The sequence below is a fragment of the Ahaetulla prasina genome, chromosome 2 (genome assembly GCF_028640845.1).
Source record: "Ahaetulla prasina isolate Xishuangbanna chromosome 2, ASM2864084v1, whole genome shotgun sequence".
Classification (NCBI taxonomy): Eukaryota; Metazoa; Chordata; class Lepidosauria; order Squamata; family Colubridae; genus Ahaetulla; species Ahaetulla prasina.
Genome location: NC_080540.1, coordinates 213,887,257 through 213,959,345, shown reverse-complemented (window position 1 = coordinate 213,959,345; position 72,089 = coordinate 213,887,257).

The window sequence follows — 72,089 nt, the reverse complement described above, 5'->3', positions numbered from 1 at the left end:
ATAATATTCTCCATAACTTTTCTTGCCTTAGGAAGGAGGTTGTTCTTTTTCAGTCTCGTCTTGAGTGCTTTAAATATTTTTCAATTTTGCCTGTGTGTGATGCCTTTGAATATTAACAGTTTTGCATAATGGTAGCAGATGCTGATCATTTTTTTTTTAAAATCACATACTGTAATGGTGTATGGGATTGACTTGGAGGAAGGGATACTGCCTACTGAATGGTCAGGTAAGAAAAAGCATAGTCCACAGCTACATAGGGGGTAGAGAAAGAGACTCAGGGGAGACCCTCCCTAAATTATCAGGTTATAAACACAAGAGTTATAATTTCAAGACTTATAATAGAATAGAATAGAATAGAATAGAATTTTATTGGCCAAGTGTGATTGGACACACAAGGAATTTGTCTTGGTGCATATGCTCTCAGTGTACATAAAAGAAAAGATACGTTCATCAAGGTACAACATTTACAACACAATTGATGATCAATATATCAATATAAATCATAAGGATTGCCAGCAACAAGTTATAGTCATACAGTCATAAGTGGAAAGAGATTGGTGATGGGAACTATGAAACGATTAATAGTAGTGCAGTTCAGTAAATAGTCTGACAGTGTTGAGGGAATTATTTGTTTAGCAGAGTGATGGCCTTCGGGAAAAAACTGTTCTTGTGTCTAGTTGTTCTGGTGTGCAGTGCTCTATAGCGTCGTTTTGAGGGTAGGAGTTGAAACAGTTTATGTCCAGGATGCGAGGATCTGCAAATATTTTCACGGCCCTCTTCTTGATTCGTGCAGTATACAGGTCCTCAATGGATGGCAAGTTGGTAGCAATTATTTTTCTGCAGTTCTAATTATCCTCTGAAGTCTGTGTTTTTCTTGTTGGGTTGCAGAACCGAACCAGACAGTTATAGAGGTGCAAATGACAGACTCAATAATTCCTCTGTAGAATTGGATCAGCAGCTCCTTGGGCAGTTTGAGCTTACTGAGTTGGCGCAGAAAGAACATTCTTTGTTGTCCTTTTTTAATGATGTTTTTGATGTTAGCTGTCCATTTGAGATCTTGCGATATGATAGAACCCAGAAATTTGAAGGTTTCTACTGTTGATACTGTGTTGTCAAGTATTGTGAGAGGTGGAAGTATGGAAGGGTTTTTCCTAAAGTCTACCACCATTTCTACGGTTTTGAGTGTGTTCAGTTCCAGATTGTTTTGGTTGCACCACAAGGCTAGTCGTTCGACCTCTCGTCTATATGCGGATTCGTCATTGTCTCGAATGAGACCAATCACTGTTGTGTCATCTGCGAACTTCAGTAGTTTAACAAATGGATCATTGGAGATGCAGTCATAAGATAATGTTAATGTGGCTTTACAATAAAGTAGTATTATTTATTTATTTATTTATTTATTTAGTTTGTCAAACATGTATGAGAAAACAGGTATAAGTATAAACATGGACATGAACACTGGAAACGAGTACAAAATAAATGGGGACAATAGGACAGGGATGGTAGGTCCGCTGTGCACTTATGCATGCCCCCTTACAGACCACTTAGGAATGTGGTGAGGTCCACCTTAGACAGTTTAAGGTTAAAGTTTTGGGGGTTTGAGGATGTAACAACAGAGTCAGGTAGTGGATTCCAGGCATTGACCACTCTATTGCTGAAGTCGTATTTTCTGCAATCGAGTTTGGAGTGGTTTACCTTGAGTTTGTCTCTATTGTTTGCCTGTGTATTATTGCGGTTGAAGCTGAAGTAGTCATTGACAGGTAGGATGTTGTAGCAGACAATTTTGTGTACTATGCTTAGGTCAGATCGTAGGCGGCATAGTTCTAGGTACATAGTTCAAGGTATGTAGGCGGCATAGTTCTATCCAGCCATGTTTCTCATCTGGTCTATTTGGTAAGTTTGACATACATCACTTTGCAGCCGTTCTGACTACGCATATTTCCAGATTTAGAAAACTCATGAGAAGGAATTCCCCAGCTCGTCTTCTGGGACTGAACTGAAGTGTGGGTGCTGACTGTGATTAACGTTCAGCAAAGATAAAATATATTGTTTTTCATCAACCCAAAAGAGAACGTTTGGAACAGCCATATATTGCTGATAATGCACTGCTTAAAATATGTGGGGTGGATAGCTTGGGTTTGAAATTCTAACATCAAATGATGATTCTCATTTCTTAAATTTATATGCTGTCTGTGAGTGTCATAAATGCACACCGGTTGCGGGCTTCCGGTTTGGCTCCGCTGTGTTAATGGCGGCGATTTCAGTCCGCCCGTTCTTTGTGATTCTGTGAGAGCTGTTTAGACAGTGCTAATCTTCTGTCAACAGCTCGTAAATCTCTGCCCTCGGGCAAAGAGGGGGAGATGAGCATTTGAACTGAAGTTTGAGCCCCCAAGAAAAGCCCCAGAATGATTTCTGGTGGTTTGATGGGAAACGCTCCTTCGATAGTTCAAAAAAAGCTCCAGAGTCCAGAACGCCTCTGCAAAAGCAGAGCAAAACGCAGCGTCCATCTCCGTGACTGAAGAGGATTACTGATAAATTGTCAACACGGAAAGAATCGAAAGCAGGAAGGCTGGCATTTGTTTGTAAGATGATTTTAACTCCCTGACAGAGAAGTTATTTGAAGAGTGGAGATGAAGAAAGATGGCGTTTTGTTTTTTGAAAGTGAAAGCTAAGGAAATGCTGATTACAATTGCTGGTGTGGAACCTCTAAGAAGAAAATAACAAGATTTTTTTTTTCTAAATGGAATTCTTTTTTTTAAAAAAAAAATCTATTTCTTTTTTTATTATCTTTTTTTTACAGTGTTTAAGAAGAAAAATTTATTGGGTTTTTTTTTCTTTTTATTCCCTCCCCCCCCCTTTTTTTTTCTTCTTCTTCTTCTTGATATTACTTAGTTTAAAAATGGCTTTTAAGCAAAGAGATTTAACCACTTCTAAACTATTGGAAATATCTTCACTTCAGGTACGGAAATTGAAAGAAGATATTAAAGACAGTCTAAGGAATTTTTTACAGGAGCTTATGGAGGCTCATCTTTCAGAAATAGATCAAAAATTTAATGAAATGGAGAAAGAAATACTGGATTTTAAAGATTTGGTGGAAGAGCAGAGTAAGGAGATGAAAAAATTAAAGGAATCAATTACTCCATTATTGTTATCTAGTACACAGACAGAAGAAAGACTGAATGAATTTAACCAAATTAATTTAGATTTGCAAAGGAAAATAGATGAAGTTCAAATTAATTTGAATTTAGAAAATAAAATAGATGATATTCAGGTTAAGGCTGATAAGGCAGAGGAAGAAAGGGTTATATTACAATATAAATTAATGGAATATGCTATAAGGGTAAGGGGTTTAAGAGAATTTAAAGAGGAAAATTTGAAAGAGATTTTTATTCAGGCCTTTGCCCAGATAGAGGGAATGGAACCAGAAGATTTTGAAGTTAATATTGAAAAAATTTATCGTGTTAATTCCTGGTGGGCAAGGCAGAAGTGTTTACCGAGAGATGTGGTTATTTATTTTACAAATAAGAGGATTAGGTATGGAATTTTGCAAGCATTTTATAAAAATAAATTTCAAATATTAGGACAAGATATAATAATGATGAAGGAAATTCCTCCTAAAATGTTAAGAAAGAGAAAAGAATTTGCCTTTCTGGTGGATGAGCTTAAGAAACATCAGATATATTTTAGATGGGAGGTTCCAGCAGGTTTAACACTGAATTATAAAGGAAAAAAGTATTTTCTCAATACAATTTGTAAAGCACGAGATTTTTATACTAATGTATTAAAGATTGGGAATTCTTTGTTAACAGATGTTAAGTTGAATGGTGAATAGATGGTTGAAAATGTAAGATAGAAGAAGGAGGAGAATGTTTAATTTTATTAAATATGATTATGGTTAATTTTTGTAAATGACTTATTGTGGATATAAATGTGTAATTTTAGGGGTACTATATGATATATTAAAGGTATAAAGGAATAGGAAGATGGAATATTGTTTAATTTTGGAGGATAGATAGTAAAATTTAGGAACTTGGATTAAATATTATATTTAAGAGATGGATGTAATGTTAATTAGAATGTAATTGTTATAATAGATATATTGTGGATGATATAGGTGTAATTTTAACAATGTTATTTGACATAAGTAAGGTAAAGTGAAGATTTTAATTATTACAATTGACACTTTGGATATTTGTAATATTATTTGTTGTATATATAAATGTTAAAGATGTGAAAAGATGGACTATTGCTTACCCTGAAGGTTGGACAGAAAAATTAAAGAAACTAAGTCGGAAATATGAACTATTTTTGAGAGATTGCTAAGGAAGAAAGACATTTTAGAAGAAACCTTGGTGAATATTGGAAGATGGAACGTTGTTTTGATATTGATTGATGAAGGTTGGATATTAAAACTACGTACTTTATTCAAGAATAAACACTAACTCAATTGGAAATTTTGGAGAATTCTAGGAGTGGAATGGTCTGATATATAATGGAGTGGAAGAAAAGTATCTTCTTTGTCTTTGGAAGGAGTGGAGGTTTTAAGGAATGACTATGGATTATGATTTGTGCTAGATTTTAATTTTGTTGTTAGTTTTATACCCTGTACTCGGTTCTCGGAAGTCCTGGGGTGGGGAGGAAGGGAAGGGAGGGGAGGGGTAGAAAATGGATTGATAGTTAATGTACAAAGATGATTGAAGATGTATAATTAATGTAAGATCGGACCTGCCTGGTTACTACTTTAGAATGAAGGGAAAGAAGGAGTAGAAGAGAGAAGGAGGAAAGAGAAGAGGAGGAGGAGGAAAGGAAGGAAGGAAGAGGGGAAGAGGGAGAAGAAAGGAATAGGGAGGAAAGAGGAGAGGATGTAGATAAGAGAGGGGGAGGATGGTTATGGAAAGTAGAAGAAGGTAAAGAAGGAGAGTAAAAGGAAAAGGAAGGGGGTGGTGACCAGGCAGATCCGATTAATTGTATATGAGGGTACATTAAATATGTTATTGGATATGTTATTGGATAAGAATGTCAAAATAAAACTTTTTAAGACAAAAAAAAAAAAATGCACACCGGTTGCCACACGCCCAGATAACGTTCAGGTAATTGTTAGAGTCTATGATGGTCCCAAGTTCAAAGACTGGTTGTAAATCTTCTTTTTCGGTATCCTTGTCAATGTGAAAAAGCCGTTGAACAAGCAGTCAGTAAGTGAAGACTACCTGTATTGATTTTAGAAGAAGAAGATTTTAGAAGAAGGCGGCATCCAGTTTTGGTCGCCACGGTGTAAAAAAGATGTTGAGACTCTAGAAAGAGTGCAGAGAAGAGCAACAAAGATGATTAGGGGACTGGAGGCTAAAACATATGAAGAACGGTTGCAGGAACTGGGTATGTCTAGTTTAACAAAAAGAAGGACTAGGGGAGACATGATAGCTGTGTTCCAATATCTCAGGGGCTGCCACAAAGAAGAGGGAGTCGGGCTGTTCTCCAAAGCACCTGAGGGTAGAACAAGAAGCAATGGGTGGAAACTGATCAAAGAAAGAAGCAACTTAGGACTAAGGAGAAATTTCCTGACAGTTAGAACAATTAATAAGTGGAACGACTTGCCTTCAGAAGTTGTGAATGCTCCAACACTGGAAATTTTTAAGAAAATGTTGGATAACCATCTGACTGAGATGGTGTAGGGTTTCCTGCCTGGGCAGGGGGTTGGACTAGAAGGCCTCCAAGGTCCCTTCCAACTCTGATGTTATGTTATGTTATGTTTAAGATTCTTTGCTGTTTCTGCTTCTCTGATTCATGGCTAGGATAAAGCTTCAAGATAGGGCAAACGGAAGCACCTCTGTCTGGGAAAATATAGAGAGAATTTATCCAACATTCATCAATTCAATTGCCTTTTCTTCTCTGATATCAGTTTGCCAGCTTCATTTAGAAAACATCCCTGGGTAGAGGGTACAGCTGCCTATAGAAGGAAGAAGGAAATGAAAGATTTAGCAGAGCTATAATTTGATAGCTGTGTATCTCTTGGCTTGTTTCCCTCCTCTTGTGCTTTATAACTCTGTTTCCTTTATCTTTTATCAACCAAGGGGTGGGGTGGTACTGAATAGTCATTCTGCAAGCATCATTGGCTCTTTACAGCCATATAATCCCTATTTTATATCCAACGAAGTGTGCTGCACTCCATAAAAAACGTAACCTAAATACATCTGTTAATCTTTATGGTCCAGCAAGAATTGAAATATGGTCAAATTAAGCCATTGATCCAGTTAGTTTAGTATTATCTTTACTGACCACTAGTAGCAGGTTAGTCTTTGCCAACTCTAGGTAAAGCTGCCAAAGTTTCTCGCTAAGCTTTGTATGCAAAGCAATTGCTTTAGTGCAGAGTGTTGGCCTTGACCCAAATTTAAAAAGTAAATAAAGCCATACATCTAGATAAGCTATGTGTAGTTAAAAGGGGTTCTCTTTCACAATCCAAGTGTAGTAACTGTGATACTGCTTCCTAGGAAGACAGGGAAAGAGAGGACAATGGCTCAATAAGTATTAGAGCATCTTAAGGTTATGCATTTCATGAGCCATATATAAAAGAATGCATTTGTGTGTCTTAGTAATGGTGTAATGATCGACCAAACCATACATTAAATGCTATTTTCTTCCAGAGAAAATGCAGAAAGAAAGAAATAGCACACAACTAAATGTTTAATTTTCAAAGGAATCATGAGCCCTGTGCAGCTCCTGGAATTACACGAGGTAGAAACCAGAACTGAATCTCTTAAACCAAGGCAACTTATAATTTAAATAGATCCTTTTATTGTGGTATTCAGGGGGAAAAAAGTTCTTCTGTGACTCCTCCAAGAAATTTGTCTTGATTCTTCCGCTTATGACCAGTACTTTGTGCACTTCAGTAATGTTCAGAAATTCTTCCAAATAAAGATATAGCCATCCTTTATGCCAAACAGCTAATTCATCATCGTCAGATTCAGTCAGGCAATGATGGAGTAGCCCAGGGAGAAGGGGAAGATAAAAAACCAGAAGTTTACTAATCATCTTAAACCCAATGAAGCATAAAAGGTCAGCACAACTGGAAAAGAAACCCCAAGGTAGAGAGCGTGTTATTTATAAGTTCATTTGTCCTCCTTGTATGCTGGTTTTCTCCTGGTCAGAGTAAACCATGTAGAAGCAGTGCACAACATTAAAGAAAAACCAAAATCATTTGGATGTAGTTCAAATAATAGTCAGTGAGCCAACCAATCAGCAAAGCAGTCATAACACTGAGAAAACAGATCAACCAAATACTGTTGAAAGCAAGAGAAATCATCTGTTCCTGAGCTCTCCGGGACCATATATTACAGTTTGCTGTCTATCCATCCCTACACTCTTCTGTTTATTTGTAGCTTATATTTTTGAGATTGTCAATGATTGGCATTATAAGGACACGTTGGAGCAAGACATCACAGGTTGTTTACTGATGATTTATTTATTTTTATTCCACGGTTAGATTAATTTTCATTATGCTCTCATAGAAAGCCCCTTTAGAACTTTAAATCTGACCTGCCAGTAACACTGGAAAACAAGGTTGCAAAAACTAGGCAAAACAAATACTGTGTTGCAAGACTAATCACCGTAGCTAAAAGGACCGGCAGCGCTAGAAGCAATCCAATCAAGTCAGAAACAGACTAACAAAAGAAATCCCAAAGGAACTCCATTCCATAGATATACAAAGTTTAATATTCAACAATCCATAGCCAGAAATGTATAGGAAAAGAATTTCTGACAATCTTCAGAGCTCTTCTATGCTGAGCTAAATTTGTTTCCAGAAAAGGAATCTGCACATTTCTTTGAAAGAAAATCTAAATGGTTCCTTAGTGGGCTACTCAATGGTGGGTTTCAAATTTTTTTATTGAATTCTGTGGGTGTGGCTTGAAGGGCGTGGCATGGCATGGCTTGGTGGGTGTGGCTTGGTGGGCAAGGCAGGGGATTTTTTACTGTAAAATACCATCCAACTCCGGGGGAAGGATACTGCAAAAGCATACATCCATTCACCAAGTTTGGTACAAATATCATGCCATCTGCAGTATCATTCACATAAAATCACTGGATTAAAGATAAATATTGTTAAGGAGTTCAATGCTTAAATGAAAATATGGAAAAGGGCAAGAAGTAACAGGACAACTCAGGGTAGTTCCTTCTGAATGCAGACATATACAGCTAAAAATAAAAGTTTAATAACATACACACATACTTGTATATTCACTGAAGACGAAAAGCAAAGCCTCCACTAAAATCACTTGTTCCTATCTTCTCCAGTATGAATTTCTTGAGAAAATTGACAGAATGGTGCCAGAAACTTTTCTAGCTGTTGAAAGAAGAGGCCTGAAATATCTTCAAAACTTTGCTGTTTTTCTCTTAGGACTGCAGACTTACTAGCAGAAGAAAGAAACTGGTATAGGAAGGCAGCATAAATAAATCTAATATTCAAATATTTATCTTTCTCCACTTCATACTGTCACTTGTCACCTCTCTTTTATGATATTTATTTTATGATATTTATTGCTTTCGTAATTGTGTTTCACATTCACCTGAAAAAAATAACAAAAGAGCAAGCCTTGTTTCCTTTTTTGCCTTAGAAATTCTAGTGACAAGAACTTGGTTTAGAATAGCTACTTGCTTAACAAAAGCACCTATTTGCTGCCCAATTTATTCTTTCCTATCAAATGCCAACACATTAATTGCTCTCTGTTTTAATTATAATTAATAGGAAATCAATATTGGTGTGGGTGAGGGCGACTTTGAAAAATCTGCAGTCATTGTCCCGATTTTAAACATACCTTTCAACAAAGTAGCATTTAAAATAACTTGTGCAATTAGTCCCAGGAAACAGTTTTGGTAGATAAGCAGTTCTTACTTCACTCTTTTTAAGACAAATTTATATAATAAATATACTTTTTTAGCTTACCTTATAGCTTACCTTTGTGTTAAAGACACTTTAACAGCAATGTGCCCCTTTTACATATATTTCTTATAGTATGTCAAATTTTTGTTCTCTTGGATACAATCTAGTGATGCCAAATTTTATAGTAGGGAATGATGAAGTAAGACAGTTTGATTCAGGTGGTGCTACACTGAATTGTCACCCTTTAGTCTTACAGCTTACAAAATCCCAGTTTATAAACTCAGTTATACACTTAAAATGGATTTCCTCTTCTCATTTTTTTTCAATCCTCTGCAAGGTTTCTGTGAAGGAAAACTTTTCAGACATGACTGACAAATTAAGATGTTAGCCAAGCAACATGCAAAATATAGTGCAGATCTTAATGCTGGGGACTATGTGGTATTTCCAAAGTAGAGAAATGGTCTTTTCATTAATGTTAATATGGGAATTGTTAATCGCACTTAAATTGGTCTCAATCCTCACCCCTTGAAATGTCTAACCACGTCATTTTCATACAGTTGTCTTGAAAGCCTGCTCATGTTGTCTGATTATTGCTATGCTCGCATCAATGACACTTCCACCGGTATTTTCAATGATTTTACATCATTCCACTACAAATAAGGTATGTTGTACATACATACAAAATAAGGAAATGTTATGATTAATTGCTAACTGTCTAGAATTATGGTTCCCAAACATTTTCACCTCAGGACTTCCTTTTTATTCTTAAAAATGATTAAGGATCCCAAAGAGCTTTGGTTTATGTAGGTTATATTTATCAGTGCCTACGATGTTAAAATTAAATCTGAGAAATGTTAAAAAATATATTTTTATTTTTATTTGACTTCAGGAACTCCAGACCACACTTTGAGAACTAACAGCTCTCAAAAGAAACCAGCATGACTGCATAAAGAATTCTCTGACAAATTGAATGACAAAAAAAGACAAGTATAAAAAGTGGAAAGAGGGGCACGTAACTAAGGCAGAATATCAGCAAAAAGCAGTTGAAGTGAGGAAAGCTAAGGCTAACAATGAACAAAGGCTTGGGACAAAAGTAAAAAAATAACAAAAAAAGCTTCTTCCAATATGTTAAAAACAAGAAAAAAGTCAAGGAAACAATTGGTCCATTGCTGGGAGAAAGTGGCAAGAATAGAATAGAATAGAATAGAATAGAATAGAATAGAATAGAATAGAATAGAATTTTTATTGGCCAAATGTGATTGGACACACAAAGAATTTGTCTTTGGTGCATATGCTCTCAGTGTACATAAAAGAAAAGATACATTCATCAAGAATCATAAGGTACAACACTTAATGATAGTCATAGGGAAACAGTTAATATAAATCTTAAGGATATCAGCAACAAGGTTACAGTCATACAGTCATAAGTGGGAGGAGATGGGTGATAGGAACAATGACAAGATTAATAGTAGTGCAGACTTAGTAAATAGTTTGACAATATTGAGAGAATTATTTGTTTAGCAGAGTGATGGCGTTCGGGAAAAACTTGTGTCTAGTTGTTCTGATGTGCAGTGCTCTGTAGTGTCATTTTGAGGGTAGGAGTTGCAACAGTTTATGTACAGGATGTGAGAGTTCTGTAAATATTTTCACAGTCTTTTGACTTGTGCGACATACAGGTCCTCAATGGAAGGCAGGTTGATAGTAATTGTTTTTTCTGCACTGAAGTTTGTGTCTATCTTGTTGGGTTGCAGAACCAAACCAGACAGGTATAGAAATGCAGATGACAGACTCACTAATTCCTCTGTAGAATTGTGTCAGCAGCTCCTTGGGCAGTTTGTGCTTTCTGAGTTGGTGCAGAAAGAACATTCTTATGCTTTTTGATGACGTTTTTGATGTTAGGTGTCCATTTTAGATCTTGAGATATGGTAGAATCTAGAAATTTGAAGGTCTCTACTGTTGATACTATGTTGTCTAGTATTGTAAAAGGTGGTAATATGGGAGGGGTTCTCCTAAAATCCACCATCGTTTCTACGGTTTTGAGTGTGTTCAGTTCCAGATTGTTCTGGTTGCACTACGAGGCTAGTTGTTCAACCTCCCGTCTTTATGCAGATTCATCATTGTCTTGAATGAAACTGATTTATTTATTTATTTATTTATTTATTTATTTATTATTCGAATTTATATACCGCCCTATCTCCCAAAGGACTCAGGGCGGTTCACAGGCATATAAAACATCAATATACAAATTAAAATAATCCTTAAAAAATCATGATCCTTAAAAAGATGATCACTGTTGTGTCATCTGCAAACTTCAGTAGTTTAAGATAGATTGTTTTAAATGCAGTCATTGGTATATAGAGAGAAGAGAAATGGAGAGAGCACACAGCTTTGGGGGCCCCCTGTGTTACTTGTACAGTCCCCACCCAAAGAATCTGATGTGATTCTGCTTAGCTTCACCTGCTGCTTCCTGTCTGTTAGGACACTTATGATCCACTTACAAGTGTGTTCAGGTACCGCTAGCTGGTTTAGATTAGTTAGAAGAACATCTGGAATGATGGTATTGAATGCTGAACTAAAGTCTATAAAGAACACCCTTTGGAGATTCAAGATGTTGTAGAATGTAGTGCAGAGCCATATTAACAGCTTCTTCTGTTGATCTATTTGCTCGATATGCAAATTGCAGGGGGGTGGGATCTAACAGCGGATCCATGATGGTTTTCAAGTGGGACAGCAATAGCCTTTCAAAGGTTTTCATAACTACAGATGTTAGAGCAATTGGTCTGTAGTCATTCAGTTCCTTGATGGTGGGCTGGTGATAAGAAGGTGATAAGCAACAGGCAAGAAGGTTACAAACAACAGGAACTTAACTTTTTTTTTGCATCTGTCTTTACACAAAGGGAACAGTCCAACCTATCAAAAACAGCACCACAAAAAAACCAAAACCAGATTAGGAACACAAGTTAAAATAGGGAAGAAAATGGTAAGTGAGCACCTCTCTACCCTAGACGAGTTCAAATCACCATGATCATATGGATTACACTCCAAGGTTCTGGAGGAACTGGCAGATGTGATCTCAGAACCACTGAACTGTATATCTTTCAAAGATCCTGGAGCACCAGGGAACTGCCAGAAGACTGGAAAAGAGCTGATGTAGTTCCCATCTTCAAAAAAGGGGGAAAAAATAGATCCAGGAAACTACAGACACATCAGCCTGACCTCAATACCATGGAAAATTCTGGAAAAGATAATCAAGTAATGAATCAGTGAACACCTAGAAGGAAGCAAAGTAATAACCCAAAGCCAGCATGGATTTGTCAAAAACATATCATGCCAGACTAATCTTATTGCATCCTTTGATAAAGTGACAAAACTAGTGGACCAGAGAAATGCTGTCAATATAATTTATTTGGACTTCAGTAAGGCATTTGACAAAGTAGACCATAACTTACTACTTGATAAAATAGAAAAATGTGGGTTAGACAGCATTACCACCAGATGGATTCGTAACTTCCTGACCAACCGCACTCAACGTGTAATCCTCAATGGAACTGCATCTACATGGAGGGAGGTATGCAGTGGGGTATCCCAGGGGTCTGTTTTAGGCCCAGTACTCTTCAACATATTCATCAATGATTTCGACGAGGGATACATGGGGAACTCATCAAATTTGCTGACAGCACCAAGCTAGCAGGAATAGCCAACACTCCAGAAGATAGGCTTAAAAGAAGGATATTGGCAGACTTGAACATCAGACGCTGTCTAACAAAATGAAATTCAATGGTGAAAAAAGTAAGGTTCTACATTTAGGCAAGAAAAACAAAATGCACAGGTACAGTATATGTGCTACCTTGTTCATTAATGGTGACTGTGAGAGGGATCTTGGAGCAGAACAATTAATCAGTGGAACAACTTGCCTCCAGAAGTTGTGAATGTTCCAACACTGGAAGTTTTTAAAAAGAGATTAGATAACCATTTGTCTGAAGTGGTGTACGGATTCCTGCCTAAGCAGGGGGTTGGACTAGAAGACCTCCAAGGTCCCTTCCAACTCTGTTATTCTATTCTATTCTAACTGTTGGTATAGTAGGTGGCAGAAACTGGATGACTTTTTTGGACTTATAAGTTAAACAGGCTATGGATGAGATAAAGCTTGGACTGAATAATGCGAGAAATCAAGATTCTAGGCTTCATCAAAGGTCAAAAATATTTTGGAAGAAAGGAATAGCAAATTACTTTTGAACTGTTACCTAAGAAAACTGTTTGGATATATCAATGAGGTCACAAGGAGTCAAATCTTTACAGAAAGCCTTCGCTTAAGGACTAGGATCATCTGAAGTTTCAACAGCACTGAAAAAGTAACTTTACAACTGATCCTTGCATTTATGACTCTCACAGAATCTACATGGTCTCTAATCGAATTAAGGCACTTCATAACCAAGGGGGATTTACAATCAATGCAATATCTAGTGATCACATGATCACCGTTTGTGTGATTCTCAGCCAGCTACTGACAAGCAGAATCAGTAGAGAAGCCAGTAGTAAAATCACAAGTAGTGATAATGTGAAATCTTACTTAATGACCGTGTAGTTTAGCAACAGAATTGCCGGTCCCACTTATAGTCATTAAACAAAAACTAGTTGTATTCAAAGTAAATTTTACTGTGGAAGTTCTCATGAACTGAGTCATCACACTAGTGATAAATGCCTGTGGGAGTTTTAATCCAAAACGTATTGCCTATCTCAACAACAACATATGGGACTGCATCTTTTTAATCTATCTTTTTGTCTCTGAAAGCCAGCATTTGAAAGGTGCAAAAGCTTAACACTTTCCTGGTTAGGATTTATTGGATAATAAAAATAAAGGTTATTACTCAGGATAAATTTCCTATTTCAAATGGTACCAACTCAAAGACAAAATATTGCAGGACTGGCAAAGCACAATTAACCTATTTATATGGAGTGGGGGGGAAAAAACAAGAATCAAACTCAAAATTTTTAAAGCCTTAGACCGGAGGTGGGTTTCAGCAGGTTCTGACCAGTTCTGGAGAACCAGTAGCGGAAATTTTGAGTAGTTCGAAGAACCTGTAAATACCACCTCTGACTGGCCCCGCCCACATCTATTCTCTGCCTCCCCTGCCCCCATCTATTCTCTGCCTCCCGAGTCCCAGCTGATCGGGAGGAAATGGGGATTTTGCAGTATCCTCCTCCTGGAGTGGGGTGGGAATGGAGATTTTACAGTATCCTTCCCCTGCCACGCCCACCAAGCCATGCCATACCCACCAAGCCACACCCACAGAACCAGTAGTAAAAAAATTGAAACCCACCACTCCCTTAAACTATATTATACAGAAAGCTATTATGGATAACAGAATGGGTAAAAATTCCTTGATACTAGAATGTCAACTATACAAGGATCAGGCTTAGCCAAGAGATTATCTGTAATATAAGGAAACAAAAGAAGACCCAGATTGAGGACCCAGATTGTTGGGGGGGCAATAAGTTGACTTTGTAAAAATATACAAATAGAATGAGACTATTGCCTTATACACTGTAAGCCGCCCTGAGTCTTCGGAGAAGGGCGGGGTATAAATGTAAACAAAAAAAAAAGACAAGAATCTGAAGGGACACACTGTAAGAGAATGTTAAAAATTTTGAATCTCTTGAAAGCAAGTATAAATCCAATTATTTCATCATTAGCATCACCTTCAAATGTTTTTTTTTTTAGTTCAAAGACAATTATAATATGAAGGATCTGATCACATACTGCCAGTCCTTTGAGACAAATCAGACTAGGAAACAAAAGTTATGAATGATAACACTACTTTAATCATAAAATTACAGTAACATAATCTTGCAAATTTGAATATATCTCCTCTTCTTTTCCATTATCTTAAAAAACAACAACAACTAGGGATCATCCTGTCTGAGATGCTTTCTCAAATTACATCTTGGTCTCAAACTCTTTTTATTTGCTTGGTCTTGGTTGCAGTTCTTTCTGTTGTTTCTCAAGGTTACTCTTACACATAAGGCAATATTATATATTAGGACTCAATAAAAGACTATAGACACAAGTCAGTGACTGGACAAAAAGAAATAAAGGGGGAAAATAATAAAAAAGAGAGGAATTATTTAAATTACTTTTTTCTAAAATCTTTTATTATTTTTTATGTATTTATTCATCTTTATTCATTTTTAAAATTTTAATGATGATATCAAATTTGTTCTTATGTGTTTTACTTCAGCCTTTACCTCAGTGCAAAGCTCACACAACCTAATTATATCAGTGGTGAAATTTTTTTTTTTTAACTACCGGTTCTGTGGGCGTGGCTTGGTGGGCGTGGTGTGGCTTGGTGGGCATGGCAGGGGAAGAATACTGCAAAATCACCATTCCCTCCCCACTCCTGGGGGAAGGATATTGCAAAATCTCCATTCCCACCCCACTCTGGGACCAGCCAGAGGTGGTATTTGTCGCTTCTCCGAACTACGCAAAATTTATGCTACCAGTTCTCCAGAACCTGTCAGAACCTGCTGGATTTCATCCCTGAATTATATTTTAAAAATCCATAAAGAAATAAAGATAAATGACAATATATGTGAGGTAGGGATTAAATTACAATGTTATGTATGTATTTTATGTATGGATATGTATTCATTTCTTTTTGGCTTTTTCATTTCTTGTTGTTTTGCTCCTTACTGATTTCTTTTTTTAAAAAATATGTGAGAATAGAAAAAAACTCCCGGATGTAATACCTAATATCCGAAGAATGGCAAAGCCACTGCAGGAGTGGCTTAACTGCACCACTGTTATTAAAACTCCAACAAATATCAGGACTATAATCACCTTGTAAAATGAACCATTTTTTAAAAAAAAACAGCTAGTCCCTGGTATTTCTCTGTGTCTCTTGAAACGGCTGCTTTTGCCTCTCATTCGACTCTACTATTTATTAAGTTTATTTTCCTTAAGTACTAGCAGTGGCACAGGTAGTCCTCGAGTTATGACCACAATTGAGCCCAACATTTATGCTGCTAAGTGAAACATTTGTTAAGTGAGTTTTATCCCATTTTACGACCTTTCTTGCCACAGTTGTTTAGCGACTGTTGAGTTGGTAATATGGTTGTTAAGTGAATCTGGGTTCCCCACTGACTTTGCTTGACAGGAGGTTGCAAAAATGGCTGTGGGGCACTGCAAATGTCATAAACATGAACCTCTTGCCAAACATCTGAATTCTGAAAGGCAGCCATAAGTCACTTTTTTCCAGTGCTGTTGTAACTTTGAACAGTCGCTAAATGAACTGTTGTAAGTGGAGGATTATCTATATAGCAATTGTAGAGTGGAGGTTAAACTAAAAGAAGCAATCTGTGAAGCCAGCCTTTTGCCGTCGAGTTTTCCTCTTTTGAACAAAATTATCTTCTTGTTGATCCTTTGATCAAGGTTTACTCACATGCTTCACATCATTCATATAACATATATTGTGGAGCATATTTTTTTTTTTTACATTTATATCCCGCCCTTCTCTGAAGATTCAGGGAGGCTTACATTGTGTAAGGCAATAGTCTCATTCTATTTGTATATTTATATACAAAGTCAACTTATTGCCCCCCCAACAATCTGGGTCCTCATTTTACCTACCTTATAAAGGATGGAAGGCTGAGTCAACCTTGGGCCTGGTGGGACTAGAACCTGCAGTAATTGCAGGCAGCTGTGTTTAATAACAGGCTTCTTACAGCCTGAGCAACACCGCTCAGGCTTATTTGTATTATTTGTATTATAATACAAATTATAATAATTTGTATTATATGGTATCTGCTTCCTTGATGCCAAATGCTGAATTCAAATTTATTATTTGATGATGGAGCAATATAGCTTCATACATCTCCAGGAATGGAACAGAACAGAACAGAACAGAACAGAACAGAACAGAGTAGAGTAGAGTAGAGTAGAGTGTAGAATAGAATAGAAAAGCATAGCATAGCATAGCATAGCATGGAATACCTACAATGTTGATGTTTTTTTTTTCTGTTTTCAATGTCATTTTTTTTTGTTTTCCCACTTCTATTGAACACTTAGAAATGAAGAGTTCCCACATGCCTATTTTTGGGACAGATGCTGATTGACTTCACAAATTACATGCTCATTTTGTCACAACAAAATGTTTTGGCAGTTACACCATTCTGCTTTGAGAAACACCTGGTTACAGATTTTCTCCTTTTTATATAAAAGGTACTTCAGTAAAAAGTGAGAGACGGAAGATGTATTTGAGCATGGTTTCCATGAAATGTATGCGAGTTAATTGCTCATATGGCATTGGCTCATATGGCAATTAAAATATATATTTGGCAGTTTTGTACTGCTGGTGGGGGAAGAGAAACTAAGACAATTTCAGTGGAGCTTCTCAGTTTTGTTTTTGAAGGGTGATTTTTAATTCCTTTGAATAGTATGTTTATATCGTGCTTTTTCTCAAGGATCTCTGACTATAGGGGCTGTCCTCTCATGGAATTCTCACACTAACAATCAGTGAAGTCATTTAGCTGAAAGACAATGACTGGTTCAAAACTACTCAGTAATCTTCTTGGTTAATAGATGAATAGAATGGAATGGAATGGAATAGAATAGAATAGAATAGAATAGAATAGAATAGAATAGAATAGAATAGATTTTTTTATTGGCCAAGTGTGATTGGACACACAAGGAATTTGTCTTGGTGCATATGCTCTCAATGTACATAAAAGAAAAGATACATTTGTCAAGAATCATAAAGTACAACACTTAATGACAGTCATAGGGAAACAGTCAATATAAATCTTAAGGATATCAGCAACAAGGTTACAGTCATACAGTCTGTATGTGGGGCTGGGAGCTGTGCTAATTGTACAGATCTCTGATGTGATTCTGCTTAGCTTCACCTGCTGCTTACTGTCTGTTAGGAAGCATATGATCCATTTACAAGTGTGTTCAGGTACCATTAGCTGGTTTGGCTTAGTTAGAAGAATGTCTGGAATGATGGTGTTGAATGCTGAATTAAAGTCTTCAAAGAGGACCTTTGTGTAGGTCTTTGGAGAGTCAAGATGTTGTAGGATGTAGTGCAGAGCCATATTAACAGCATCATCTATTGATCTATTTGCTCAGTATGCAAATTGCAGGGAGTCTAATAGCGGATCCATGATAGTTTTCAAGTGGGACAGCACCAGCCTTTCAAAGGTTTTCTTAAATACAGATGTTAGAGCAACTGGTTAAATGAACTGTGCACTCTTGGTCCAATACCTTAACCTCCACAACGAAGTGGAAAAGACAGATTTTTTTTAAAAAAAGTGCCTATGATGGGTTCTCCTGCCTGAGAAGACAGATATGGATGGGGGAAAGTATGAGCCCTGGTGGCACAGTGGCTAAAGTGTAATATTGCAGGCAAAAACTCTGCCCAAAGCCTGGAGTTCGATTCTGATGAGGTTCAAGGTTGACTCAACTTTCCATCCTTCCAAGGTCAGTAAAATGAGGACCCAGATTGTTGGGGGCAATATGAAAATAATGCTAATATATTAAATTGCCCAGAGATTGCTGTAAAACGCTATGGGGCAGTAAATAAGCCTAAATACTATTGCTATTGCTATGCCAGGTAAGGGTTGAAGCTAATCAAAAGTAAAGATTCTTAAATCAGACAGGGCTACTATCAAAACACAGTGCACCCTCCACGTCTAAGGCCAAGAAATAGCGGCAAGAAGTCCATTACTGTTTAATGGTCCATTACTGTTTAACAGCAGAAGAAATATGTATGGTTTCAACCCTGGTGGCTGATATATCAGAGGGGGCTTAATTGCTTGATTCTACTACAGCTCATCTTATTTAAGGCTTATTGTATCTTCAATAAAAGCAATTAATCTATCCAAATCTCATCCATGACTCTTCCCTTATTGGTTCCCAGTGCTGTTGAAGCTTCTCCAGAAAGGTTTCTCGTCACCACTGACCCTCTTGCAAATCCCTTGACCGTAGGTAAGGTCATCTTGCACCAAGTATCAGAGTTCTACTAGGCAGATGACTTACTCCAGGAAATACATTATCAATCCTAGTAAGTGTGACAAAATAGCTCCCCAGCTTCCCCTACTTAAGATGCTGCAGCAGTAGCATCACCAACAACAGGAGCTTTCTATTACAGTGCCTTACATCTGCCTCCCTGCCTGACAAATACAGTAAGAATCATAGCAGCTGTACAGTCTTCCTCATCAACCTGATATATACATCTATGTATGTACAGAATATATCTAGAGATGTACTAGAACATTGATTCTAGATAGATTGTCCTAACTAGAAAATTATCAATTAAGTTTACAATTTTTGATGGAGATGGGATTGAAGAAATTTCCATAGATACTGCTCAATAATAATTTTTTGCCATAATATACAACTAGCCTTCAACTTACTACCACAATTAGGACTAGAATTTCCATTAACATGATTGTTAAGGAAAACCAACTCCCTCCCCCTTGACTTTGTTTATTGGAAGTTGTCTGGGAAGGTCTTGAATGGTGATCATATGACCTCAGGAAGTTGCAACAAGATATGACAATCGCCAAGCACCTGAATTTTGACCATGTGACCATGGGGACGTTGTAATGTTTGTTAACTGTGAGTTATAACTCACTTTTTAAAGTGCCCATTGTATATTTGAAAAGTCACTAAACTAATGGTTGTAAGTCAAGAATTACCAATAATAGAAGTAACAATAGAGAAGATAAGAAACAACGAAAAAGGAACACTTACTTGTTCAGTAAGAAATTGGACACTTGCACAACAATAGAATAGAATAGAATTCTTTATTGGCCAAGTGTGATTGGACACACAAGGAATTTATCTTGGTGCATACGCTCTCGGTGTACGTAAAAGAAAAGATACATTCATCAAGAATCATAAGGTACAGCACTTAATAATAGTCATAGGGAACAAATAAGAAATCAATGGCATGGAGGTAGCTTATGGTCCCTGCTAATCTGAAATCACTTCCTTCTTCCTTTAGAAAATAACCAGTTTTTCCTAAGTGCCTTTTGTGTTCAATAATTTTTGGATGAAACGGTTTAAATTTTAAAGATTAGCTAAATTTGATGAGGTCAATATAAATATTCATTTGATTCCAAGAGTGATTTGTTATTGGACTTAATGTTTTTTTTTGTTAGTATTATGTTGTACACTTAATAAAGTGCAAATAAAAATAAGTATTTAAACAGTATTGGAGACAATGGAAGAAATAGCAATTGGGTTTGGAATTTAATAAATTTGAACTGCTATTGTGACTGAGCTCAGTAGCTATTTAAACATACCAAGCAGTATGCACTGAAAAATCCAGGGTAGGATGCAATTAGAAAAACATAAAACTGGCAAAGAGATCAAAAACTCACTAAAGCTAATAAGTGGTGATGTTGTTTTACCTTGTGTATCATATAGTTCAATCAAATTAATCCGACTTGCACTTATAGAACCCCCCCATATGTCAGAAACAATGACAACAACACTTAATGGGATAAGCACTAATACAGACATGACAGATAAAATTAGAAGCAAGTTTTAACTAATGCTTTAATCGGTCTGTTATTTTACCTACTCAAAGGCATAATTCCAAATAATTAGTGGCTTATTTCAAGACATACAGTATGTTACGAACAAGTTCACAATATGTAATGGCTACTTTGTAATATTTCTCCTATAGAGGAATATAATAGATTTATTTGTAAATAAACATAGGTTACAAAACATATATGCTATGCAGTGGTTTCCAGCACTGGCAGAGTGATGTGGCTTTAAAGGCTGAATTATGTATCAAATGCAAGTGAACAAAAAACCCCTAGAGACATCGATACAGATACAATCAGGAGAAAATCTGGAATATTTTGTTAACTTCATATTTATATATAATTATTAAATATAGTGCTGTCACAGTGGTAAATAGAGAAAAATAATTGTACAAAGCATAAAGACAAATCAAAGCAACCGATAAATATGATTTTTTTTTAAAAAAAAAATCTTTAAAAATATTTATTTTGAAATATTCAGGCATATTAAAAAATCTTTGCCCTGTGATTAAGAGCAAGATCTTAGACCAGGGGTGTTAAACTTGATTTCACTGAGGGCAGCATCCAGGTTGTGTTTGGCCTTGGGGAACCGGGGTGGGTGTGGCAGGGTGGATGTGGTCAGCTCGACGTCACTCGTGTCGGGAGTGCCTGTGGCGGCCCGAGTGCTGTGCCAGCAAAAACAGGCTCCTGAGTTCTGTTTTTGGCTGTGACGGTCTCCTGCAACCTTCTGGCAGCAAAAACAGAGCTCGGGAGGGCCACCTTCAGCCAGCCCTCCACTGTTTCCAGAGCACCCTGTGGGCCAGATCTAAGCACCCTGTGGGCCAGATCTAGGCCTTGAGTTTGACACCCCTGTCCTAGACCATTCTAACTGGAATACATTAGCATCTACCTTGAAGGCCTATTCTTCTAGCTTGATGACAAAGTGTTTTAGATATTGTAGGATGGCTTTCAGGTAACTGTATCCTGGCTCTTTTACTTCCCTACAAAGAACTTTGATGGGACTCCATATTTATATCAATCTTGAAATCACTAGCGAGGTGAAAAAGTAGAATCACTCCCCAATACACTTTGATATCTAGATGTTACACTGCCTACAGAGAATCTCCATTGGACCAACCCAGGATTCCTTTGTTAATGACAACTGAGGTATATTATTTTCGGGAGAGTATTCCATAGCTGGGTAGGAATATTAACACTGAATAACAATTTAGGAAAGCTCTTTTGAAAATGTGGTAGGTTCTCTTTAAGTTGCACAGGTAGCCCACCAAGAGAAGCAATGCAAAATATTCTGCTACAATTTTAGCATTCCAGTTTTATTACAGTACATCAGTGTTCTTAGACATGATTGCTAAAGGGTTACCAATTAAGATACCAATGAAGGACACTAATTGAATTCTGCAATACCATTATTCCCATGACCTCTCTTCCTATGAGCGAGCAAGCAAGCCGTGTCTCCACAAGTATATTCTCCAGCACTTTATTAAACATAAAACACACTTATGCTCAGACTGCATCTATAACCTTCAGGATACACTGGAAGTATTACATAATAAATTGTTTCCATAAATGACAACCATAAATAATCTTAAGGCCATATTTTCTTTACATTTTATTGGCTCCGATCAGCAACCTTGTTTTTCCCCCCTTTAGTTCTGCATCTGATGCACAATGTTGCCACAATTACTTTAAAATATTTGAACTTTGAATAGACCATATGCACAATTAATGTATAGTCAGAAAGGTCTTGATGCAGTCCTGGAAGACTCTAAGAAGACAGCTTTCATTTGGATTCATTGTGCCCTATTTATGATTTTGCCTTGTTGTACCCAGAATAACATTTTTCAGACATACAACAGAGCTGAAATTGGAAGTTGCATGGTTTGTAAGAGCAAGCTCAGCTTTTACCAGTGCATGGTTGTGAGAACATGCACAGTGAGCCACTGTGATGGAATGAGCACCTGCAGGAGGAGTGGTGGTGGTAATCCAGGAACAGTTTCCCAGGGAAGATGGAGTAAGTTCCAGAGGGAAACCCAGATTAAAAGACTGTGCCATCCTGAGCTGGATGAAATGGGAGACAGGAAGAGGTTCAGGGTAACCAATTCTTTCAACCAGAATCTCTCAGGATACAGTAGAACATCTGGTCACGTATCAAATCGGGTTTCAACCAAAAAATTCACATTTTTTTTTCACAGCCAATTTCCCCTTTCACGCCATTTTTTTTGTAAATGCCAAATTTCCAAAATTAGGTTTGGGTCATGACCAAATCATGTTGTGACCAAAGTTATGGAACAAATTATGTTCACGACCAAAGGTTCTACTGTATATCTATTCACTTAGAAGGTTATAGCTTATGTCTGGCAAGATTCTATTTATTAGGTGTCAAGTTAGGTTCCACCCTCTGGAACGAACTCCCCCCAGGACTTCGTCAACTTCCTGACCTTCGAACCTTCCGTCGCGAGCTCAAGACACATTTATTCATCTGTGCAGGACTGGCTTAGATTTTTAAATTTAGAGGGGTTTTAAATTGATTTTAAATATTTATATTTTATATTTATATTTCTATTTTTAATTAATTCAGGCGCTAGAATAAGTTTTTTAAGGATTATTTTAATTTGTATATTGATATTGATGTTTTATATGCCTGTGAACCGCCCTGAGTCCTTTGGGAGATAGGGCGGTATATAAATTTGAATAATATAAATTTGAATAATAAAAAATAAGCAAATAAGCAATTGGCTTTCACTGTGTCTCCTCTGGGCATAGACCTGATTAGCCACTCCATGCAGAAGGGTATAGGCGGGACTTTGTATGTATACCTTAGCAAGTATGTAAACTGAGACAGAACTTGCCGCCATAATGGCTTCTTTCAAGACTGAGATACAGTTTTTCCACAATTTATATAATTCCAGATAGTCTTTGTAGTTAGGCAGAAGACAGTAAATTTCCAGTTGAGCCATCATGGAGAATTTGATAAAACCATAATTCTGCAGCTAAAACACAAGATTCCGTTAGTTGGAATATTTGTCTTCTCCCACCTTCAGTCTCCTTGACTTTCCCACTTTTCTGGTGGAATTAAGGTGTGATGATGCCTCAGGTACCGCTCTTATCTTTAAAAAAAGTGAGATGAGGAGTATCTCTCCTCTCCTCTCCTCTCCTCTCCTCTCCTCTCCTCTCCCCTCCCTTCCCCCTCCTCTCTCTCCATCTCTCCATCTATCTGTGTATGGAAGTATCTTAGAAAAAACATTGGGTGAAAGATGAAAAAAAGTGACCGTAACTCTCCCTTGGGGCCAAATTTCTCACAGAGAAGAAGAGGATAACACAATGGATGGAATCAAGAGCCACTGGGAAATCAAGCAGTGCAAGATGGATGCCCCACCTCCATTTCAGTTCCATCACCTGTCTTTGATTAGCATGACCAACACTGTATCTATAATGAATCCCAGTCTGAAATCTGACTGAAAAGGATCAAGATAATCCACTTTTTCCAGGGCGCTCTGAAGCTGCAGTCTGACTATCTTCTCAAACCCTTCCCTAAAAGGGAAGTAATGGGATGATAGTTACTCAAGATCACTGAGTTCAAGGATAGTGATTTACTAAAATGTGAATGCAGGGCCTGGTCATAACTGTTTCAACTGAGAATTACAAAAACTGAGGGGAAACCCATCATAGAAAATTACTAGTAGCTACCAAAGCTTCATAATGGTCATCTTTTGTTCTAAAGTGTTCCCAGTCACTACATGCCTGCCAAGTCACTTGAATTGCTTTTAATGTAGTCAAATATAAAAATAAACTGAAAAGCAAAGGGACCTATGTCTGTATACTTAACAGTCTTTCCTCGCATTGTTTTCCACATGACTTATGGATTTGTGTGCTGCAGATAAATTCAATTAACTCAACACTATCAGAGCAAAATTGTCAAATAAAGTTATTAGAGGTGAGACCTCTGCATCTTTGTCAGCTAAGTAATAGGGTCAAACTGTTAAATGTTCTTTTATCTTTGCTATGTCTATATATTAGCATGGATTTTTTTGTGACATACTAAAGAAAATTGGGGCTATGAGTCTCCTTCTCTATGAATATTATCAGACTGGTTCAGGTACAAAATGGTTTCCATGAAATTATCTTAGAAAATTGCTCGTTGCCAGAATGTGTTTATGACCTGTTTAGCTAATGTGGAGACAAAATTTGTGTTAACAGTGCTTCAATTAGCATAATACCTTCACTTCCTATTATTTTGTTAATGATGTTGTAGTTGTTATTCTTGTTTATTTCTTACTATTCCTTCTCTCAAAGTTGCTTTGAGTGCTACATTGAATAAAAAGAATTAAACAACATAGAGGAACTTTATATTCAGTGAAATAATCTACAATAAAAACAAGAGCAATCAGGGCACAATTTACATTAGATATTATTATTTATTCAGTATGCAAAGTCAGAATTTGGGTATGGATATCACTACTTGTGAAGGTAAATCACACCTGGTACTTGTAAATGAGGAAAATAATAACTTGGCAACTATTGTTATGAATATATTTCTTAAACACAACTTTTCCTCGGTTGATACATGGCAAAGAATAAAAATATAGTGCCTACTGGGATTAATTCATTCTCATTCTCTCTCCCTCTCCCTCTCCCTCTCCCCCTCCTTCCCTCCCTCCCTCCCTCCCTCCCTCTCTCTTTCTCTCTCTCTCTCACACACACAGACACACACGTCAGATTCATGAAAACATACTGTAATCAGTTTTGAACATTTTAATAAAGGTACAGATAAATGAGAAGTAATAATTTAGATGTTACCCAAAAACCAGGGTGATGTGTATTCAGCCATGGAAACTCAGCAGTCTAACTTACTTAATGGGGGTCTCATTGTGCATAAAAATGGGAGAAGAGCATATTGTGTACCTTGTAAATAAATAATGGACAATACCCAGATGTAGATGAGCTGGAAAGCATTCCTGTTGAATGAACTTTATGCATTTTAGTTAGGAGGAAAGAAAATGTCTAAATATGACTGATGTCTTAGTATTATTGGAAGGCTGCCATGAAAAAGATGAAGACGAGGAAGATAGCTGTCTCTTTCCAGCTTCCTGTATTGGCCTTGTCTTGATTTGTTTGTTGCCTTTGTTGTTTTTTGTTGCTCCAGAGGAGGAAGATTGCAGTCAAACATTAAAAAAAGCTTCCCAATTGTGAAAGATATTTGGAAGTATACAAGGTAGTCCTGAACCTATAAATTGTAATAAGTTGAGCAATATGATCACAGGGAGGTAGCCATCATACTTTCTAAATCAGGTCATGGGGATGGTGTCTTGTAACTTCAAACAATTGCTAAGTAACTGGTTGTAACTTGAGGATTCCTGTGAGAGAACTGCCCTAAGATTCTTTTCTAGATTTAGTTGGTAGCCTTCAGTTACCAACTGCGTAGTGAAACAACCATTCAAATTTACAATGCTAAAAAAAAAACCTTTAGAATCAGTCCTTGCATTTATGACTTGCAGAATTCCATGGTCATCCGATTGCCATTTGTATGCTCCCCAACCAGCCTGGGACAAGCAGAGTTAATAAAGAAGGTAGAAGTAAAATCATAAATCACAGTCATGTAATTTATTTATTTTTTTGGTTAACAACCAAAGGAGAAGGTTGTAAGCCTGTCACAGTTACTTTTTCCCACTTAGCAACCATAGTGCTGAGTGATTAAATTGCAGGTCCCAACTGTAGTCTTTAATGAGGTACACCTATAGTGCCATTTCTCAGATATGCTAATATTATATCATGCACTGTAAATATTATACCATGCAGAGTATAATTAGATCTAATCTAATGTGATTAGATCACATCAGAGGTTATTTCCAGTCTAAAATTCTATTATTCTATTCTACTTCACCATGTTTGGTTATAGCCTATTTATTAGTTATAGCCTATTTAGATCAGGGGTGTCAAACTCAAGGCCCATGGGCCACATGTGGCCCGCAGGATGCTTAGATCTGGCCCACAGGGCTGCCCTGGAAACAGCGAAGGACCGGCTCTCAATGCATCTGCCAGTGAAAACGGAGCTCGGGAAATGGAAAACAGAGTTCCGTTGTCACTGGCAGAGGGGTGCAGCTGTCACAGCTGAAAATGTGGGGGGGGGGGGCTGAGCTCCATTATTGCTGGCAGAGTATGGCAGGAGGCAGTGGTGGAATTCAAGTAATTTAAAAACCGGTTCTCTGTCCTAATGGTTTCTTCCAACAACCAGTTTGCCAAACTGCTCAGAAAGTTAACAACTGGTTCTCCCGAAGTGGTGTGAACTGGCTGAATCCCAACGCTGGCGGGAGGCTGTTGTGGCTGAAAACAGAACTTTGGAGCCCATTTCACTGGCAGAGCACTCGGGCCGCCACAGATGCTCCCGACATGAGTGATATCAAGCTGGCCATGCCCACCCTGACCACACCCACCCTGGCCCCAGAGGTCAAAAACAACCCTCAATGAAATCAAGTTTGACACCCCTGATTTAGATGCACCTGAGAAACCCTCTCATTCTGATAGAATTAGCCAAGCCCACCTGCACCAGAAGATGGAGAATGCTGCAGATCCTACTGGTCAAGGAATTCTGGCTGGTGGGGTCCAAGAGAAGAGCCTTTTCTGTTGTGTGGCTCCTACCCTTTGGAATATCATGCCCCCTCTTCAAGGTGAGATCTACACCAGAGATAGATTTCAGCAGGTTCTGACCAGTTCTAGAGAACCAGTAGCAGAAATTTTTAGTATTTTGGAGAACCAGTAGTAAAAATTCTGACTGGCCCCACTCCCATCTATTCTCTGCCTCCCAATTCCCAGCTGATCAGGAGGGAATGGGGATTTTGCAGTAACCTTCCCTGGAGTGGGGAGGGAATGGAGATTTTACAGTATCCTTTCCCTGCCACACCCACCACTCTTGTCACACCCACCAAGCCACACCCACAGAACTGGTAGTAAATGTCAAGCTGCCTCTGATTATAACTAGGAAAGAATACACCTTGACTTCATTTGCAAATAAAGAAAAGTACTTTTACTAATTACATCTGGATAGCAGCAGGGTTTAAGTTGAATCTGAGACAGAATATGGCTGACAATCTGTATCACCCTATTCCTCCCTCCTCTTTCCCAAAAGGTCATCAGGTCTGGTCCAATGCCAGCTCCTTCCCTGGGTCCCGTGGTAATCTTCTTCCGCAGGTCTCTGGTTGTCAATCAAATCAGGAATGCAATGTCCGTTAGCATTCGTGCCTAAACATTCCTGTGAATTCAAAACATTAATCTCTCCTCCCACCTTAATTATGTCAGACCGACACTCTTAAAGGCCCCTCTCTTCTTAACTTGAATCCAATAGCTATTTACATTAGAAATACAATCCCATTCTATCTAACAACTGAATATAAGGAGTACAAAGAGATACGAAGTTTGGAGTGGAGGCTGACAGTAAATTTTTTTGAAACCCATCACTAGTCTACACTGACCATTTTGGCCTCCTGAAAGGGCTTGAAGACCTGGGCTCTGCCACCTGGCCTGGTCCCCAATGAGGACATTTCATTTGGAGGTGGTTAACAGGCTAAGATAAGACCTCACCTCCTTCCCACTGCCTTCCTTTCCATCTTGTTAATTTTAAATGAACTTAATATTATTGTTTTAATGCTCTTTGTGGTTTTTAATGATTGTAAGCTGCCTAGATTGTAAGGCTTCCAGGCGAGATGGATGGCACGTAAGTTAAGTAAATAAAAATATAGTTTATTATCAAACCACATATACTTGAAAAGAGGGTTGAACAACTTGAGGGAAACTGAACCCTGTTTGCCTCAGAAACATTTTCCCCACCCCCGTAGCCCTGTAAAGAACAGACAAAACCCTGCGATCACTTTTGCCAAAAATGGCTAATGCAGTTTTCTTTTACACAAAAACACACAAAAACCTTAAGTGTAAGCCTTAAAGTACAAGAAGCATTTCAAGAAGCTTGTAATGGATGGAAACTCGTCGGAGGAAGATTGATCCTGGAAATAAGAGAATTTCTTGACAGTAAGAACTATTAATCAATGGAACAGTTTGCCTCCCAGAGTTATGGGTGCTCCATTACTGGAGGTTTTCAAGAAAAAATTGGACTACCATTTGTAGATGGTATAAAGGCAGGATGGTATAAAGACTCCTACCTTGGTCACAGGGTTGGACTAGAAAACCTCCAAGGCCCCTTCCAGCCCTATGATTCTATTATTTTAAGTAATCATAGTTTAGTGTAAAAATAATGATAATTCCCCAAATGTTTCCCAATTTTTTTTAAAATCTGAAATTCCTAGTAAAGGTAAAGATTTCACTTGCACATATGTGCTAGTCGTTCCTGACTCTAGGGGGCGGTGCTCATCTCCGTTTCAAAGCCAAAGAGCCAGCACTGTCTGAAGACTCTCCGTGGTCATGTGGCCGGCATGAGTAAACGCCAAAGGTGGAATGCTGTTACCTTCCCACCAAAGGTGATCCCTATTTTTCTACTTGCATTTTTTAATGTGCTTTCCAACTGCTAGGTTGGCAGAAGCTGGGACAAGTAACGGGAGCTCACCCTGTTATGCAGCACTAGGGATCTGAACTGCTGAACTGTCGACCTTTTGATTGACAAGCTCAGTGCCTTAGCCACTGAGCCACTGCATCCCTACTTTTTTTAAAAATCTGAAATTCCTACCCTACCCACATTTCTAGCTCAGTTTGTGATTTTGTGGCTGTCCACTCAAGTTCTCCTCCTCCTCCTTCATTTTTTAATGACCTCCCCGAAGGTTACCCATCTTTGCTTTCAAATCAGTGATCACTGTAATATTGTTAAATTTTGAAATGGCCGTTGCATCCTGCTCAAGGATGACAGCTCAGCATTAAGATATGCACTTGCTCTTTAAAATGTTGCAACCAGAATTTCCTTGTTTATACAAATACTCTCCAATGCAGTACTTATGTTAGTTCCAAGCAGTGAACCACTTGTGCTGAATTTTTGTAACTAGACACTCGAGAACCCCCAGAGGAATTTTTGATACAAACATTAAATGCACAATGAAAAGGGAATATACCCTGTGTTACAATTTTATACAGTCACAATCCAAAACCATTCATGAAAAATTCTCGTTACGTCTTTGCTTCTCCAGATTGAAAACATCGCCGTTCAGTGAACTCAGGAGTGCTCCATTCAGTGGATACGTCTGTTGTGACCTAGGCCCAAGTAGGTAGTAGGAAACTCAGTCAGTGTAAAAACAAACAAACTTTATTAAAACAGCTGAGAATTACTTCATTCTCAGCATAGTCCAACTAAATTAAAGCAAATTCCTCCCAACCTAATTCCTCGGTCCTATCACCAACCTTGGTCCAATTAGGCAAACTGCCAAAGGCCTTTCTTGGCAAAAATTCAGAAAACACTGATATGAAACAATGCAAGAAGACAAAACTATCACCATTGTTTTCCGTCAAAGAGTCCAAATGCCATCGCTTTTAAGCCTTATGGGTGGGGACAATCATCTCTTGGCCCTACTTCCAAGTCGTCCTCTTTACTTTAGCTGCTCTTGCCTTCTGGCAGCTTTTCTCATGCGTGCATTAGGAACAGGAGGAGCCTGTTCCTCTGCCTCACTACTGGACGCCCTGGAGTCCGCACCTCACTCCCTGATGGCCCTGGCCCCACCTCTGCCTCCGACGCAGAGCCCTCATCCAGGCCTTCCCCAGCTTCCAGGATTGGCCCACGCTCTTCCTCAGCCTCATCACTGTCTGACTCCATTGCCAGCTCCACAGGCTGCTGGTGGACCACAACAATGTCACATAGGGATATCTCAAGTGAAAAATGATTGCTTTGAGGGAAAATAACATGCAGAGGGGGGAAAAGTATTTTCCATGTTAGTCTTGCAATACCAGGTAGTCCTTACAACTGACTTGCAACAGTTTATTTAGTGACTGTTTGAAGTTACAATGGCACTGAAAAAAGGGAGATCGTTTCCCTACTTACGACCATTGAAGCATGTCCATGGTGATGTGATCAAAAGCCAAATGTTTGGCAACTGACTCATACTTATGACAATTGTAGGGTCCTGAGGGTCATTCATGCAACCTTCCGAGAAGCGAAGTCAATGGGGAAGCCAGATTCATTTAACAATCATGCTACTTTTTTAACAACTGCAGTGATTCACCTAACACCGGTGGCAAGAAAGTTCGTAAAATGGGGCAAAAGTCACTTAACATCTGTCTCACATAGCAAGAGAAAATTGTGAGCTCAGTTGTGGTCATAAGTCGAGGACTACCTGTACTGGGGAAGTTGTAGTTTTTTGGATCTTGGTATTTGATTGTAATCATTACATAAAGACCATAAAAGTCTCTTGTCTAACAGGTGCTCATCTGCACATGTAAACATACTCAGTAAGCACCATGGCTAAAACCACTATGCTGATTTGCTCATGCTTAGGTAGTTCCACTCAGAGGTGATATTCAGCTGGGGTGAAATGCTCCCGGTTCGGACTGGATTGCGCGATCCGGTAGCGATCGGGGTGGGTAGTTCGGAGAACCGGTAGCAAAAATCCCTGCCCCCCCCCACACCTTGCTGTTCCTCTTCTCTGTCCCTGAAGCTCTCGGTGGTGTTATACCTGCAAATGGCCTTAAATGACTGCCGCGGCGCTTCAAAGGGCCGCACTACAGCTGATCAGCACTGTAGGCAGCTAGCAGACCAGTGCCTCTATTTTTAAAGAAGGTAGACTGTGTGCTCCTAAAAAAGGCAAGTAGACCGGTATGGCTGTGCTAGACTAAAGCAAGCCTGGTAGACCGGTATGTTTCCAAGCCACCAAGCCACACCCACCAATTAAGCCACACCCACAGAACCTATAGGGAAAATTTTTAGATTTCACCCCTGTATTCAGCCTGTTCGGACTGGTTCAAATGAACCGGTAGCTCTGACGATCAGATGGCCCCACCCCCGCTCTATCCTGTCCTTTATTTCCTGCTTTGTAGCTCATCTCAATCATGTGGCATAGCTGATTCCCACCCCCCCAATTCCACTTACTGTTGCTGACTTGGAAGGTAAGCAGCTGAGCTTCTAAATGCTCCTGTTCTGTCCCCCCTCACCTCCGTCCGAGCGATGGCTTAATTAGCCGGCACTATCAGCTCTGGCAGCAAACTAGCGAGTGTCCGCCAAGTGATTCTGTTATCTCCCTTGATGCCGATGAGTCACCCAGGAACAAACAGTACTTCAGCTCTACATAAGCAGTTGATTTGCCTGCTACGAAGAGGCATAGCAGCCCTTGCTGGTTTTATATCCTGTGGGGTGTGGCTCCATGACTCAGCACTTCCTAGGCCTGCCCCACCCCTGCTTCTGTTGTTCCCACCTCTCCTGCCTACGAAACCTAGGGTCCAGCCAGGCCTGATTGCCATCAGTTGGGTCTGGAGGCGTGGCCTGGGGGGGAAGAGTCAGGGGACTGAGGCCTCGTTATCTCCTCCACCTGGCCTGCCTCTGGCTCCTGGAGCTGAGCCAGGGAAGCCGGTGCTCCCGAGGTAAGTCCTGATGGCCCTTCCCCCTCACTTTCCAAATCACTTTCTGGCAGGGGGCCCGGCTCAGGGGGCGCAGACACAACAGCTCCATTTTCATCCTCAGGCGCGCACACTCACTGAACTGGTTGTTAAACTAGCAGCATCCCACCACTGGTTCCACTGATATGCACTGATATAATTTAACTTTCCCTTCCCCCAAAATTAAAAAAAGAGCTCTGATCACCAGTATTTAATACCATCTCATTGCTATGCCTATAACGTAAGTCTGTCAGTGTAGGCTCTCCCATCCCAAAGTGAAAGGTTCATACATTTTTAAAAATCATTTCTGCACCTTCAATCCCTTTTGCCTCTTGCTGTGTCCTATAATGTACTTATGACAACCTAACCCTCTTCACCTATTGACTCGGTAGTTTTATTTTACAGGGATTTTTAAACCTAGTTTTCACTTTGAGAAAGTGTTGATTTATTTCAGGGAATGCCTTGATAGGTTGCTGTACAGTATCCCCCCCACTTTTTTAAAAAAAATCTTCACAGGTTTTTAGTACTTTCCTGTACTTAGTTCATCAAAGCAGCTGAAAGTTCAGCAGCTAACCGGAATCTTCTGAGTCTGTGAAATTGGAATTTGTGCGAATCTGCAGCTGCCATGGCTCTTCAAGCAGGAACTGTGAAACCAGGAAGATCTCAAATTATGTACCACAGACACTAACACTTTCTCTTATTCTGCTCAGTATCTATAGTACATGCAGCCTCTGGTTGACGTAAGCCATCAGGTACTGTGTTTTCCTGAAAATAAGACCCTGTCTTATATTTTTTTGAACCCTGAAATAAGTGCTTGGCCTTACTGCCATGCGTTCAGAAGACCGATTATCAGGGGATGTCTTATTTTGGGGGAAACAGGGTAGTAACTGAGGTTTGCCAGAATATACCATAAATTTCTTGTCCCAGGGGCAAGAAGTTATAAGCATCTAGATGAAGAGGAACAGGCTTAGCTTAACCTGTCAGCAAGTTTCCCCCTGATACCAAGTTGCTACCTGTTACAAACTGATGTCAGCATCTGCCTTAACTCCTCTAGCTTTCATGTATGTGGAGATTCTCACTCCTGCCAGAACCTATGACGCTTCTCTTGGGTGAGAAGCGAAATGTCTTTTTCAGGAAAAAAAGAGGCCAGTTGCCTTTTGAAAAAGCATCTTTGAGCCGCCCCAGTTTTCCTTTTTTTTAACTTTCTTTTTTTAAAAAAGTTCTTAGAGTTATCGTTGTCGCAAGCATCATAACTCCACTAATGAATGTAATAGAATTTCTTAATATTGTGCGTGTGCGCGCTCAAATTCATTTACAGGTAAAATATTTTTGTCCCTTACACTGCATGCCTGTTGCACTTGTTAGCTGGCTGAAAATCTTTGGTGTCATGTCTTACAATTCCCCAAAGCAAAGCCTCAGCCACCAATAGTGAGTTGACTATTGCAGGAGTCTCCAAACTTGGTCCCTTTAAGACTTGTGGACTTCAACTCCCAGAGTCCCTCAGCCAGCAAAGCTGGCTGAGGAACTCTGGGAGTTGAAGTCCACAAGTCTTAAAGGGACCAAGGTTGGAGACCCCTGGCCTATTGCATAATCTTCCTAAAGCCTATCCTTCATCGTACCTCTGGCTGATACCTGACTCAGAGTTGTTGATTCCTTTGGTAGATTTTTGTACACCTGTCAAGTTAGTGGTGGCCCCCAGGCTGTTTGTGTCCAATGAAAGCTGTGTCCTTCAAACCAAGCAACATAGTAACTGGGCCATGAGGAATGCGCAAGTCCAGTGTCTAAAAAGTTGGTCTATCTGACACAACTCTAGCCACTGGCTGTGAAGCTGTAGCTTCTAGATGACAGTAATTCAATAAAGTCCCATTTTTCCATGCTCCAAGTGCAAGGATAAGCCCCAATCTCACATCGTTTGCATTCTGTACCTGAAGAACTAGAAATATGGTGAAATCTTGGAGCAAATGCATACCATTCGATGGTAGGAGATTTGCAAAGCAATCAATCGGTCTCAGGAATCTTTGAAGCACAGCCTGTAAATTCCTCTCTCTTGTTCTGGTCTTGCAAGTAGCAGGCAAGAGGCAGGCAAAGTTTGCAGAGTGCCAGTGTGGGGAGGAAATGGAGGACATTTACGCTTGGCTGATGTAGCAGCAGCCAATGGGGCAAGAATAAAGAACCAGGAGAATAGACAGACACCCCTCCACCATCTTGCATGTTTTCAGGTGTTGGAAGAAATATCCTTTTGAGTTCAGTTCCAAGTGCGGAAAAAGACACTGGGAACATGGAGACTGCTTGGAAAGATGGTTTAATGGTGGACAGGAATCACATGGCTTGAATTCCTAAGTAGAAAAGGCAATCACATGAGTTAAAGTGTTGGGTGAAGAACCAAAGAGAGGAAAGAAGAGCCGAAGATGCTGAGAGTGCCTGAGTTTATACCCTCTGTTGGGTGCCACTTTAGTGTTTCCTGTTCCTGTATAAGAAACGTACCCTGATTGGTTGTCAAACTCCCAGGTGGTCTAGGGGTCTTAGCTAACTTTGTAGGTTGTCTCTCAAGCTTGCTTGAGTCTTACCATGTGGTGAGTTTCTGCTGCTAGATGGGTCCTATTGTGTTGCAGATGATGGCCCATTGATGAAGGTGGAGTGGAATGAATTTCTGCCTCTGGTCCATTGACAAAGGTGTGGGGAGGCTGGAAGCTGCAGGGAGCTGCTTTGTCTTTAAAACATGTTTCTCCATTTCTCATCCAGGGAAATATAATATTCTGCCTTTTTAATATTTCCTAAAATATTTCATTCTTCTAGGAGAGGGGTGCTACACAGGGGAGGGGAAAACAGGTGGTAAAAGATACCCTCTCCACTCATGTGAACTGCATTCACTACCTCAACTCATGAAATGCCCCCAGTCCCATATACATGATAAAATACTTAAAGTGCCCTTGTAAGAAATCATTCACGGCAAGCTGAATTGACCCTGAGGCAGGAGGAATCGGAGAGGAACCAGTGACCAGGAAACCAAATTGGTTTTATTCTCTGGCCATTCTCCTGGATGATATAGTTAGCATATTAATCTGGTAGAAAGAGGTAAAGAATAATAAGAAGGACATCGAGAAGTGTTTATCTAAAAAAAATTCCTAGGTTATGGTTTGATTTACGCTTGTCTGCCTTTTTCTTTGGTTGCCTTTGAAATGTAGTAGGACAAAGCTATATGTGGTAACCTGCAGTTCTGCCTTTGCTCAGGGCTGCCAGCAAACTGCCAATGCTGTGCTGGTGGTGTATATTACTGTTGTTTGCCTGGTTTAAAGTGGTTCAGTGAGCCAGATTTTGGTCACAAAGCTCTTCCTCCCACAGCACTTTTTTTCAGCCTTTACCTGATTTACTTTTATGCAGCCTGCAAGTGACTGAGTTAATACCGGGCTTCACCTTGATCACTAATTCACCAAACATTTCCCTTACCTGTGGAAGGTGATTTTCTGCCACTGTGTCAGTGTATTTAGAATTTCTTTAGAATTTCTTTGGTTATGTTCTTGAATTGCTGTTACTGTTGCGAGTGTGAGCAGGCCGCTAATGCAGTTGTGTATATGTGTTTTTTTAAAGAAAAATCTACTTGCTGTCTGGCTGCTGCCAACCCCATCCTCATAACGTTTTGCTTTGGAGACTGATCATTACTTGAAATACAGCTGTATAATGAAAGGCAACAGGCTGACACAATCCCTTGCCTTGTTTTTAAATAATCTGCATGCACAAAAGCTCACCCACAGCCTCATCCATTTTCTCCTTAGGGATGGGAAGATAATTTATTTTCTTTCCTGTCTTGTATTAGGAAAAGTCTGAAGAAAAATTAAGCTTCTGGTTCCAAAACCTGGAGCAAGGAAAACCCACCTCTGCTTAAAAAACGATGGGGGTTTGAGGACAGGGTGTGTTGAGGGTTTCGTAAGCAAGTGTGGCTTTAGCACTGGAAAAAATCATGACTCTAATCAGCGGTGAAATCCTCTGAAGTCTGCTACTAGTTCTATGAGTCTGTTACTGAGTGCATGCTTTGCGTGCTCATGTGCACCTGAGGTGTGTCCGCGCAGTGCTAAAAAAGGAACATTTTGAAGCCTTCTGAGTCTGCAAAGGTAAGTAGAAAAGCGGGAGGGGGGGGAATCTGCTGTGCCACACAATTTAGATTAGCTAGAAAGCAGGGAATTCGACGATTCTAGCTAATATAAATCGCACATCACAGCTGATCGTCGAAAATACCAGTTCACCTGAACAGGTAGCATTTTTTACTACTGGTTCGGGAGAACCCATCCGAACTGGTAGCATTTCACCCCTGACTCTAATGCTATGCACAGGAGTATCACATAACTGCACATATGTATATCAAAAGACTTAGCAAATTGCCAGCGAAAGACTTTTTTTTAATAAAAAAAAATGCCAGACCTCAGAGACTTTACTTGCAGAGGGGTTGCAGAAACTTTCCCTGGTGTTTGACAGGCTCTTTGCCCTCTTTGACTTTTTACATTAAAAACATTGTTTTGTTTTTGTTTTGAAGTGTGTTTGGAGAGAGGTGGGTGGAGGGATGTTAGCAGGTTATAAAACAAAACGCCAAGCTTTAGCATTCTCTTGATTTCTCAGAATGCCTCTGGGCTCCAGATGGCTACCCAGGTTTCTTTGAAAATATAAAATGATGGCTGGCAGCTAGCCGGTGCTTTCTTTCAAAAGTCTCATCTTTGGGCCAGGAGAAATGAAGGATGGCAGGTCACATTCTGGTTAATCAATGTTTTGTCACTGATTATGAACTTCATAGTTACAGCAGGTAGTCTCTTGAGCTGACCTTGTTTGCTGATCTTGGAAAAAAAAATAGTTAAGTCCTCAGATGGGACACCACCTGGAGAAAAAATATGAATGCCAGGAAACTTGGAGTGTATGAGAAGGGAAAGAATTAATAGTTGGGCTGGAACCAAGCCTCAGTTGACTAAAATATACTAGGCTAATTGCCATACAGCTTGCTTTGATTTATAGTAATTTTGATTGCATTTTATGTGAACCAACTCACTATAATTATTTTTTAGATAATGTTTTTTATTACAAGTTTTACAATGAACATAAAAACTAACAGAGACTAATAAAAAGAAAAAAAGCAGAAAAGAAAAGAAAAAGGTAAAGAAAGAAGAAACAATGAATGCAGAATGTAAGAAAGGAAAAAAAGAACAGAAAGAAGAAACCTCTTCTATCCTTATCTGGAAATAGAAATACAATTACAAAATTATCTCTTTATCTATTGGTTATCCATTTTTTTTTTCTAATCATCAAAACCACCAATCATAAGTAATTCCACCCCCCATTTTATGCAAAAAGTCTATAAGGTGTTTCCAGTACCTTATAAATGTAGATATTGTTTTTGCCTTTAAGCAAAAAATTTAGTCAAAACCAGCTGATTTTACTCCATTGGAATGAGACTTATTTATTTATTTATATGCTGTCCATCTAATTGTCAAGCAAATCTGGATATTTGTTTTACCTCAACAACTTTCAGTGTTAACAAGGTTCGAGATTTTTTTTCTAAAGCTTTGCTAGAATGAAAGTTTGCCTTTACATTTTCTGAGATAATGTTCTTTTAGACTTAAGAGTATAAAAATCAAGGTGCATGAGAAGACATTCAATAAAGGCAAGCTTGGTCACCTGAGCTACGGACATTTACCTACTGGAGCTTTTCTACCATGAGCAGACACATCTCTGGCGACTATCCTTGCACAGCAAATCTCACAATAGCTAGCAGACACACATATCTTTTCTACATATCTTTTTTTTCATTTCTTTCTGTGAGTCAGTCAATATTGTTTACTTCCCACATTGTGTGGGACTCTTTCCAGTTTCAGGATCTAAACTGTAAATGTAGGATTGGACTGGGAAAATGAAAAAACAAATTCTTGGAAGAAGGCAGTAGCAAAACCACTTCTGTGTCGTTGCCAAGAACACAACATGATCTGTCTAAGTAGCCAGCGAGAGTTGAATTCAATTCAAAAGAAATATTAATTTTATGTTGTCCACAGCATTATTCTTTGTGTAGAGCCCAGCAGTTCTCAACACTTCAGAAAAGCCCATCTGTCCGAAAAAGCCAGGAACTTTTTCATGGAAGCCATATTTGGGTATTTGGTGAGTCTTTCAACAGGGTAAATTGAACAACTTCCTCTCTTTAGCAGAAGTGTTTATAGCAGGCGTCTCCAACCTTGGCAACTTTAAGCCTGGCGGACTTCCACTCCCAGAACCCCCTGGCTGGGGAATTCTGGGAGTTGAAGTCCGCCAGGCTTAAAGTTGCCAAGGTTGGATATCCCTGGTTTATAGGATTCAATTTATGATTAATTTAAATTCTCAAATACAAGCCCTATTCAGATATTCATGTAAACACATTGATTGATTGATGATTATCTGCCATTATATTGCTGTTGATTCTTAGTGGCCATTTTCCATGACAAATCTTTCCCTAATCTGGTCTTTCACATCTTCTAATAGTGCATCCATAACCATTGTAACTAAGTCTCTCCATCTTGTTGCTAGCTGTCCTCTTTTCTTTGCTTCCCCATTTCCCAGCATCATAGACTTCTCCAGAGAGTTCTGTCTTTACATGAAATGTCTAAAGTGTAATAATTTGAGCTTGTTTTTTGTGCTTCAGATTCTGGGCTGATTTGTTCAATTATCCATGTTTCCTTTAGTGACTAGCCATACTCAGAAACTACCTCCAACACTAAATTTCTAAAGTGTCAATATACTTTCTAACCTGCTTCTGTGAAGTCGAATTTTCACCTCCATAGAATGCCACAGTGAAAACTATTTCTTGCATGATGCTGATTGTTATATGTATAGATTTATTGCAGGATCTGATGTTCATTCTTATACTAACAGGTGCTCATCTGTAATATATTTTTTGACTCCTGGTTCCTTTATTGCCCATAGTCAATCTTCAATATCTTCTCCCTCAAATCTTAAGAACATTGCTGTGCCTGTAGTCATTCGTTTGATCTTGTTTCTATTTTAATTATATTTTTTCTCTATTTTTGACTGTGCTCCTTGACTTCCATTACTATAGCTTACAGATGATTTCAATTATTAGAGTACTGTCATTGACATAGTCCAGTTTATTAATGTTTCTTCCTCCAGTTTTAGAACTGCATCCATCTTCTTTCAATACAGCTCCCTTCAATGTAAGTCTGCATCAAGGGTGAAATCCAGGAGATTTTGATAGATTCTGGAGAACCGGTAGTGGAAATTTGGAGGAGTTTGGAGAACCAGCAAATACTACCTCTGGCTGGCCCCAGAGTGGGGTGGGAATGGAGATTTTGCAGTATCCTTCCCCTGTCATGCCCATCAAGCCATACCACACCCACCAAGCCACGCCCACAGAACCGGTAGTAAAAAAAAATTGGTTTTCAGCATTGGTCTGCATATAAATTGAATAAATAAGGGAAGAGTATACTGCTTTGTCAAACCAAAGCTAATCTGTTTAGCTATGTTCTGTTTGTACTGTGGCTTCTTAACCTGTATGTCGCTTTTGCATGAGGACAATCAGATGTTCTGGAATTACCCATTTTTCTCAGCACAGCTTGACATGATTGACAAGCAAAGGTCTTTCTATAATCAGTGAAACACACACTGACATCTTTTTGGTATGTTTTCAGTTCTCTCAGTTATCCGGAGTGCATCAACAATTAAGTCTTGTGTTTTTCAGTCTTGTTTAAAAAGTAATTTGAACCTGTGCCCTTTCCATGAAGGGCTGTAATCTGCATCAGAAATTCCTAAGCATTATATTGCTAGCATGTGAAAATCAGAATATTTTACTATAGTGCACGAAGTTTGTTAACTTGCCTTTGGTACTGGTATTTAGGCTGACTTTTTCCAATCTATTGGTCACTGGGTCCAGAAAACTGTTCTGATGCATTGTTTTTTTTCTTTTGTATGAGACACAAAAAAATGTTTGTGTGTAAAAATGGCTATCTATCTATCTATCTATCTATCTATCTATCTATCTATCTATCTATCTATCTATCTATCATGTCAATGGTTTGGAAGGCTTCGCACAGTTTTAACAATCAATTTCATCCACTATTTCTAAGTAAGAAAAATACAGCATGCATTTTATTAAAAACAAAAGGGAAAAGAAACAATGCCTGGTAATTCAGAGACCACTGCAGCTATTGTTTAAAATTTGTCCATCTTCATCCACTTTGAAAGACCAATTCCTTTGCAATTTCATTTACCCTCCAAATTCCAACTGGTGAATTAACATTATTTTTCAACCACTCAATTGGGTGTTAGTTGTCTTTAAATTTATTCCCCTTTTTATTATAATCAGTAGCATGGATTTTTCAAGCAAACATCCAATTGTTTAAATGTTTGTTTGGTGACTTCATAGATTTGTGGACTGGAAGTAATGTTCCAGAACTGATGTTGAAATGAACATCCATTAAGCATTCAGTTCTCTCATCCAACAATGGGTAGAGTCAATGCCTAAGTAGGGAGTGGTATTGGGTTCCTTCTCCCATGATTAGTTCTCAATTAACCTCACAGGGTTATTGCAAGAATCTAATAAGGGGAGAGCTTGCCAGCAATATTGTATATAGCTCCTAAATGACATGGGGGGTTATCAATGCAATGATAAATGGGGTCCAAAAATAGTGACAGGCATTTTTCTATGAAAGTGATGATTTTTTAATGGAAACAACCCATGACCCATTGGGTCATCTTTTCAGGTATATTTTTTTAGCCAAAGAACTTGCAACCTTCTCTGCATAGTTCCCCATGGACTATCAGGAAGGAAGTTGCAAGTCCAAACTCTCCACCACACTCTTGCTATCATCCATGGTCACATGACCCCCACTGATTTTCTCCATTGACTTGTTGGAAGGTGTCAGGGAATGTAATAAATGAAGATAATGTGAACGCAACAGCACAGTGGCAGCACTTAGCAGCAGCAACACAACAGCACTGAAATGGCAAGAACTTCCCAAAATTTCATTCCCATGGCATAATGGGTCCTGACAGTCTGTAAGTTAACCCATTTGACTCACGTTTTTGTCAGAGTTTGTTGCAAAAATCAAATCCAGAAAGCACACACAGGTAACTGATTCAGCAGGATCCATTAACTTCTCTTTACATACATAATAACACATACAATACCAACAGCAGATTCTTCCAATGTGGTAGTAGTTACAGGCAAAACACAGGCAGAGGAGAGAACAGCAGAGATGAGTTTCAGTTTCAGTCAGCAGACTTCAGAATTGCAGACTAGTTTGCAGCTTTTACACAGACTCAGGGCTAAGCCACGCCAGGCCTTCTTGCTTAGGTTTCTGTTTCCAAAACAGCCCTCATTGGCTGACCTTGTTAACATCTCTCTATTCCAGCTCATGAATATTCTGACAGTTTTGCCTCATGATGCATCTATTTTGCCTAGATTGATTGATTGATTGATTGATTGATTGATTGATTGATTGATTTATTTATTTATTTATTTATTTATTTATTTATTTATTTATTTATTTATTTATACCCTGCCTTTATTATTTTTACAAATAATTCAAGGTTTCAGACATTTATCGTCAGCTATAGGTATCCCTGCTTGTTAAGCATCCAGAGAATCAAAATAGAACCAGCGACATTTCCTCCATTCTCCTGGCCCATTTGTAAGGCAAATACAATGATAAATATGAGAGGGAAGAAAAGAGTTTTTTCTTAGGGTAACAATCTGAAATACCACATTTTGACCCCTTTTGTTAATATTTTGTATGTTCCTGTCAGTGCCAGCAAGCAAACAAGTTATTCTGCTATCTGGCAAATTAGCTTGGATACTTGAACAAACTCTGAATGGCACTAGTTGTTAAATTTCTCTCTGTCACTGAGCAGAATGGGAACGCCATCTCTTTGGACTTGGATTCTCTTCCTACAACTTTTGTTCAAAAGAAGCACAGCAAGGATCAGAAGCGGGTTACCAGGATGCATTCTTAGAATAGCATAACAAACATGTCCTGATGTGAATTATTTGATGGTTCCATCCTAAGACTAGCCTGTCATTGTACAAGTGCCACACAGTATTATCATGCATGACATTATCCCGGTTATTTATAGGTGAACGTGTAGACTGGCTGCACTGAAGTATGTTAGGTTGAGCTGATGAATAAATTTACTTGGATTAATTTGATCAAATCACTATTACTTGCTCCTGTCCAACTGCTGAGTAGAACTGTGAAATCACTCTTATGAAGTCACTATGATTTAGCTCCTTATCAACAGACCTCGAGTCACAGAATGTTCTAGTTTTGCGACAGATTTTAATGTTTTTCCCAGAGTAACGTTAAAAATCTGGAAAAGCACATCAGCTTCTATTCCAACTAACAGCCATAACTCTCAAAAGTGTGTGCCTTTTAATCACATTTGCTAGGCAGAAAAAGTATTACCAGGCCTCTTCTAATATCTCGCTCTCATAGCTGTCTTCCTACAGCGTCTGCAAAGTAATATATTTATTGAGCATCCAGATATATAATTTCACTTTGTCTCATGACTCAGTTGTTGTATGTTTTCTCACATCACATCTCATGGTTTCTAATACAGGTGCTGCTATGGGAGTTGGATTAGGCAACACTTCAATATTCATTGAAAATTGCTCCCTCCTGGTCTAGGCTTCTATGTCTGAGATCACTTTTAGTGGAGTCTTTGGTGATCTCTGAGCTTGATTGTTTGATATTCAGGTTACCCTAACTTCTTGGGCTACCTAAGTTTTTTGGTTTACTTAAATTGTTTTTTCAAGGCTTTAGTGGTTTGTGTGCTAGGGTGATGCCACATGTCTGTATTAGTTATCGTATTTTTCGGAGTATAAGATGCACCGGAGAATAAGATGCACCTTAGTTTTTGGGGAGGAAAATAAGAAAAAAGCAGATTGGCTGGTGGATAGGCCTCCCGGAATACCCCCAATCAGCTGTTTCCAGAGGTGAATTTTAGCAACAGGTTAGTTGGTTGTGAGCTCTGTGCCTTGCTTTTTTTTTTTCTGTCTCTGAAACTTCTGAAACAGAGCTTCAGTAAAAGAGTCTTTTTTTTTCTGAAGCTCTGTTTGGAAGCTTTTTTTCTGAAGCTTCTTTCAGAGACTATTCTGAAGGACTATCTGTACTCTATTCTGTCTCTTTTCTTTGGTATTGGTATATAGATTAACGTCTTTCGATCTGTTGGTTATTGTGTCATTCTCCAGATTTATTAGCATAGTTTGGTTAGAACCTTTACTGATTCTTCTTTTGTTGCTTGCCATATTATTTTAGATAAAAACCTTTTAGAGACTTTTTTTTCTGAAGCTCTGTTTGGAGGCTTTTTTTCTGAAGCTTATTTCTGGGCTGGGCAGGGCTGCATTCGGAGTATAAGATGCACCCAAATATTCACCCTCTTTTTTTGGGGAGAAAAGGTGTGTCTTATACTCCAAAAAATACAGTAGTTGCTTCTGAGACCTTTTGATGTATGGCAGTGTTAGCCTTTTCATGGATTGTGTTCATTGTGCTGTAGTGGTTTGAGTGCTGGCACCTTTTGATAAAGTTGAGTGTGTATTGATTTTATTGGCAGATGTTATACGGGTGGTCTATTTCTTTTTCTGGCATTCCAGGTTGTTGTTAAATTCCTTAATCCCACAACAAATGAGGCTCAATCTACTTTCAGCTGGGAAACTATGAACATCCTAGATCAAGCCAAAGCCAAATCTAACCCTAACTCAAACAATCAAACAGAAAACAAAAGCCTAAGCAAGGAACTTCTCAAACTCCCAAAAGCTTTAACCAAAAACTGTCTACCATTGACCTCACCCCATTCCTAAGAGGACTATGAGGGGCGTGCGTAAGTGCACAAAAGTGCCTACCGTTCCTGTCCTATTGTTTCCTTTCATTGTATGTGCTTGTATATAATGTTGTGACAAAATAAAAATAAAAAAAAAAACCTGTTAAAGAGAAAATCATGCCCCTGCCCATCCTGACAGGACAAGCCACTATATATAAACAGAGAACAAGAGCAATGGGCCGCGGTGTGGCTCAGGCTGTAAGAAGCCTGTTATTAAAACACAGCTGCCTGCAATTACTGCAGGTTCTAGTCCCACCAGGCCCAAGGTTGACTCAGCCTTCCATCCTTTATAAGGTAGGTAAAATGAGGACCCAGATTGTTGGGGGGGCAATAAGTTGACTTTGTAAATATACAAATAGAATGAGACTATTGCCTTACACACTGTAAGCCGCCCTGAGTCTTCGGAGAAGGGCGGGATATAAATGTAAACAAAAAAAACAACAACCCCACACTCCCTAGCATGAATGATATTACCTAGCCAAGTAATAAAAATCTGCCATTAACAACTATATTCAGAGAGTGCCACGGATTCAACAGTTCAACCCTGAGCTACAGACATTCTCTTCTATTGGAACCACTGTTAGTACTTGATTTGTAGTTCAGAATTCTGTAGGGTTAATATTATCTATTTGAACATATGGATATTTGTCCAGAAACACACAAAGGTGGGTAGATTGACCTGAATGGGCATAGAGCTATATGAATAGCTACACAACAGATTTGGATCAGAATTATTGGTTTTACTGTATATTAAATCAATTCCTCTGTTAAAAAAATAAACTACCTCATTGTTCCACAAATATTCTGATTATTTTTCTGTTTGGTCTGAGTATTGTATGCTTTGGAAGCATGGCTAAAATGAATTTTATTATCCCAAATAACATTTTTCCATAATAGGCCAAGGAGAGTAGCTTAAGGCACTGATTGCTCTTGGAGCCAAGTTGTAGGTCACTGTAAGATTCCAATTTTAAATATCCAATATTCTTTTTTACATGACCTCTGTTTAACATGGTATAATTGCAAATTCTATAGTAGAACTCTTCAGGTGACTGCACTTTTAATGGTAGCGTGAATAAAGGAACTTCCAGTAGATTCAAATAGTAAAAGGTTTTTACCTTGGACAAAAGACAGTGTTAAAAAACAATCTGCTGGAAAAAACTGAATTACATACATGGATTTAATGGATATGACTAAATGTGACATTGTATTCCCTCATCTTCCTTCCAAAATTCAATACAGATTTTAGCATTTTCTTCTTTTACTTAAAATAGACTAGAGGTGTCAAACTAGAGGCCAGATGCGTCATGCGCAGGCCACGCCCACCCCAGCTCCATGAATGAAACATCACATGACAGCAATATGATGCGCCGAGTTTGACACTCGTGAAATAGACTGTTGCTTTTCTGGATATCTGGAATTATCTATGAAACTTTATCATAAACAAGAACTGCCATAGAGTTAAAATGAAATTAGAGCCTCTACCAAATGTATTTATTTCAATTTGTACACTAACTCCAAGCAACTCCATGCAGTTTACGAATATTAACATTTAAAAAGACAGGAAGGGATACATTATACAGTCAGAAAACAAAAATACGAACACATCCATTCATCTCACCCCAAACTGGGAGAACAAGCATTCTTTACTTCAAATTAATTTGATTCATGTCATCAGATTAGGGAAAGCCTTTTCTACAAGGACTTATAGTTAAAGTTCAGTAATTCAGTTAAAAATTGTCTAGGAACAGTATTGCGTTGATACGAAGGTTTATTGTTTTACCCTTGCAAGTGAGGGACGCAGCCTGTTTCTCTGTCCTGCTTCCTGCCGACTGTCAGTTGACAGTGGGGCACGTATGTTATTTCAGCAAAATGCACGAGCAACTGGTAAAAATACAAGTCACCATCTTTTAATCGAACAATAAAAGGTACTTACATATTTTAGACACATCACACTCTCAATATCCTCTCTTATCCACATAAAGAATTGATTCTCACACTTATTTTGGTTGTTCTGAGGTTTCCCATTTTCAGCAAATTTCTTCATCTAATTCAGCAATTCCTTTATTTAACCTAAGCACTTGTCTCTCTCTTGTCTAACGATCATGGGTGACTCAATTGTACAGATGACATTTAGGTCTCAAATCCTTTACAGGGTTTTATTAGAAAACCTATCTTGGCCCAGCCTGAATGGGAGCAAAAAATGGTCTGGAAAAGTAATGTATTCGTATCAGGGGTGAAATGCTACAGGTTCGGTCCAGTTCGGGTGAACCTGTAGTGATTAAACTACTGGTTTGGGTGAACCAGTAGTAAAAAAATACTTTAAAAAAGAGGAAAAAAAGGTTCCAAGGATTGTGCAACATAGCTGATTGTCAATCAGCTTTGCCGCACGATTGTCGGAACTTGTTAAAAAAAAATTAAAGCATTTTTTAACTACTGGTTCTAGCGAAAAGGTATTAAAAATGTTTTAAAAAAGGTTCTGATGATCACAGCTGTGCTGGGCAATCATCAGAACCTTTTTTTTTTTTTACTTTTTAAAACCATTTTTTACTACCAGATCTGGCAAATAGGTAGTAAAAATATGCTTTAAAAAGGTTTTTTAAAAAAGGTTCCGATGATCGCGGCACACCTGTGATTGTTGGAAACCTTTTTTTAACTTTTTAAAAGCATTTTTTACTACCAGATCTGGCAAATAGGTAGTAAAAATATGCTTTAAAAAGGTTTTTTAAAAAAGGTTCCGATGATCGCGGCACACCTGTGATTGTTGGAACCTTTTTTTAACTTTTTTAAAGCATTTTTTACTACCTATTTGCCCGAATCGGTAGTAAAAAAATGCTTTAAAAAAGTAAAAGACAAAAGTTGGCCACACCCACCCAGTCACGACCCCCCCTGCCAAGCCACACCCACCAAGCCACACCCACAGAGCTGGTAGCAACAAATTTTACATTTCACCACTGATTTGTATGCATAAATAAGGATACAAACATGCTTAGTTATGCTATATTTTATATTTTCTTGGAATAGTTACTCATGTATAGGTAACGGTAAAGGTTCCCCTCGCACATATGTGCTAGTCATTCCCGACTCTAGGGGGCGGTGCTCATCTCCATTTCAAAGCCGAAGAGCCAGCGCTGTCCGAAGACATCTCCATGGTCATGTGGCCGGCATGACTCAACGCCAAAGGCGTATGGAATTCTGTTACCTTCCCACCAAAGGTGGTCTCTATTTTTCTACTTGCATTTTTTAACGTGCTTTCGAACTGCTAGGTTGGCAGAAGCTGGAACAAGTAACAGGAGCTCACCCAGTTACAAAGCACTAGGGATTCGAACCGCTGAACTGCCAACCTTTTGATCAACAAGCTCAGCGTCTTACCCACTAAGCCACCACGTCCCTTTTTTTTTTACTCATGTATATGTTATTTATTTTATTTTATTTTTTTATTTTATTTATTTGTCACAACAGTATATATAAGCATAAGCATGAAATAACTATACTATATAAAGCATATATATAATCATAAGTATGTAATAACTATATGAAATTGGATACTATCAAAGGGAACATTACGACAGGAACAGTAGGCATGTTGGTGCTCTTATGCACGCCACTTACAGACCTCTTAAGAATTGGGTGAAGTCAATAGTAGATAGTTTTTGGTTAAAGCTTTGGGGATTTTGGGAAGAGACCACAGAGTCTGGTAGTGCATTCCAGGCATTAACAACTCTGTTGCTGAAGTCATATTCCTGGGATAGTATTTCTTGGTGCCTCTCACCTTTCTGCCTCTCCAGGTGGCTTATTAGCTGGATGTAGGCATGATTTTAATAGCTTTGTAATAATTATTTTTTTTTGTTTACATTTATACCCCGCCCTTCTCCGAAGACTCAGGGCGGCTTACAATGTATAAGGCAATAGTCTCATTCTATTTGTATATTTTTTTTACAAAGTCAACTTATTGCCCCCCCAACAATCTGGGCCCTCTTTTTACCTACCTTATAAAGGGTGGAAGGCTGAGTCAACCTTGGGCCGGGCTCGAACCTGCAGTAATTGCAGGCTCTGTGTTTTTAATAACAGGCTTCTCTATTGCCTGAGCTATCCCCGGCCCATATGCTGCATGAAAGGGGGAGGAATTAAAACGAGGCACCAGGGAAAAGGAGATGTTGTGATTTTATTTATTATTTGTTTGTTTGTTTGCTTACTCATTTATTTATTTACTTATTTATCAAATTTACATGCCATCCATCTCATCCAATCACACTTGGCCAATAAAATTCTATTCTATTCTATTCTATTCTATTCTATTCTATTCTATTCTATTCTATCAACAGGGTGACTCTGTTGACACCATGCTTAAGGACAAATAAAGAGAAGGAAAAGCCTCTTGAACGTAACCACACTCTGATATGCAATGGGGAATTAAACTAGCTTTAATGCAAAGATAAGACTCAGCTAGCACATCCTTTTGCATCTTGATTTTGAATTTAGTCTAGAACCGTAAGAGCAATCTGAGAACTCAGTGCACATAATCACCATTCTTGTCAGACCCCAGATTTTACCAGCAAGTCCCTACACAATCAAATTAATAGTAATTCAGATTGTATATGTAGAATGTGTGTGTGTGTGTGTGTGATTCAAAGAGTCAGAAGGAGGGCATAAAGAATGATGAAATTGCTACAAAAAGTCTGAAATTACTAAATTCGTATGTCCAGAGAAATTGGAATCTCAGCATCTACTTCAGTGTATTTGCAAAGCATAATGCACAGCAGCAACGAAGTGTCTATGTGAAGCTCTTTTTTTTGTATTAAAAAGTTTTTTTTATTTTCCATAATAATTCCCACAATTTGATCAGTGTACAGTACAATCACTTATCCAACAATCAATCCTATACTCAAATTATGCTCAATCGGGCCTGCTCGGTCACCACTCCCTTCCTTAATCCTTTCTACCCTTCTCATCCTTCTTCTACTTTCCCCACCATCCTCCTCCTCACTTTCCTACTTCCCCTCCTCCTTCCCACTTCTCACTTCCAACCTTTCTAACCCTCTATCTTCCCCTCCTTCTCCTCCTCCTATCCTTTCTTCCCCCTCCCTTCTCTCCTACCTACCTGCCTACCTACTTTCTTCCTTCTTTACTCCTCTTTCCTTACCCTTTCCCTTCCGGAGTGGTTACCGAGTAGCCCCGACTTTACACCATTCCAACTTATTTAATTCTACCATTATTCCTGTACAATGACAATCAATCAATTTATAATCTTCCCCTCCCCCATTTCCCCTCCCTCCCCCCCGAGACTTCCCAGAACAGAATACAGTGTATAGTAACTAACAAACATAATCTAAAATATAACATAAAACATATTCCATTTCACACCATGACACTAAAAATAAAGTGTATATACAGGTAGTCCTCAACTCACAACCACAATTGAGCCCAAAATTTATGTTGCTAAGTGAGAAATCTGTTAGGCGAGCTTTGCCCCATTTTACGACTTTTCTTGCCACAGTTGTTAAGTGAATCGATGCAGTTGTTAAATTACTAACATGGTTGTTAAGTGGATTCCCCATTGACTTTGCTTGTCAGATGGTTGCAAAAACTGATCACATGACCCCAGGACACTGCAACCGTCATAAATGGGAGTCAAGCATCCAAATAACCATGGGGATGCTGCAATGGACATAAGTGTGAAAAATGGTCATAAGTCATTTTTTCAGTGCCGTTGTAACTTCAAACAATCACTAAGCGAACTATTGTAAATCAAGGACTACCTGTAATGGGGTTGGATATATCCATACATTCGTGGTCCCTTTTGTTTCATGGCATTAACTACACTGAAACTTCACACCTAAGTCTCATCTGGTCTTATCAGTGCTTTTCTGTGAATGAATTAAAACACCCTTTCTCCATGGGCTTTTAAGTCATATTTTAATAGGAATATAGGAAAATGTCACATAAGGGAGAGAATGTTGCTGAAATCAAATCTCTTCACTGGGGGTATCCTCTGACATTTTGCTCATGATGGTCATAGAGGCCTTTATTACTGTTTTATTGTTTGCATTTTGTTTTATGGTAACAGATGGCTTTTAAACATTTATCAAAGGGCAGTATCTAAATGTAAGAGCTCATCATTAACATCATCATGTACCATGATAACATTTACACTGGTTAAAAGAAGCTCTCCAATATTTTTAGAAAACTTGATTTCCAAAGGACTGAATACGACTTTCTAAATATGCTTTCCTAGTGAACTGGAACCGGTATTTATAAATGATGCCCACTGCACCTGTGGCTGGTGTTTGTATTGACACTATATGACACTTAAAGGATGCTTTTAAACAACTGGCTAATACCAAACAAACAATTCACATGTTAAACTTTACAGACCTTCCTTCCTTCCTTCCTTCCTTCCTTCCTTCCTTCCTTCCTTCCTTCCTTCCTTCCTTCCTTCCTTCCTTCCTTCCTTTCTCCTCCTCCTCCTCCTCCTCCTCCTTCCCACTTCTCACTTCCATCCTTTCTAACCTCTATCTTCCCCTCCTTCTCCTCCTCCTATCCTTTCTTCCCCCTCCCTTCTCTCCTACCTACCTGCCTACCTACTTTCTTCCTTCTTTACTCCTCTTTCCTTACCCTTTCCCTTCCGGAGTGGTTACCGAGTAGCCCCGACTTTACACCATTCCAACTTATTTAATTCTACCATTATTCCTGTACAATGACAATCAATCAATTTATAATCTTCCCCTCCCCCATTTCCCCTCCCTCCCCCCCGAGACTTCCCAGAACAGAATACAGGGTATAGTAACTAACAAACATAATCTAAAATATAACATAAAACATATTCCATTTCACACCATGACACTAAAAATAAAGTGTATATACAGGTAGTCCTCAACTTACAACCACAACCGAGCCCAAAATTTATGTTGCTAAGTGAGAAATCTGTTAGGCGAGCTTTGCCCCATTTTACGACTTTTCTTGCCACAGTTGTTAAGTGAATCGATGCAGTTGTTAAATTACTAACACGGTTGTTAAGTGGATTCCCCATTGACTTTGCTTGTCAGATGGTTGCAAAAACTGATCACATGACCCCAGGACACTGCAACCGTCATAAATGGGAGTCAGTTGTCAAGCATCCAAATGTAAATCGCATGACCATGGGGATGCTGCAATGGACATAAGTGTGAAAAATGGTCATAAGTCATTTTTTCAGTGCCGTTGTAACTTCAAACAATCACTAAGCGAACTATTGTAAATCAAGGACTACCTGTAATGGGGTTGGATATATCCATACATTCGTGGTCCCTTTTGTTTCATGGCATTAACTACAGTGAAACTTCACACCTAAGTCTCATCTGGTCTTATCAGTGCTTTTCTGTGAATGAATTAAAACGCCCTTTCTCCATGGGCTTTTAAGTCATATTTTAATAGGAATATAGGAAAATGTCACATAAGGGAGAGAATGTTGCTGAAATCAAATCTCTTCACTGGGGGTATCCTCTGACATTTTGCTCATGATGGTCATAGAGGCCTTTATTACTGTTTTATTGTTTGCATTTTGTTTTATGGTAACAGATGGCTTTAAACATTTATCAAAGGGCAGTATCTAAATGTAAGAGCTCATCATTAACATCATCATGTACCATGATAACATTTACACTGGTTAAAAGAAGCTCTCCAATATTTTTAGAAAACTTGATTTCCAAAGGACTGAATACGACTTTCTAAATATGCTTTCCTAGTGAACTGGAACCAGTATTTATAAATGATGCCCACTGCACCTGTGGCTGGTGTTTGTATTGACACTATATGACACTTAAAGGATGCTTTTAAACAACAACTGGCTAATACCAAACAAACAATTCACATGTTAAACTTTACAGACCTTCCTTCCTTCCTTCCTTCCTTCCTTCCTTCCTTCCTTCCTTCCTTCCTTCCTTCCTTCCTTCCTTTCTCCCTCCCTCCCTCCCTCCCTCCCTCCCTCCCTCCCTCCCCTCCCCTCCCTTCCCTTCCCTTCCCTCCCTTCCCTTCCTTTCCCTACCTTTTTGTTATAATATTTGGGATCCTGTTTCTATCTTCTGTTTTAATTCTATTGTCATTGTGAACTTATTAGCTTTTAGAGGGACTTTCTGTTTGTTTGTTTTTAAAGGATGAAGAAATAAGAGGAATGCTTTAGCTTTAGTATCTTTCTTTTTTATTTGTCAGGATTGAAGGAATGTATTGAGGGAAGACATGATCTCTATCGTGCAGCGTGCAAGATGTATGAAGAAATGAGTTGTTTAATGCAGAGTAGATAATTGAAAAAATTATCAGAATTTCATGGAAGCGCAAACTAGCACAAGAGTTATCTAGCCAGAGTTTCTTTATGCAAAATATAATTAAATTAGAGTGGAAAATAAATTGTTATAGGCTTTTTGTTGTTATTGTTAAAGCAGAAGTCAAAATGAGCAAAAGGATTGATCCGTGTGGGATTCTTCCTGTTGTTTGGTAGTCCACAGCTGCTTTCAATCCATCAGCTGATATTAAATAGAACAAATACCATTATGCACTGTCCTCTCCACTGTTTGAAGTAGAATTGTGGTGCTGGTGGTAGAGATGACAGGATTCAGGGATAAAGTAAAAGATTCGGGTGACAATTATCTAAATGTCACTGATAATAATTTCCCTTTTTTACTTATTTTCCAAACAGTGGCAAAGGATGGATGAGGAATAACAGGATTCACTGAAAATGGAAGTAAAGTAGTCCACTTTGAAACAGGAAATCTTAGCTCGGTTAATTTTAAGTTGTGAGTGGCCAGAGAAGGAACAAATCCCTATTATGAAATCACTACAGAGAAGAATAGAGGGACGTGATGGCTCAGAGGCTAAGACGATCAAAAAGTCAGCAGTTCAGCGATTCGAATCCCTAGTGCTGCGTAATGGGGTGAGCTCCCATTCCTTGTCCCAGCTTCTGCCAACCTAGCAGTTCGAAAGCACGTTAAAAAATGCAAGTAGAAAAATAGGGACCACCTTTGGTGGGAAGGTAACAGTGTTCCGTGTGCCTTTGGCGTTTAGTCATGCCGGCCACATGACCATGGAGGGGTCTTCAGACAGTGCTGGCTCTTTGGTTTGAAACAGAGATGAAATACTGCCCCCTAGAGTTGAGAATGACTAGCATATATGTGTAAGGGGAACCTTTACCTTTACCTAAAGAGGAAAATAAGCAACTTCCCTATGAGCCCCTATGTTTAGGGATTTGTAGCTTAAAATAAAGTGTAGAAAATTAAGGAAAATGACCTTGACAGATATAGGCCAGCTCTGTTACCAAAGCGACAAGTAAAGAAACATGGCTGAAATCCCAAGCAAGCAGAAAGTATACAAAAGTGGCCATATACCTCCCTAATTCACATGACCATAAAAAGGTGAGGAGGAGGAGGCACAACACAAGCAGACTTTCAAGTTTTTGTTATTATAACCATTCTCCATAAAAATAGAACAGCCTTCCAGTACAGCTGATTCTTGGTCTGGTCTACCTGGTGGAACTGACATGAAAGGAATATAATTATAGAAACACAATTCTTATGTAGCATGGCAAATGCTCTATCACAAGAGACAATGATGACTGCCAACTTCAATGGAGATTAGATGAATCATGAAGGATGTTTATGGATATTATAATTGCTATATATTACTTTCATGAGTTGCACAGATAAATTTCTCTATGTTAGTTACAGTTGTAACCATACCATATTTGTGGATTTCTCTAAGACATCTGGTCAAAAACTGTGAGATCATGGACTCAATAAATGCCTGATCCAGCTTGGGTCTTCTTACAGTATATTATTCAATAAAGTGAGATCCTTGGTGGTTTGCAACACATTGTGATGATATAAGGAGAGAAGTAAAGCAAAGCCATAAATCAATGAGATTAAAAATGGCAATCTGGAGACGGAAATGACATGAGAAGAGGAAATGGGTTTAGGAGCCTGAAAAGTATTTGCAGATCAGGGAATAAAATAGGAAAAGTCAAAAAACTCATTTAATCATTCCAATTTCATACAATCTACACTACCTGCAAATGCTATTTAACATCTCAAGGCATAGGTGTTTGTAGCAGGATCAAAGAGTTGCTAGTGGTATCACATATCATGATACATTCACACAAAAGATGCAGATTATATAATTGTGATGATGTCATGATTTCTATTACAATCTGAGACTTTTTACAGACCAATGTCTGGTCTCAGGTATTGATAGTTTCCTGCATCATTACAACTTCAGCATAATAAGAGGCTACAGCAGTAATAAGTATCTGTAGCAAGCCACAATGATATGAAAATGATAGTTGTACAGTGATGTAGTAATGCAGATGGCACAATGATGTGAAGATATTGTGACTTGTTCCTATAGGTAGTCCTTGACTTATGACCATAATGGTGTTTGGAATTTCCATTGTAAATCATGATGGCTATAAATCAAGGCACCCACATAACTAATTCAATTTTCTGACTATTTTTGTGGTGGTTAAATGAGTGACGTGGTCGTTAGGCAAATCCACTCAATCCTGTGAGTGGTTTTTGCTAGAAACCAGCTGAAAAGGCCAGGAACTAGGGAAAAAACCACTGTAAGTTGCAATCACCTGACTGCAAAATGCTGCAATCATCAGTAAAGGTTAGCCAGTTGCCAAGCTCCCAAAATATGGCCACTTAAACTTGGGGTAAGTGTTGCCACCATCAGAACTCTGGAACTGGGTCATAACTGGTTTTGGGGTTATCTAGTAGTTATTGTAACTTCCAGTTGTTAGCTGAGACATGTACCTGTAAATCATGACATATGTAAGAATAGGTCATTCTTCGCCTTCTCTATAGGAATCCATAAACCAATCCTATCCATTTGTGTATCTTCAACCAATCAACTACTCTTTCTCATATCAAATTTGTTCAGTATTCATTCTTAATATTTTGTATTTAATTTTTTGCTAAAAATCATCAAATCAGAACCATAAAACTATTCTTCTCAACCTTGCTGTAGATGCAGTAAAAGAATCAGATCAGGAAATTTCAAGTCACTGAATCTGGAACCGGTTATTTACAAATCATATTCCAGAACTACTTCAGACCACTGCTACTGCAAAACCTTAGTTTAAAACCAGTTTTACTAAATGAGTATTTGCAAGAATTTGGGGCCATATGATTTTCATGAGTCTTCAGAGTTCTTCTCAAAGCTTGGATACTAGACTCCAATCTTGGAAGAGAAATTCGCTATTGGATTCCCTTTCCAGCTTCTCTTTCAACCTCCAGTTACATTTCTGGATACTTTAAATACTGATGTCTGAAATCTGGAAAAGGATCCTTTGAGACAGGGGTGTCCAAACTTGGCAACTTTAAGACTTGTGGACTTCAACTCCCAGAGTTCCTCAGACAGCAAAGCTGGACGAGGAATTCTGGGAGTTGAAGTTCACAAGTCTTAAAGTTGACAAGGTTGGAGACCCCTGCTTTGAGAGGCTCAGTGGGGCCTCTTAAACCAGTTCCACTATGTCCCAGCTAGGGGAAATATTAAGATTGAAAGTTCAGTTGATATGAATTTGTTTTCCCACACTGCAATAGGAGAAAATTTAAAAACACTAAATGTTAGGAAATTGTTATTGCCCAATTGGTTGGCCAGGAAATATATAAACCAACATTGTATGTTTGTAGCTAAAAGTATTATGTAGCTTTAAAAACTTTGTTGCATCATCATGCATCCTGATTGGCTGAGCTCTGTAGCCAATGTACTTAAGGAAAGCTGAATTATGGTTTGTGTGGACACTACACCATTTTTACCTGCTGATATGCTGCAACTCTATATTTGAGCTCTATGCATGATCATTGCTTGATCATGGCTATTTACTGTTTCTTTAATATTTACTGACTGTTTTGTATTGAACTTTGTTCCTGAATGAAACTAAAGAAGATCTGGTTTGTTGTGTTTTTCTACGATTGGTAAGAAGACTTGATATTTGAAAAATATCCCTGGACTGACTTTATATGTGTATGACCTGGACTGTTTTTGGACTATAATTTTGCTTTTTCCCTAAAAGTAAAATATTATCAAAAACCAGTTTGTTTGTATGTTAACTGTTATTATCCACAATCATTCGCAGTTGCTTTCATGCGTAAACTCAAAGGGTACTCTGCTCAATAGTCCACAACATTGGTTGTGAGACAAGATTATCCTTAACACTAAAAAAAATCAAAAAAAAATCCCGACTTTGCTTAGAATAGGCCAGTGGCTTCCACAGTGATAATTGCAGCATTTTAATAAAAGCCCACCCATACAAAGGGGCTTGGACTTTGATGACAATGCTGAGTACACACCCACCCACTCGGAAATACTATTGGAATAGGTAGAATAGGCAGAATTTTCTCAATTCTGCCCTGGTTGTCTGTCACAAAGAAGAGGGAGTCAAGCTATTCGCCAAAGCAGGACAAGAAGCAATGGGTGGAAACTAATCAAGGATAGAAGCAACTTAGAACTAAGGAGAAATTTCCTGACACTTAGAACAATTAATCAGTGGAATGACTTGCCTCCAGAAGTTGTGAATGCTCCAACACTGGAAGTTTTTAAGAAGATGTTGGATAACCATTTGTCTGAAGTGGTGTAGGGTTTCCTGCCTAAGCAGCGAAACCCACTGGTGGGTTTCAATTTTTTTTACTACCGGTTCTGTGGGTGTGGTTTGGTGGGTGTGACATGGCATGGCTTGATGGGCATGGCAGGGGAAGGGTACTGTAAAATCTCCATTCCCGCCCCATTCCAGAGAAAGGATACTGTAAAATCTTCATTCCCTCCCTACTTCAGGGGAAGGTTACTGCAAAACTCCCATTTCCTCCCAATCAGCTGGGACTTGGGAGGCAGAGAATAGATGGGGGCATGGCCTGTCAGAATTTTTACTACTGGTTCTCTGAACTACTCAAAATTTCCGCTACCGGTTCTCCAGAACTGGTCAGAACCTGCTGAAACTCACCTCTGGGTTGGACTAGAAGACCTCTAAGGTTCCTTCCAACTCTGTTATTCTATTCTATTCACAAGTGGCTAAGGATACATGATGTAAGTATTCTGAGTAATGGCAGTGCTCAGAAACACAATTGTTACTTCATTCAAAATGACAGCAAATCAGCCATTTCCTGAGCAAGCATTTGTGTTGTTCAGATGTTTAAGTCAGCTCTTCAATGCTCTCTATATGGGGCTCCCCTTGAAGAGCACCCGGAGACTTCAGCTAGTTCAGAACGCGGCTGCGCGGGTTATTGAGGGAGCGTCTCGGAGCTCCCACATAACACCTATCCTGCGCAGACTGCAATGGCTACCTGTTGTTTTCTGGGTGCGCTTCAAGGTATTGGTTACCACCTTTAAAGCGCTCCATGGCTTAGGACCGGGCTATCTACGGGACCGTCTACTGCCGGCTTCTATCTCCCATCGTCCGGTACGCTCCCACAGAGGGGGACTCCTCAGGGTGCCGTCAGCCAAACAGTGTCGACTGGCGGCCCCCAGGGGGAGGGCCTTCTCTGTGGGAGCTCCGACCCTGTGGAACGAACTTCCCCTCGGACTTCGACAATTACCTGACCTTAGGACCTTTCGCCGCAAACTTAAAACTTATTTATTTCGTATGGCTGGACTAGCCTGATTTTTATTTTTATTGGATGGGTTTTTAAAATTTTGTGATTTTACGGGGGAGTACGTTTTTTAACATTTTGGGCATTTAAATTAGTTTTTTAAGGGATGTTTTTAATTATTGTGTGTATCTATATTTTATCTGCCTGTTCACCACCCTGAGTCCTTCGGGAGAAGGGCGGTATACAAATTAAAATATTATTATTATTATTATTATTATTATTATTATTATTATTATTATTATTATTATTATTATTATTATTATTATTATTATTATTATTATTATTATTATTCAGTCAAAGATACTGACCTTCCATTTCACAGCTGAGATACTTGCTTTTCCGTAAAAGTACAATGGTATCCTCTTTGCTGAAATACCATCTAACAACGGCTACTGGTTTTTCAATAAAGACTTAGCCTTGTTCAGCTTATTAGCAAGTTATCATCCGAAACCTAATGCATTGATTCTGAACAGGCCAAATCATTCTTCAAAGCAACATGCCAGAGATATTGACCTACAAAATATTTTCAGCCAAGCTTATGTCACCCTACTGAGACCAGATAGAAGTGTTGCTCTTCCCCATAGCTTGTTTGACACTGCATCCAAAAATACCAGAAGAGCTCTTCTATTGGCTCATTGTAACGCCCTTCCATCTGCTCTTTTGGAGGGAATGGCTTGCAATTTTTCTAAAAACCATCATCGCTGTTCATGTGGTGAGGAAGAAATAAAAAAATGTGGTCCATGGATTGCTGTACTGCCTTTCTTACAGAGACATTCTGGATTTATTTTATTTTATTTTATTTATTTATTTATTTGTCGTAACAATATATACAAGCATTGCATAAGGGGTTATATAATATATGAACGTATATATGAGGAGAAACGGGGTACTATAAACATATATATACATAGGGGAAGAAACAATAGGACAGGAACGGTAGGCACGTTTGTGCTCTTACGCACGCCCCTTAGAGTCCTCTTAGGATTGCTTCCTTCCTTCCTAGATTTTAATACAACATCCATCTCAACCTTGTGATTCTGAAATAATAAAACATTACCCCGAAGCCCAAACATGATGCCTACCCCCAAATTGTGAGTGACCTACCTCAACCTTCTACTAGCTGATCAAAAGTCAAAATTTCAGATAGCAGAGACACATTTTGTACGCTGATTATGATGGAATGCAAATGACTACTTCAAGTAGGGTGAACCTAATTATTTTATTCATGTTAAAATTATGTATATTTTGGTGTGCTGTTTTACCTAGATCCTGCTTGATTCCTGAGGTATCGGTTTTATTATTATCTGACTTCTTAAATTATTCTAGCCTATGACTGTAATATACCAGACTAAATCAAACTACAGTAAACTAAGCATCAAAAGCTTTAGAAAGCAGTTATATGAATTGTTTTGTTATTTTCCAGCTACAGAAAAAAAATCTTTCTATTAAAAAACATAAATGTGTGTTTTCCCAGTTAAACTATTTGGGCTAAAAAATAGTTTCTATTAAGAGTAGTTAAAATTTTCTAAAATTATATTTTCATGTAGAAATCATTTATAGCATGCTAAATTCTTTCCAGGAAGATCTGCCACATTTGCAAATATTTAGAAGGTTTTAACAACAGAGAAAGGATTCGACTAATGCATAATTAGCAAATGAATAAAAATAATTGTTTTAGATAATCATCATTTTCTGAAAGCCAACCCTCTCGTTCATAAAAATCAACTTTATTTGGACTGAAGGTTGTATTACGTACAGACGATCTTAGCCGAGGCGTATATTTTCTTTGGAATGCTCAATGATTGTAGGAGAACCTTTGGTTAAAGCCAAGTTATTTATTTTTATCTTTATACTGTAAAAATATGAAAAACAATTTTGTACCAGCTTTATCAACCATAAGTAATCAAAATGGAATGGTTTTCCTCTGGCTTTTTCATGGCCTTAATTTCTGGAAGATTGGCTGCAGGTTGGTTGCAAAGCATGATCACTCCGTCTATCTGATGCTCTGCCTGAGACAAAGATTATTAAATCACGGACCTGCCTGCCTTCTCAGAGGGAACAATCTGTAGCTCTACAGAAGGCATAACATTTAATAGCACAATTGGGAAGGCTACATTTACCTACCTTTTTCCAACTTGTCAGATTTACAAGCGTCATTTTTTTTTCCAAGGAGGTGCTCTGAGCTGCTAATGGAAAGCAGAACAAAAATTAGCCAGATGCTCCTGTCATTCTGAAAAAGTTCAATATAATATTCGGTTGTGACAAGTTTTGCATCATCCGTCAAGCAAACCCATCTTTTCTGGAGAGAAAAAAAAATGGCTAATATGTAGATTCTGACCAGCATTAGGACACTGGTTTCTTTGTGGTTTCTGTTGCTATTAGTCATGTACAGTAGTGAGACTTGACTTGGATGAGAATGATAAACGTTGATCAAATTACCACTTAATTTCAAGTGTCATTTATTTTACAATTCAAGGTGCTGGTTATGTTTGAAGCCCTTTATGGCATGGGTCCAAGATATCTCCAAAATTGTCTTTCCTCAATAGGATTGGACCTTCCCACTTGTGCTGGCAGAAAGGACCTACTACAGATTTTGTCTGGTGGGATCCAGAGGAAGAACCTTTTCAGCTCCTGCCCTTTGGAACATGTTGCCACAGGAAGCAAGATCTGTTCCCTCTCTTTTAGCCTTCAGGAAAAGCCTTAAAACCTGGCTATGCCAGTTGGCATGGAGTCCCGAAGGAGAAGTTGTTGGCTGTAGGTCAGTGCTGGGTTGCCCCCGTTTGGACCGGTTTGCAAGAACCATTAGTAAAACCGGCGGGAGGCTCTGCCCACCAACCCCGATGTCATCAGGAAGCTTCTGTGCATGCGCAGAAGTGTGTATGCGTGAGCAAAGCAAGCGTGCGCATGTGGGCCCGTTGTAAAGGTAAGTAGAACCCACCCCTGCTGTAGGTGGTTAGTGCAGTAACAGAAAAGGCATCCCCACTTCTCCCTCCAAACCCTTGTTCTTTAGTTTGTTTTAATTTTGTAATTTTAATGTTTCTGTATTTATAATTGTCAGACGCTTGTGTGTATTTTATCCTGCTGTAAGCCACTTGGAATCGTCTTAAACACAAGATAGGTAGCAAATAAATTTAATAAACAAGCAAATATTTTGGCATGATTAACTAACACTAAGATTTAGACTTATATAACATTTCATAGTGCTTTACCGCCCTCTCTAAACAGTTTACAGAGTCAGCATATTGCCCCCAATAATCTGAATCTCCATTTTACCGACCTTGGAAGGCTGGAAGGCTGAGTCAACCTTGAGCCGGTCAGCATTGAACTCCTGTCAGTGGGCAGAGTCAGCCTGCAATACTGCATTCTAACCATTGCGCCACCACAGTTCTTACAACAGTCGTTCATTCATTTTCATTCCCAATTCAAAGACCCACATGGTCTAAACCAGCGGTTCTCAACCTGTGGGTCATGACCCCATTGGGGGTCGAATGATGATTTGCCAGGGGTCGCCTAAGACTTCGGAAATATGGGAAGTATACTTGCGAATCGCGCTCCAATGGTTGACTCCACAAGCCAGCTGCAGGCTCGTCAAATCGCTAGCCGAATTCGGCTTCAGACGCGATGAATTAAAAAAGAGAGAAATCTTTGCTCTGATGTCTCCCTCTCAAGCCAGCTGCAATCACTCCCAATCGCTAGCCTAATCTGGCTTCAGGCGCGATAAACTTAATAGGGGAGGAGTCTCCGCTTTAATGCCTTCGTCCTCAAGGCAATTGCAAGCAGTTCAGATCGCTAGCCAATACGGCTTCAGGCGTGATAAATTCAAAACGAAAATAATTTTATGGTTGGGGTCGCCACATCGTGGGGAATGGTATTAAAGGGGTCGCAGCACTATAAAGATTGAGAACCACTGGTCTAAACCCTAACATTTAAACACGTCTCCCATTATTTAGTTCTTCCTGTAATCTTTCAACACAATCCTCCTATAATTTTGTTTTGTACAGAATATCATCCCAAACCTTTTTTCAGTATTGAGGTCTAGAAAAGCAACTTTGTCCAGCTTCAAGAAAAACTTGCCATTCATTGCCATGAAATTGTCATTTCGTGGCAATGTGACCCTTGAAAACTACAGAAGAAAAACACAACTCAATATTGTACTTCTCATGCTGGTAACCGACAGGTCTTTCTCTCTGACATGAACCTCTGCAACAGAGATTGTGAATGCTAGTTTCAGCAGAAGCCCAAATTCTGTATTTCAATGTTTGGGCAAGCAAAGATGTTAAGTGTACAAGTACCCATGCTCTATGTATGAAACAACATTAGCAATTCTATGTGTGAAATATTAGATCGGGGTTATTCGATCCAGTTTTTGCAATGGATTTCCTTTTTGAAGGTAGCGAGTAAATGAAAGTTATGATACTGTCACCATTATTTACCGTATATGACGGAGTAATAAACTCAATCCAGAGATAAGAAAATACTTGTTGCCCTTACTGGACAGAAAGTTATCAACTGTTTTGCTATTGGCCCATCACCAAATTGGAAATATTTTCAAGCTTGTGAAAGGTTTTGCTTAAAAAGCACCATTCATTTCATCTTGGCCCTGAACCTGGTCCTTTAGGAATTTCTTCACCTTTATCTAGGTAAAAACATTACATATAAACGGAGGAGGGCTGCTGCTGGTTCGCACCGGTTTGGGCGAACAGGTAGTTAAAATTTCGCACAATTCGGCAAACTGGCAAATCCCACCACTGGCTGGCCTCACCCCTGCTTGTTTTTCAACCTGTTTTCTGGGACAATTTTCAGGCCGTTTTCAGGCCATTTTTGACCCCAAAATGGCCTGAAAAAAGCCCCCAAACCAGCCTGAAAAGGCCCCCAAAATAGCCAAAAAATAGGTGGGGGTGGGATCAGCCAGTGGTAGGATTAGCCCCAACTGGCTGAATCCTACCTCTTCCTTTGAGACAAGTGGCCGGGAGGCAGGGCTGGGTGTGATGAGTGATGTCACCCACCCAGTCACATGACCAACTGGCCACGCCTACCAAGCCAGAGAACCGGTTGTTGTTATTCAAATCCCACCAATGCATATAAATCTACCAAAGCAACATTTTGTGAGTAAGGTAGAAAGGTTTACTCATCCTAATCATATGCCCCATTAAGCTAAGCAAGCTTGATTATATTACTAATATATATTTTTTTAAAAAAAACATTTTTAACATAAACTTCTTTTCATGATTTGTTGAACTTCCTTCTCACCATTGGGAAGTAAGTGGATTTAATTAGATTTCTGCCATCTTGATGTGTATATAGATAGTCCTAGACTTAAAACCATCAACTTATTGACCATTTGAAGTTACAATAGCAAAAGGACTTATGGCCATTTTTCACACTTACGACCGGTGAAGCATTCCCATGGTTACATGATCAAAATACAGACACTTGGCATATATTTATGAAGGCTGCAGTGTCATTAGGCCATGTGATAATTTCCTGTGACCTTCTGACAAGCAAAGTCAATGGGGAAGCCAGATTCATTCAATAGTTGTGTTACTAACTTAATAACTGCAGTGATTCATTGGACAACTGTGGCAAGAAAGATTGTAAAATGGGGCAAAAGTAATTTAACATTTGTCTTACTTAGCAATGGAATTTTGTTTATATATTATCTTTTTTATTAGTTTATAATATAAAATACAAAAATACAAAAGCAAATAATAGGAAAAAATAGGGGAGGGAAAGGTAAAGGAAGAGTGTAGAAAAGTAGGAAAAAAGAAAGGAAAGGCTTTGATTTTCGACTCCCTTTGGTGTAGTAGAATAAAATAGTAACATCAAACCTCAACTTTTTACTTTTATGTGACAGTATATACTAATCTAATCTAATCTAATCTAATCTAATCTAATCTAATCTAATCTAATCTAATCTAATCTAATCTAATCTAATCTAATCTAATCTAATGAATCTATCTAAAACCCAAAATCAAAGTTTTATTTTTTTCCACCTCAAGCACAAAGTCCAGAAGCGGTTTCCAAGTAGAAACAAAAATAATTGTGGTGTTTTTTGTTTTTTTTTATCAAAGCATTCAATTTAGCCATCTCTGCTAACTCCAACAACTTTTGAAGCCATTCACCCAGTATGGGAACTGAAATGTCCTTCCATTTGTGTGCATAAAGTAGTCTTGCTGCCGTCAACATACATAACATTGAATTTCTGGTTTTATCTTTATATTCACTTTAAGAATCTTCCATATTAGAAGATGAATCCTACTGTAATATTACTTTGCTTAATCACATGTCCACCATAAATGATAAATGTCCCTTCTTTACATTTGCATTTCCAACATTCATTTGAAATATCTATATACTTTCTTGATAACTTGTCTGGTGTTAAATACCAATGATACATCATCTTGTAAAATTTTTCTTTTAATTTGTCATTTAGTGTATATTTTAAACCTTGTGTTCACATATTCTTTTGTTGTTCAAGCATCGTTCAACCAAAGTTCCTTGCCCACCAAATCATACAATGCTTTACATATTCACTTTCCAAATTCAAATTCAATAACATTTTATAGACCTTAGGAATAGTATGTTAATCGCTATCACACAGTAGGATTTCCAATTCATTTTTAACAAAGTCAAACCCATAACTCTTTTTGTCTAATTTAAATTTTTCTTTCAATTGTAAATATGTAAACAAATGATAGACATGTCCTGTTTAATTCTGGAGCTCAGTTGTGGTTGTAAGTTGATGACTATCCGTATAAATAAATAGAGATTAACAGAAAATTCAGCTGCTACAGACTAACTTCTGAATATGAAAGGAGGGAGAAGTATACTGTAGAATGCTTTTAGAAAATTACACATTCAATCCAAGTCATGTCCAGTTACTAACAGGAAAGACTCTACTATCACTTTCTAATGCCATGATAGTAAACCTATGGCACACCTGCCCAAAGTGGCACGTGAAGCCATGTTGCCCGGCACGCGTGGCCTTGCCTCTTAGTCTTCTGAGTTTCTGGCATGCATGTGCGTGTGACAGTCAGCTGTCCTTCATGAGCACAGCAGTGCCAAAAACCAGTGTGCCCATGCGTGCCAGCCAGCTGATTGTCGGATATGCATGAGCGCTAGAACCCAGAAGTTTGGCTTTTCCAGAGTGCAATCACTTTGCATGCATGGCAGTGCCGAAAACTAACTTGTGCATGCACGCTGGCCAGCTGATAGTTGGGCACGCATACGCGCTAAAACTTGGAAGTTCAGCTTTTTCAGAGCGCGATCCCTTCATGTGCGCGGCAGTGCCAGAAACCACCTACGCATGTACGCGGGCCAGTTGATCGTTGGGCGCACATGTGCACTAAAACCTGGAAGTTTGGCTTTCCCAATGAGTGTGCATGATGTTTCCACATGACCTTTTCAGCACCCATTGCTGAAAAGGTTTGCCGTCACTGTTCTAATGGGTACAAAGGTCTCAAGGTAACTCTGGGTGGCTTACATTCATAAAAATCTATCTATCTATCTATCTATCTATCTATCTATCTATCTATCTATCTATCTATCTATCTATCATCTATCTATCTATCTATCTACATTAAAACATAAATAAGTTAAAACCAATCATTAAAATCTAATTCACATGGGGCGGTAAGGGCAGAGTGGTTGGAGGTGGTATCTGTTGTTACTCAATGAATCACCTCCACTGTGCAGTTCCACCATTGAGACTCCAAGCCACCTGGCACAGCCAGATCTTTGGGCCCTTATGAAAAGATAGGAGGGTTGGGGCCAATCTCACATCAGGGAGGCCAGAAGTTCCAGAGGGCAAGTGCCAATTATAGGTGCTAATTACATTGGTGATTCTTTTCTGCACATTTCCTAGTTTTACAATATTCTTTTGAAGCATAGTGTTCAGCAAAGAGTTTACTGTCAGAGCACTGATAAACACTGATAACTATGAGAATGATCAAAGATTAATTAAAATGGATTAAAATAAAGAAGGGGTTGAGAACTGATATAGGTTCAACCTACCCATTAAAAGAACTGTCAAAGCAATGTTGCAATGTAAAGAATACATTTCTGTGACAAATTCACTCTCTGAACTATTTAAAATTCAATTTATGTTAATCTGCCTATGTAAGTTATTTGCTTTGTTCCAGAATTATTAAAAAATGTTCATTCAATATAATTTGGATTTAATTACTACCCTCCCATCTTGTCAGTTATGACGATTGAAATTGGACTAATCTGCTAGAGAAGCTCGATTTATTTATTTATTTAGTCATAAGCGCTCACATTCCAAATTAGATAGATAGGTAGATGGATGGATGGATGGAAAAAAAATCTTTGGAAAAAGTTATTTACAACAAACAATGAGTGGCCCATAATTAGGTTTATGATGAAGAATAAGTGTGAAACATTACAATGCCTTTCAGTTGAAATCCAAGGCTCTTTCTCCTGCAGTCTGTATAAAATGAAGAGTACATTATAAAAATTGTCCTTGACATAGCTCTACTCACCTTCCCAGTCCTGTTACATTTGTTTATTTATTTATTTATTAGAATTTGTTGAACAAAAACGAGAACAAGAATAAAAGAATAAAAATACAATGACAGGGATGATAGGCACATTAATGCATTTATGCACTAGTACCGTGATAGTGAACCTATGGCACAGATGCTGAAGGTAGCATGCAGAGACATCTTTTTGGGCATGTGAGCTGTCGCCCAACTCACCTGCAGCTGCACATATGCGTGCACCCCAGCTGGTGTTTGGGACACGGATGCGTATGCACGTGTGTTTGCACATGAACTTGAGAGTACTTGCATGCAGCATGTGCATGCGCAGATGGCATTTACGTACATGCATTGCACACATGAAAAGCACATGCATGCGCAAATGGTATGATTGTGCATGCAGTGTGCGGGGCGAGCTGTGCAAAACCTGCACATATGTGCAAGTTGTAGAATAATGTGTGCAGTACATGGGGTGGAGCTGCACATTTGCACAGTTGGCACGCACACGCACAAAGCACCTGTTTGGCACTCAGTGAGTAAAAGGTTCGCCACCAATGCACTAGTATGATGCACACTTAAATATGATGTAAGGTCTACAGAAGTCTGTTTGTGACTGAAGCTGAAAATTTGTAAGTGAAACAACTGAATCAGGTAGAGCATTCCAGACTTTGACAACTCTATAACATTGCCACATAATGGTGGAAAGGATGTTTCAGAGACGGATGAGCAAAGAACACTATGCATGTACGCCAAGACTATTCCTTCCTAGTGTTGTGATCCAGGCCCAAGTAGGTAGTATTAGACTTTATTAAAACAGCTGGGAATTAACTCATTCTCAGCGTAGTCCAAACTAAATCAAAGCAAATTCTTCATAACACAATTATTCAGTCTGATCACCATCCTTGGTCTAATTAGACATATTGCCAGAGGCTTTTCTTGGCAAAAATTCAAAAGCAGAAGACACCAAGAAATAAATGCAGCAAAACAAGGAGCAAGACTATCAATGTTGTTTTCTGACAAAGAGCCCAAACGCTGTTGCTGGTCTTTTAAGCCTTATGGGAGGGGCCAATCATCTCTTGGCCCTACTCCCGAGTTGTTCACTTTGCTTTAGCTGCTCTTGCCTTCTGGCAGTTCTTGTCGTGTCCCACTCCCCCGCTGACGGCCGGGTCAGGGAAATCCGAATCAGGCTTGCCTCTGCAGCTCTGCCCAAAGTCCTAGCAAAGTCCTCAGAGCAGGCAGGAGACCAGTAAGTGACTTCAGCAAGATAAGTTCGACTTTGCCTGACTCAGAGACTGCCAGAAAGCAGATCGTTTATATAGGCCATGGGGTGTGGCTCCATGACTCAGCACTCATTAAGGCCTGCCCCTCCCTTCCTTCTGTTGCCTCCGCCTATCCAATCTTCTGATGCGAGGGTCACTCCAATCAGCTGTTGTTGGAAGTAAACTTTCCTCAGGCTCACATGCTGTGGAGGAGGGGGAGGGGTCTAGCTGCTCTGTTTGCCTGGGCATGGAGCCAGGGCTGGGGCCGGGGGATGCTCCCTCCTCTGCAGCCTGCTTGGGCATGGAGCCAGGGCTGGGACCGGGAGGTGCCCCCTCCTCTGCAGCTTGTCTGGGCATGGAGCCAGAACTGGGGCTGGGAGGCATACATTCCTCCGTGTTCGGGAGCAGATAAGCAGACCCCGGCTGCGGTGAGAGCGGACAAGACACAACAGTTCTTCTCATGCGTGCTCTAGGAACAAGCTCCTCCTGTTCCTCTGCCTCACTACTGTCAGCCTCTGGAGGCTCCGGAGTCCGCACATCACTCACAGATGGCCCTGGCCCCACCTCTGCCTCTGACGCAGAACCCTCATCTGGGCCTTCCCCAGCCTCCAGGACTGGCCCATGCTCTTCCTCAGCCTCATCGCTGTCTGACTCTGCTGCCAGCTCCACAGTCTGCTAGCGGACCACAACACTTAGCAGGGTCACCTAAGGCATGAGAGTCATCTCAGCTGCCCAGCTAAATGAAGTAGGCACCTATATTTTTGTAGAAGCACCATAGGAAGATGCTAGAGGCAGATGTTCATTTCAGTGACAATGACAAAGGCACCATTTCATTTCATGTTGTACAAGAGATCGCAATAGTGAATTACTTCTGTATTTTATAAAGAACACAATTTTGTATGGATAGTTAATATAATGTGATTGATAATATAATATGGGATGATGAGCCTTTCAGGTCAGATGGCATTCAATGTGCTACTGAGAAATAACCAAGGATCTTTCAGGCTACTAATAAAGTTATGGTATTTATTGTATGGTTAGATTGTAAAGCCCTTTGGGATGGCACAATCAGGCAGAATGTGGTAAAACAGAATGATGCCAGATCAGCAAAGAAATGACAGAAGATAAATACTCCTTCTTATATATTCAGGTTACATGCTGAATATATTGTGAGAGATGCTGGATTGGAAAAAGTTGAGTGCGGCTTTAAAACTGGAGACAAAAACATCAATAGCTTCCTCTATGGTGATTATCCTGATGAAAATGTAAATAAGAAACACTTTGGTCTAAGGTTAAGGCACCAGGCTAGAAACCAGGAGACCAGGGCTTCTAGTTCTGCTTTAAGCATGAAAGCTAACTGGGTGACTTTAGACCTCTCTCAGCCCAACCACCTCATAGCATTGTTGTGAAGAAGATAGGAGGAGAAAGGTGTATTGGGTATATTTGCCACCTTGATTTATTTGTGAAAATAATAAAGACTTAATAAGAATGAATGAATGAATGAATGAATGACTAACCGAATGAACATGCAAGCTCTAGTAATAAATGTCAAGGAGCAGAATGAAAGAAAATAAAGGATTAGAATTAAATATAAAGAAGACCAAATTAAAAACTACAGTACCCATCCTTAGAACTGAAAATGAAGAAATTGACATGATGCATAACATCTGCTTTTTAGGATTGATTTATCAACAATAAAGCAACCAGAAGTCGAGGAACAAGCAAGAAAACAATAAAAGCAGAGGAAAAGTGTTTTAGATTTTGTGTCATATCTATCTTTATAAAGATCGGAAGCCTGAAGGCATGGTTTTGCCTGTGACTTCGTATGGAAGTGAAAGTTGGACTTTCAAGATGCACACTAGAAAGAGTGTTGATGCTTTTGAAAATTGTTGTTGGAAAAGACTCTTGAGAATATCATGAACATGGAAATTCAGAAACAAACAAATGGATCACAGAACAAATCAACCCAAAGCTCTTACTCAAAGCACAAATTACCAGGGTCAAATTTTCTTACATTAAATGGAGATCCAGCTCCCCTGAGGAATCTATAAAGCTGAGAAAGGTGAAAGGAAGTAGAAGACAATGAGAAGTCATCAGGAGCAACTTGGATGGATTCCATTAGAATGGTAATGGGTGCACCAGTGGAAGACCTGAAGGCACATGCTAGGGTTAGAGCATCCTGGAGAAAATCTGTGTGGTGCTAAAAGTTGATAATGACATGATGACACATAATCAATCAATAGATGTATAATTGTAAACTTCAAGTACGAGGTTTGACTTTATGGTTAAAATTAAATTGAATCTGTTCTTCCATCCTCATTCCCACATTCAAACATTTCATAAACTTTGTAGATACAAAGGTAAAAGTCCTGTCATCTCCTACTCTAAGGGTGGTGCTCATCTCCGTTTCTTATATAATTTAGTTTCAAACTGAAGTTTAAAGTTGCCATCGTCTTTTTAAAAAAGAGGAACCACTATGCTTACGTTGAATGGCTAATAATGCATCGATTTCAGTCTTAACCAGTGGTGGGTTGCCCCCGGTTCAGACCGGTTCTATAGCAGGCACGATGCAAACCAGTAGTAAAGGTAAAAGTAGAACCCACCCCTGGTCTTTGATTAACATATTTTAACTGTAACAAGCCATTTTATTCTAAACAGAAATAGTTAATAGGCATATTGAAAATGCTAAGGCTCCCACTAATATGAAAAAAAATATTGTTCTCTACCAGATCTTTGAAATTGTCTTTCCTTGGTGACAGAGTTGATCTAGTAAAGTAGACTTAAAAAAGGAAAGCATTCTTTAAGCAATGTCTTCTGATCCTTCTGATCCAAATTTTTATGTAGAAATCAGGATTACTGTCCTGTCTTTTCCGAACTGATACTGTCCATACGGACTAGCATGTAGACTACTTCTGGATCAGGGGTGGTATTCACTTACCTTCACTATTGGTTCACAAATGTGAGCCTTCCATGCATGTGCAGAGCATCAAAAATGGGTGATGTCCGGGAGGGTGGGCGGAACCTCCTGCAGCCACCACTACCGGTTCACCCGAACCGGATAGAACCGGCTGAATACCACCATTGTTCCGGATGGTAGATGTCCAAACTGATAGGCGGGTATTTTCTTCATCTGGAAACTAGGAACAAAGATCTTGTTGATCCCATCATACTGTAGCTACATTGACTGCAGAAGGGCATGTCTAAAATGCTTCAATTTTTTTTTTAATTTACATTTATATCCCGCCCTTCTCCGAAGACTCAGGGCGGCTTACAGTGTATAAGGCAATAGTCTCATTCTATTTGTATATTTACAAAGTCAACTTATTGCCCCCCCCAACAATCTGGGTCCTCATTTTACCTACCTTATAAAGGATGGAAGGCTGAGTCAACCTTGGGCCGGGCTTGAACCTGCAGTAATTGCAGGCTACTGTGTTCTAATAACAGGCTACTAACAGCCTGAGCTATTACGGCCCTTCCTGAAGCAATTCCTGAAGCAATTCCTGAAGCAAAGAAGCAAAAGAAACCCATAACCTCAAGTACTGCATTTTAAATATGCAATTGCTAAATAAAATTTTTAGAGTATTAAGAACATAAAAGCCAAACAACCTCACCCATACAAGTTTATGCATTACCAGATGCATAAAATGAATGTGTACGTACGTGCGTCTATGTATGTGAAATATACTATCTCTCTATAAACATGAAAAGTATGCAATCAAGAAGAGCATAACTTTTTTTTTAGCTGGCTCCAGTGACGTCACCCTCCTGCTGGGTGCTCAAATAGAGCACTCCGTGTTAGAAGATTGTAAAAGTCAGTGAAACAGAAAATAAATCACTGTTCACTGAGCTTAGCATAATCTCTGGGTGAAAGAGATTATCAGAATTGTGGAAGAGTGGCAGGTCTGACAGGGGGTTTGCTCTTAAGAGCGAATTTTCCTGGATTTATGACCCCACCGAATTCCACTCCTTCCAACTTCAGCACGCCCCTGTTTTTATCAGGGAAAAGGAGAGGAATGTTGCTTCTGCTCTAGAGAACTTATTAAATTGATTGATATTCCAAGCAGACGGGAATTTCACAAGCGTTCGAACTTTGATGTAGAATCAGCACGGCAAGTACCGACTCCCTTTTTGAAATTTGAAACCTTTCTTTGTCTTTGATTAATTGACTTTTAAAATGGCGTCTAAAAGTGAAAGTAAAATTTTTTAGTACGATGAAGCAGCGTTACTTGTGGATTGTTACAAACGGAGTTTTTTATACTGAAAGGAGGAAGGAGAGTTATTAAGTTTGAATTCCTGATTCTTTTGAAGACAGAATGGCAGCTAAACCTTTAAAGCCTTCTGGAAGAAGGGATCTGAACCAAGTCTTGAGGAAATATTGAAAGAACAATTAAAACTTTCTGAAGATAGGCAAAAGAGATGATGGAGAATTTTAATGCAAAAATAAGAAGATATTCTTATGGCAGTTCAAGGACTGAGTAAAAAATTGAAGGATTGGAAGTGGAAATGCAACAGATCTCTCAGTCAAATAAGTATTTAGAAGATGAAATGAAAGGTGTTCAGAAAAAGTGGATCAAAATGAAGATCAGGTTGTGATATTACAATATAAACTTATGGAAGGAGCTCTTAGAATTCGTGGTATGCAAGAAGAGCGTGAGAAGACTTAAGAAAAATTATATCAGAAGCATTGGCTGAATTTATTGAAGCGGACCCCAAGAGGTAGCTTACCAAATTGATAAAATATATAGAGTTAATTCTTGGATTGCAAGACAGAGAAAGCTTCCTCGGGACATTGTGGTTTATTTTGTGAAAAGGACTATGAGAAATCAAATTCTGCAAGTTTCATATCAGACAACTTTAAAATTGGAGAACAGGAGTTGAAGGTGTTGAAAGAGATTCCTTCAAAGATGTTAAGAGACAGGAAGAATTTGCTTTTTACACAAGAACTTAA